At 44.7% G+C, this 55,465-nt stretch overlaps 9 protein-coding genes and 2 pseudogenes across 12 annotated transcripts in view; 4 read left to right on the top strand and 7 right to left on the bottom strand.

The window, feature by feature from the left end:
• Positions 1 to 5,140: 5,140 nt before the first annotated feature.
• Positions 5,141 to 6,379, top strand: LOC128302275 (37 kDa salivary gland allergen Aed a 2-like). The gene is made up of 4 exons (XM_053039062.1): positions 5,141 to 5,223; positions 5,295 to 5,510; positions 5,571 to 5,978; positions 6,042 to 6,379. Exons 1-4 carry the CDS (start codon positions 5,173 to 5,175, stop codon positions 6,312 to 6,314), a joined length of 948 nt encoding a protein of 315 aa, XP_052895022.1. The 5' UTR covers positions 5,141 to 5,172; the 3' UTR covers positions 6,315 to 6,379.
• A 5,198-nt stretch (positions 6,380 to 11,577) lies between these two features.
• LOC128305853 (37 kDa salivary gland allergen Aed a 2-like) lies at positions 11,578 to 15,064 on the top strand (annotated as a pseudogene).
• A 1,452-nt stretch (positions 15,065 to 16,516) lies between these two features.
• Positions 16,517 to 17,448, bottom strand: LOC128305849 (uncharacterized; annotated as a pseudogene).
• On the bottom strand, positions 17,349 to 18,075 carry LOC128303872 (37 kDa salivary gland allergen Aed a 2-like). The gene is made up of 3 exons (XM_053040953.1): positions 18,004 to 18,075; positions 17,787 to 17,948; positions 17,349 to 17,722 (listed from the first exon to the last, which is right to left on the bottom strand). Exons 1-3 carry the CDS (start codon positions 18,049 to 18,051, stop codon positions 17,450 to 17,452), a joined length of 483 nt encoding a protein of 160 aa, XP_052896913.1. The 5' UTR covers positions 18,052 to 18,075; the 3' UTR covers positions 17,349 to 17,449.
• Positions 18,076 to 18,874: 799 nt separating this feature from the next.
• On the bottom strand, positions 18,875 to 19,642 carry LOC128303761 (37 kDa salivary gland allergen Aed a 2-like). Of its 2 annotated transcripts, none has more exons than XM_053040820.1 (3): positions 19,540 to 19,642; positions 19,301 to 19,471; positions 18,875 to 19,232 (listed from the first exon to the last, which is right to left on the bottom strand). In XM_053040820.1, the coding sequence occupies exons 1-3, from the start codon at positions 19,603 to 19,605 to the stop codon at positions 18,957 to 18,959; spliced, it is 513 nt and encodes a 170-aa protein (XP_052896780.1). In that variant the 5' UTR covers positions 19,606 to 19,642; the 3' UTR covers positions 18,875 to 18,956. The 2 variants fall into 2 exon arrangements, with proteins under 2 accessions (XP_052896780.1, XP_052896781.1); XM_053040821.1 differs by having other exon boundaries at positions 19,546 to 19,624.
• A 739-nt stretch (positions 19,643 to 20,381) lies between these two features.
• On the bottom strand, positions 20,382 to 21,084 carry LOC128303975 (uncharacterized). Its single transcript, XM_053041083.1, has 3 exons — positions 21,003 to 21,084; positions 20,760 to 20,930; positions 20,382 to 20,696 (listed from the first exon to the last, which is right to left on the bottom strand). The coding sequence occupies exons 1-3, from the start codon at positions 21,060 to 21,062 to the stop codon at positions 20,418 to 20,420; spliced, it is 510 nt and encodes a 169-aa protein (XP_052897043.1). The 5' UTR covers positions 21,063 to 21,084; the 3' UTR covers positions 20,382 to 20,417.
• Positions 21,085 to 21,732: 648 nt separating this feature from the next.
• Positions 21,733 to 22,450, bottom strand: LOC128303771 (37 kDa salivary gland allergen Aed a 2-like). Its single transcript, XM_053040833.1, has 3 exons — positions 22,362 to 22,450; positions 22,133 to 22,297; positions 21,733 to 22,061 (listed from the first exon to the last, which is right to left on the bottom strand). The coding sequence occupies exons 1-3, from the start codon at positions 22,419 to 22,421 to the stop codon at positions 21,786 to 21,788; spliced, it is 501 nt and encodes a 166-aa protein (XP_052896793.1). The 5' UTR covers positions 22,422 to 22,450; the 3' UTR covers positions 21,733 to 21,785.
• Positions 22,451 to 33,369: 10,919 nt separating this feature from the next.
• LOC128304482 (beta-1,4-galactosyltransferase 2) lies at positions 33,370 to 34,429 on the bottom strand. The gene has a single exon (XM_053041676.1). The coding sequence runs from the start codon at positions 34,358 to 34,360 to the stop codon at positions 33,407 to 33,409; it is 954 nt and encodes a 317-aa protein (XP_052897636.1). The 5' UTR covers positions 34,361 to 34,429; the 3' UTR covers positions 33,370 to 33,406.
• An 847-nt stretch (positions 34,430 to 35,276) lies between these two features.
• Positions 35,277 to 37,528, bottom strand: LOC128302000 (WD repeat-containing protein 55 homolog). 2 transcript variants are annotated; one of them, XM_053038699.1, is made up of 4 exons: positions 37,367 to 37,528; positions 36,214 to 37,266; positions 35,616 to 36,149; positions 35,277 to 35,513 (listed from the first exon to the last, which is right to left on the bottom strand). In XM_053038699.1, coding segments are annotated over exons 1-3 (1,551 nt in total). In that variant the 5' UTR covers positions 37,369 to 37,528; the 3' UTR covers positions 35,277 to 35,513; positions 35,616 to 35,653. The 2 variants fall into 2 exon arrangements, with proteins under 2 accessions (XP_052894659.1, XP_052894658.1); XM_053038698.1 differs by having other exon boundaries at positions 35,277 to 36,149.
• A 383-nt stretch (positions 37,529 to 37,911) lies between these two features.
• Positions 37,912 to 41,569, top strand: LOC128302215 (programmed cell death protein 10). Its single transcript, XM_053038982.1, has 5 exons — positions 37,912 to 38,392; positions 39,092 to 39,269; positions 39,363 to 39,495; positions 40,478 to 40,642; positions 40,714 to 41,569. Exons 1-5 carry the CDS (start codon positions 38,318 to 38,320, stop codon positions 40,796 to 40,798), a joined length of 636 nt encoding a protein of 211 aa, XP_052894942.1. The 5' UTR covers positions 37,912 to 38,317; the 3' UTR covers positions 40,799 to 41,569.
• A 4,367-nt stretch (positions 41,570 to 45,936) lies between these two features.
• LOC128305187 (protein timeless) overlaps positions 45,937 to 55,465 on the top strand; it is a 16,014-nt gene continuing 6,485 nt past the window's right edge. The window contains exons 1-5 of one of the 2 annotated variants that reach the window (XM_053042521.1): positions 45,937 to 46,304; positions 52,867 to 54,047; positions 54,171 to 54,517; positions 54,571 to 55,091; positions 55,173 to 55,314. In XM_053042521.1, the coding sequence (XP_052898481.1) occupies positions 53,177 to 54,047; positions 54,171 to 54,517; positions 54,571 to 55,091; positions 55,173 to 55,314 (1,881 nt within the window). In that variant the 5' untranslated portion in view covers positions 45,937 to 46,304; positions 52,867 to 53,176. Of the gene's footprint in view, positions 46,305 to 52,866; positions 54,518 to 54,570; positions 55,092 to 55,172; positions 55,315 to 55,465 lie in introns of both variants that reach the window. The other variant, XM_053042520.1, reaches the window with a different exon arrangement.

The raw sequence follows: 55,465 nt of genomic DNA, 5'->3' as shown, positions 1-55,465 counted from the left end.
ACTGACACCGTGCCCGGCTCCATGCTTTCGTGAGTCAAAACAGTATTAAGCAAACATGCAGCTTTCCATTTGGTGGCCTTTTTTCCGTGCGGACAGTTGGTTCACCAGTGATGGACAGCCAAAAGGGAAGCGGACGTGGCGGGACGCTTTAGGGGTGGAGGAAAAGTTTATGATTATTGCTCCAGTTTTGCGTTGGCTAATATGGTTCCAATGTTGCGTTTCTGTTTCTCCTTGCTGCTAGTTGCTTCCGAAATATCGCCGCCCAACTGTGTCGCTTGTCACATTAACATCTACATCCACTTGAGGCATAAAAGGCTCACAGGCGGTATGCAAAAGCGATTCCTGATAACTTGCTCGCCATCGTCCGCTTACAGAGTTGCCGCCCGGTTGAACATCAGTGTCTGGTTGTAAGACACTGCGCCGCCAACTTACTGGACGATGAAACGAATCTGGGCTTTCCACAAAAAATACATACAAATCGCGTTCGCGTGTGGGGACACTAACCTGTCCACCAATACCTGTACACCTAGTAATGCCAATCCCCGAAAAAACGCGCCTTGTTTCCCGCTGTGACACGCGTTCGTGCTCCTACTTCAATCCCGCCAGGTGGCGCTACAGTCCCGCTACACTAAAGCACCAGCGGATGGCGGCACCTACAATGCACACTCGAAATCGAGCAACCGAAAGGGGGATAAAAACACACTCTACCAACGTTTATTTATTTTATCTTCGAAATCAAATTAAGATAAAATTAGCCATAAAGTACCTGCCGCCAGCCATCGTTGGTAGTGTGGGGTTTTGTGCTGTTGGCCGTTGCTGTAAGAACCCTGGTGCATGCACTCATTTTCCGGTGTGTCCTTCAGTGGGCTTGGTGGAAAAGGTTAGCAGGGCGATTAGCATAGTCGCAACATAGCGGGGCGGCAACAAATTTCCCGTGTAAAAATCTCAACATGGACCACGTAGCTCAGTACACACGTACGAAATATCCCTTGAGAACGGGTTTCGGGGTCGTATCTCGATGTGCAATCGATTGCTCATGTGGAAGGCTTTTATCGCTCACGAATCACATCTATCTTGTGCGACCGGTGGACCAGAAGGACGTTATTTCGTGGCGTGATTACTATCGTTGGGTACCTGTTTGCAAGCTAGAGGCCCTTCAGCTTGCGAGCTTCAAAGAGTTCCTTCTTTTCAAGACGTTAAAACTGATCCATTTGACTGCCGGTTAATTTATTTCAATTGATCCATATTTAAATGCGAATGAATGAATGAATGCTATCATTAAGAGGGCAAAAGGGACTCTACAGCCCGAAATCAGTATCTCACAGCAATAAATCGCAATTGTTTGTTCACAATTGCACAATACGTCCACACCACATTATGTTCCGCTGGTGACTGAAGCAAAGCATGAAGCACAAACCCCCGGGCCACGGGTCCGATTCAGACCAAATGCGCCGCAAAATTAATCGATAATAGATTCTAATTGTGCGCATGTACCGATAGAATCACACAAAAACCACTTTTCGCACAGGTTCGCCGCTAATATCTCGCGATCATTTTGTTTCGAGATCTGTTTCTTTTTTGGGTTCATTTGTTGCTGTTCTTTCTATATGCTTTCTGTTCCCTTACGCTGGTCAAGGGTCGAGCGTACGATCATGTCGGTCGGACCCTGCGCAAAAAGACCCACAGCTCGATCGTCCACATCGCAAAGGGGAGTAACATAAAAATCAACAACGATCGGCACCCTTTCCGTTACCCACCCCGATCAACAGTCGAAATCGTAAAATCTATATTAGCGTTAATCGGTCAATAATGCCATGTTCTTCGGTTGTGTTTTCGTACCGGATTATGGGTGTTTTTCGCTGTGCTATAGCTTGCAGGGTTGCGAAATCGCTCGTTACAGTGATGACGACGCGGTGTACTTTAAGTTGGTTTAGAAGTCGCTGCCATGAACGCCACCCGTGTCCAGATTCTGTGTGTTACGTTCTGCTGGTGTAAGGGAGACTACTACCGACCCTTGCTTTACTTTCATGTTCCCGTTTTCCACCCGTCACGTTTGTCTCACCCAAAAGTCATTAGCAGAACCTGGTACAAAATTTCCGTCCGCTACGCTGAAAAATCGCCAATAATTAAGTCATTTTGTAACCGGCGCAACTTGGCTACAGTTCGTCCAGGTGAACTCTGTGGAAAAGTTCTCAGGAAACTCACTTCTGAGGGATCACATCCAACTGCTGGAACATTCGTCCCGGGATGATACAACGCGACAGTATCATCCAGTACCACCACACGGCACGGTGCAAGATCGTGACATAATAATATAAAGACATCAGGCATGATTATCGATCCTCCGCCACTCGATCGCAATCGTTCGATTGAGTATGGACTGATTAACGGATGCAATCGATAAAATGGAACCACTTCCCGCCAAAAAACCCTAGCCACCACTAAGCGCTAGATCACGCCGTCCGTTAGATTCGGGTCATTCTGAAACACACGTTTTCAGCTGGGTAACGAGAAGGTGGATACTAATTTGTCACGCCAGCCCAGGAAAGATGCACCAGGAACTGCACCCGGTGTGGGACACATTAGTGGAACAGGTCGTTCGGTGAATTGGAGTGTAAGAAGCGTGCAGCTGGAGAGTGGCCGTACGGGAGTAACGGATCCCAACCCGTTGCAGTTGGCGCCAAATAAATTGTAGTAGAACATTACGATGGGAACATGGTAAACCACTTTCGGTAAGGCACGAAATAGTGATTGTTGCTGTAACAACAAGCACAACGAGAAGGTGGCTCGTGGGATTGCTGTTACCTAACGGAGTGGTGTACAAGAACCTGCTACTTGATGCTATGTCGAAATTATATCATCAGTAAAGCTACTGTAATAAAATAGTAGTCTTATTGATGTTTTGGATCTTAAGATTCGTGGATCCACAAGATTCAAGTTCAAAGATTCCTTTAGATGCCTGATCCTGAATCAGATTCACTCAACCTTAATATAAAATTAATTAATATTATTCATCTTCCAGAACGGCAGAAAAAAACTAACTGCCAGTCCTCAAGCTAACATATCTATCAAAAGTAAATTAAGCTACCAGTAAAATCAACTTCTGTCCCTGGCCTTACCGCGCGTTTCTCGCAAAATTTTCTCGCCAACAAGTTATTCAATGTCCAATTAATTTTTGGAAATCATCCATCACACGGGTCTTTTAATAATCTCGCCATAATAAAGCAAAACCAATCGTCCCTTCATCACGCTCTCGAACGGTTAAGCCTACGTTCAAAAGCCTGATTCGCTTGTCCTCGTGTGGCTATCCCTGTGGCTTACCGTTTCCACCTTAAGTACAGCAAACAATCATTTAACGGCAACGTTTCAAACGGCCAGCATATGCACTTCACACCCCTCGATCGATCGCGCATCATCATTTCGGCGCAAATTTCTATCTGTTCCCACAAACGCGGAACCACTTTGTTTGCACCCCATTAAGAACATTCAAATTCCACCCCTTACAAGGCGGGGAGAGCGTATTTTCCCAATCTCTTCCCACCAAACAAGTACCAACAGTGCACGATGGTCCAGTCCCGACAGGCGCCTTTGTATGGCTTTATTTTAGGGGTGCAGCAGCAGGTCAGTCGATTTCGGTAAGTGTACTTTTCCCATCCCATCGCCGCATCCCATCCGGAAGCGCGTCTGAAACGTGCTCGTGGGATGCATTTTAACGGTTATTTCGAATCCTCGTCCTTGACGTACCGCCTAGCCCCTGCTCAAACATCCTTTGCCATGTTTTGGACGGTGTTTTTGGTGCTTCTGGTTAGATTCTGGGTGAGCCGACGCACGACTGAGTGTCTGTATGTGTTTGCCGACGTGCGCACGCATTACGCACCGCTTTTTTTCGTTGGCGTCATGCCCGGCACACCCTTCGTTCCGCGTAGGGTAACGAATAAAAGAAAGCACACATCCATGCATACGCGCGCTCGCGGAAGGGATGATCATCCGTTTCCACGGGGCGAAGTTGAGGCCTGCAGCAGGACGCCACCACGCACAGCTGGTTATGAATCATCTGGATAAGAGCACCGGCTTTGTTGTTTTTTTTATTCGTCCAAAGCCGGTGTGCCACCGGTTGACTGGGAGGTTAAGGAAATTCAATATGTTTTTGTTCGTACACTCCCTGCAATGGTTTGGGCATTACCGTGTGCCGGACCGTTTGCCACCTTTCAGAAACAGTTTCCGTCTAATTTAGGGGTTGATTACCGGAACGTGAGCAGGACAGGCAAGCAGCATTATGGCCCACCCGATCCCCGTTGACGCGCGGTATTTAATTAGGTTCGGTGCAAAGTGGATGCTACCCGGCCATTGTTATTGGCCCCGGAACCTGTTTTTGGCAAGTCGTGGCCTTGATATGCAGCCGTGCGTGAGCGTGTGTGCGCGTTTATTGCGATGGTTTTAGCATAAAAAGGATTAGGGGTGGCGAAGATTTGATGAGATTAGTTCCGATTCCCTGTTTCCGTTACACACATTGTACACATCACAGCGTAGGGAGGGTAAATGGCAAAGAGAGAACCGGAAACAAGTGGCATTTTAGGGTCGCTGTTGAAGCTGTGATTTTTGCATTGCAAAAAGTAACGGTCACTTTACAACACAAAGAACAATGTTTAATCGGTTTTATAGCAGGATGTTGTACAGTTTCCAAACAGCTTTCCTTCTTATGTTTACTTACCCCCCAAAGCGCCATCTGTATGTGAGGCTGTGAAACTAAACGTTCAACCAAATCTCCAATGGACAATCTTGACTTAAGCCCGTCGCTTAATATTCTCACTGAACATTAGTAATCTCCAAGTAGTTCGCAACTGTGTTGACATTTTCATAAGCATGGGATTAATCACTCGATCTGTAAATCTGTCACTAGCTCTATCGCCAGTTCAAATCATGCATGCAAATCAAGTAAGATGGCAAACAATATTTCCACATTATGGCAGTGTAAACTCTGGTTCCATTCAAACACTCCGTTTACATTGGAAATAGCTGTCTCTTTATTGCTCAGTTGAATCAGATGGGTAAACATGTACAACATCCCCCAACAGCTGTTCTAACCACTTGCTGCTTGCTATAAAGGAACACGCAGAGATGCTGTCAGTCGTCAGTTCCGGTAGAAATATTGAGTGTTTTAAGTGTGCTAGAATGATCATTACAGCAGTGCTATTTCCAATTCTCGCTCACCTGTACGTGCAAGTATGTTGATACTGAAATGTGTCCTTCGAGGGCATCGTGAGCTTCGAATTCATTTAACGCGATTTTCTCAGGCAGCACAACCATGGCAAGCGTTCGATCCAGAACAGTCACTGTACGTGTACAAGCGTTGCTATGAAAATCACCTCCCATCGGGGTCGAATAGGAAGACTTACCTAACGTCGTGGAATGCGTGGAAGTTGGAACCGAACGATGCTATTACCCAATGCTACGCAAAGTGTGTTTTGATCGGGTTGCAAATCTACGACGAGAGGGAAAACGCATTTAAGGTATGGTGAACTTCAAAACATTCGTTCCACAGACTACTCGAATCGTTTCCTTCTCACTAGTCCGAGAGGATTCCCGTCCAACACAATGCGTTCAAATCACTTAACCAGGCCAACGCAGAGGAAGTCTCTGCATATCAGAAAGCTGTGGCCGCTATCAACCCAGGAACAGGCAGCTGTGTCGATCTGTATAACGCGTATCTACCGGTACATAACCGTTTCGTGAATCTTTCCCGTAAACTGTACCATGGTACGGTTGATGGTGCCGCTAGAATTTATGCCGCAATGCCTCAAATCAAGCAAAAAGGAGAATCGTTCCATGCGTACTGTGAAAAGCGTGCATGGAATGGTAGGAAAAAGTCGGACATGAAGAAGGCCCGCAATTACGTGCTCACCGGCAGTCCGGAACTGAAGAAAGCGATCGATTGCATTTTCCGTGGATTGCGCTACATGGATGACAATGGATTGAAGGTAAGCGTATTTCAAGTTGTGAAGTATGCCCAAGTATTCAGTGAGAGTTGCCTCCACCTACAGGTAGATGAGATCGTGCGTGATTTTAATCTGATCAACAAAGGCGAACTGGAACCCGAGGTCCGATCAGTGTTGGCCAGCTGCCGTGGAAGCCAAGCGTACGACTACTACTCCTGCCTGGTGAACAGTTCCCTAAAGGAAGACTTCAAGAAGGCGTTCGATTTCCACGAACTTCGATCTGCGGACTACGCCTTTCTGCTGCGAGGAAAAGTGTACGAAGGTCCGGAAAAGGTTAAGGAGGAAATGCAGAGACTAAACACTACCGTTCACTTCTAGAGCGTTTAATGTTCTCATTAGTCGTTCGGTAGGAAAATATATTGATTTACAGCGAGATACGATCAGCATTACACAAAACGTGTCCAATTGCTTCATTCTAATGTTCGGAAGAAGTCAACCGCCTGTTCAATATCTCGACCGAACTCCCAGTGCAAGTCCGGGACCGTTTTTATGGCTCCCATGAGTCTAACAGTGGCGTCTTCCAGCGCACCACCCAGTGAGTCAGCTAAAAAAAACACACACAGTGTTCTATCGAGAGTTCTTCCCTCCAACAGCCGAGCCACGTGTTCCCTAGGGGGACGAAATTTAAGTCGATTTAATTATCACCCAGACGCGTGCCGCGGGCAGTGTCTTGACCGCGCCCAACTTCCACCGCGAGGTTATTGGCCAACAACATGAGTGACGATAAGCCATCAAAGAACCGTGTTGGCTTTTCGCTTCCGATCACTTCCGCACGGGGTGTGGTCAGCGTCTGGCAAAACGGGGTACGGTAACAGTGCGCCAAATCGATCGGTAGTGCGAAGACCTCCCCAAGCGGTCAACCTTTGCACGACATTTGCACACATACGTTTATCTCCACGAATGCCCCGCGGGTTCCCGATCAACGCACATGATCTAATAGCGTGCGCCCCAATGATAAATATGTGTGGTATAAATTAGCTATCTGCTTGCCGATTTCAAATGTGTCAATTGACTAGCCACGATAGTGAGTGCGGTAATTTTTTTTTTCCTAGTCTGTTTGCTTGTCCGTCGCGGTCAAATCGAGCCTAATCGGTGTGGCTGCCGCTATCTGCCCGCTTGTCGGGTGTAACATTGCTACAATCTGCCTGCGGGTTCCACTATCCTGCTAGCCCTCGCTCTGCATGGAAGAGCTATTTAATTAGTAAACAAATATATGACTAACGCGACTACACGCGACTTGCCAGTACCTGGTCGAGATTATGTCGCTGGCAAATTTGATTTATGATCGCGTTCGTGACCACGCGTAGCGCCGAGGTATCGGCCGGAGACCAGTACAGCGACAGTTTGAAGTTGGAGCGGAATTTGTTTTGAATTCTAGGAAGGAACTACACTTTGGACCGTTTGTAAATATTTGAGTGAACATTCTGTTGCTATAAACCATCAAGGTTATGCTTTTCAGGTATGATGTAAAGATATGTTTCTATTTTTGTTGTTTTTATATATTATATCCTTTAGATGTACATGTTATTAAAACACAATCTTTTGATGACTATTATAAATCAAAAACTACTTAAACAAATCATATCTTCCAGGAATAGACATGCTTAATTAACTAATTGCATTCCTTTAGACGTTATGAATCCGAAAGACTATTCCAAAAAATAATACTAATTGTCTACTTACTTCCTCTTTTACCGTTTCCAAACGCACCAAGTAACTGACAATTTAATCTTCCCTTTAATTTCCCACGACACGAACACGGACATCGAAGACCTGCGCTGCACAAACATTCCGAGCGCACCAAATTCTTCACGAAAAAAACACGCTCAACACGCCTGACACTAATCTGCAGAAGCAGTTGCAGTTCGCTTCCAATCCTTCAACAAACTTGATCCCGCGATCAGTCGCATTTTGCATAATTGATCATCGTAATCGTCATCCGGATCGGTTTCCAAACGAAAAAAAAAATACCCCCGCTCGGCACGTTTTGTCCACCTAGCGCTGCACCGAAAAAATACACTTGAAAGTAGATCACTCGCTGGGAACTGTCGCAAAGCCCTCCCTGGGAGCGTTCGGCAGCCCGATAGACGTAACCGATACCTAGGAGGTCGCATATGTACCGTATTTCTTTCAAGTCCTTTCGCCCCCCGAAAGACACCGTTCACACCAAGATTAATCGATGCGCAAACCAGACCAGATGAGCCGGACAGTTCCAGCGTCCTGGGAAAGTTTTTTTTACAGAAACAGCTTGCGACCACATCCCCTCAGTGGACGGAACGCGGGATCGAAAGCTGTTTTTTTTTTGTTTCCGAAGGAATTTGATTGGAATATTTCTCGCGATGACAGGTCACGATCTTAATTATATCTATCTGATTCCCTTCTTTGCTAATCTACCCTTCGAATATTGGTCATCTTATTCATTTCTGAACGGAATTTTATTTAGGAAGAAGTCGTGAAACCTTACAAAACAACACCCGAGAGGGTCACTTACTCCGATAGAACAGATATTTTGTTAAAAGTGGAGCTTAAATCCCTCCACTTGATTCTTTGTCCTAGTTGTTCCTGCTTTCATTGTAAGAAACCTGTCACTCTAGACATCTTTAAATTGGATTAGCAAAGTGTCTGCCAATTCCACGCCAAAAAAGCGTTCCCCAAATTTCGCATACCTTTAAGTCGTAGCATGGAAACAAGTTGGCGGACAACATAATTCCTCGCTTTCGATGACTCATTTTCGATACATTTTCCGTTTTTGTTCTTCCTCCACCTCAAACACCTCCAGCTTTTTAAATTTTTCTTGGGGAGCTGAACGAACAAGTGGAATGTGTGTTCTCCCAAGCAGATCAGTGTCAACGATCGTTCGACGACGGGATCAGTGTCCCTGAAACCCGCCGCCGTCGAGTACGTTAAAACGGGACGGTTCCATTTGCTTCTAATTGATCAATTAACCATGAGAAAAATGGCCTTAAGTTGTTGGTGTCGGACTCCACTGCTAGTATTCTTAATAGAAATGATAAAACAATGCTACTTCGACTTGATCGCTTGATCGCATGGTATTGGAAGATAACAGTATTCCCGATCGATCCATCACATTCGGGGGTGATCGAAGTCCATACTCCTCCTGAGGGGGCCGCTACGGCGCGCGGGGAAAACCGGTTCCGGATAAAAGTGTTCCCGTCCGAAAGGGACCCGCCCGGGGTCTAGCACTATCAGCGTCACCTCTCTTTACGTACCGGGAACTTGGGAAGGCGTGATAAATGGATTACGCGACCGCACCTTCCAGACACCTGGAGCTGGTGCGATGCCGGCTGACGGCTACCAACAAAACTCCATAAGGGCCCGCTGCCAACTGCACCGTATCACCCTGCTGGATCCAGTTTCGCAGCACACGGACAACCTCCGTTCATTGCGCGCGGGTGAACTACCTTCATCGCTCGTTCCCTGCTGAGCTCGGGAGCTTCACCATGCGTACGCGCTCACAATCCAGAAGCGACCGCTATGCGCTGCCGCAACATGCACACGGCTGAGTGCCGACCGGCTACCCTAAACGCTAATTAATTAAAAGCATTTTGATGTCAAGTGAGCCTGCGCTTTTAGGGTGATCATATTGCAGCGAGAAAAGGCGACACAAAAACCCGCACCGCACGGCGACAAACTGCACCAAACTGCACCGCAACACCGTCCGCGCTTCTCAGCTACACTTTTTGCACTCCCGTTTATCATGCACACGCTCTCGCGCTTGCCGAACTTATCGCGGTACCTGCCCTGTTTCTGGGTGACCATTTCAACCGTTGTCATCGTCAACAGGTCAGCATCTTCCAGCGGAGGACCGGACCGAGTGCGCACCCGGAGCATTAAATAACGACCACACCTCAGCGAACCGTTCCTGTTCCGCTCCGGCGCGGTGTGAATCCGCGGATGTGTGCAGAAAATGTGTAAACAAAATTATCAAAACTGAACTGATTAATGAAGGGTGGACATTGCGAGCATACGCACCACAGCGCGTCCCTCCTCGTCTAGCCATCTCCAGCACCATACCGACCGTGATTCCGAGCATGTACCGGGCGGAAAGTGTATCCCGCAGAAAGGTGACCCCTTGCCGGGAAGGTACGGTTTCAATTTATTAGCTTACTTACCGTCGTACACGTTCCGGCCAACTCCGGAACCGGGGGTGAGGAATATCCAGATTTGGATCACGAATAAGATTATAAATTCACCTCCACGCAGAACAAGCGGTAATCAGACGAGCAAGTGCATAAGTTTGTGCATCTTTCACAACAAGTACTCTAGAAAGAGACTGGCACGAAGCACAGAAGCGATTCATATCACACTGTAGGTCGCTTTAATTGTGATTTTGATGACATCCAGTTGTACAAGATGAGCGAGAGAAGCAGAACTGACATCATACCATTAAAATGCTTTAAATATTTTATAATTAATCCATTACTATTGTTGTACAACTTAACTCAAATTTAATTAAATTGGGTTGTTATAATCACGAGAAAATAAAAGTAACTTAAACATTGGAATGTTTTCTTTGGTAATATGTTGAAGCCATTTCACAACTCGACTTCGCATGGAAAAACGCTAATGCCATTTAATCTATGTAAGCTAAATGCTACAACTAACAACATTGTCCTTTCCTTTACTTTAAAGCAATGTAAACATCGTGCCCTTTAAATATGTTCTTCTTGGCGAAACCCATCTTTCTCGCTATGATATAGACGCTATGCTGTCTGGCGATTTGAGTCGTGCGGTTGAGTTTGCTGTCGTTGTACTTTTTATTTAAACAAACATCACTCTGACCCAACCCACTCTTATCAGAGATTGTGTTTTTTTCGTTTTTATTTCAAAAAGACTTGGCATTCAATGTCAACATCACAGAGATGGCGTCAAAATACGATATCGTCCTCAGGTCAATGTTTTGAATTATCCAACTGTGATAACATGTTTTTGGGACTTCAATTAGTTGCAGCTTAATCAATTTTTTTTCTACATACCGTACTGCAATCGAAATTTTACCCTAACGCTAATAATGCACAAATTTGCCCACCACCGATCCCTATCGGTAAGGTGTGTCCGGAGCCGATGCACAAGGACCAGATATGCAAAATAACACGCAAATAATCCTGTTGCGCTGGCCGTGTAGTGCATTTATTTAGTCAACATATAATATTTACCAAGTCCCTTGGTTTCGCTTCTAAGCCGTGGTGCTGCCTCTTTTTTTTTGACGCGCCGCCTAACCAAACACCGGGAGGTCAATTGCGTTTGTGCCGATGCGATGCATTCCGATTTCTATAAGTGATTCTTTTTTTTTCGCCTGTTGCCTCACCGTTCCCGTGCATTGCATTCGCACCAGTGCAGTGGTTTTATTTAATTTTATAACTCCCATTACCACACTTTTCTCAGCAGCGGGTAGAGTTGAAGGGCAGTATTCCACTTTCTGCGAGGTTTGTAGCTCATACCAATCGTACAAACATCAGCCTTAACGATCCGGTCACTCTGTGGTCTTCCCAGTGAAGGTTTCGAAATGAATGGTCCCGGTTGTGTGTGCCACGGGGGCTTAGATAAAACCGATCAACATATGCGGCGTATGTCGGGTGCAAACCCGGCTGTTACGAAATCGAACTCGGTGCCGGCCAAAGCCCCCATGCTGGCTCTGCCAGGTCGGCTACGATGCACCGTCTTAGGTGTTCTGGTCATCTTTGTTGGATTAATTCGTTCACTATCGTGTAAGTCACCAACCGTCAGCGATGGTGGTGGTGAACAACCGACAACAAGCCTAACCCTCCGGTCCCAGCTGCCCGAGGCTGGAGTGCCCATTTCACCCTGCTGTGATGTTTGTTTGAACGCATTTTCTCCCACAGCGAGAGGAGAGTCTGCCTAACAGCACAGTTCGCTAAGAAGGGTGTGATGCACGGTAGTTTTGGAAGTGCACTCGTGATCTTCGCGCCATGCACCGTCGCTAAACACTTGCAGGAAGCATATTGCTGTTAACGTTTGATTTTTTATATCTATTTAATTTCCCACGAAAGGGAACGAAAAGTTTGACTGTTCGGGGTGAATTCTAGTCAGTTTTTGTCCGTTGCATAGGGGTTCGAAAAACAAAGGGTGGGCGACAAAAGAGAATTTTTTGTTGTTGCTCGAAAAATATTCTCAAGGGAAAAATAGAATAAATAAACTCGTTGCAGAATTATTAGATGAGTAGTTATTATTTATTGTTCCTAAATAAATAGATGTACAGGAATATATACTATCAATAGTTAAACATGAAATGGATATGATGAAATATAAATGAGACTTCAACTCTAATAATTTATCTCTCTGACATCAAATGGTTTTGTGATATGTTAAATCATCATTCTATTTAAGCAGCGAAGCATCTATTTTATTTTTTTTACATTCATCCCCTATCTCTAACCAAAACAGATAAACATTTAATTGAGACGTAACTATTTATTGGTTTAAAAAAGGGTTTAACCCCTCCAGACACTAGGGATAATTCAATTTGCCAAAAACGAAACCCATTTTACCCTGATCTTTCACTCCGGATTGGATGGATCTAGTTATCCGCATCAAAACACACACAACCCGCACTACTCCTTCCTGTTAAACAAAACGTTTTTTTATTAAAGCCCATCCAAATTAACCAACGCGAACGAAAGCGCTTCCGCCGTCAATCATGCGTCATCGAAGAAAGTGAATCCGTTGCTCCCGCTAATGCCTGCCCGACGTGGTTTTGACATGCAAAATAAAAAAAGGACCATTCATAGCAAAAACATCAACCGAACCGATGTTGACACCGAAACAACAGTGAAAAAAAACAACGCGATCGTTTACATGGTGGAAAAATTAAACACAACACCGCATGATCGTTGTCTAGGGTGGTGTAATCGGTTCGGCACGACCACGACCGATCCACTTTCTTCCGCTGATCGAAACTTCAAGGCTTCTTAAAACGTCCATTCAAGGGTGAGAAGAAGAAAAAACCAAGCAATATGTTCCACACGGTCCGAATCGCACCAAAAAACCCCGAACCGCGGCACATTGGGAGGCGTTGTGTTTTTAATTATCATCACACCGCACTCCGATTTGCGCGCGCGAAATCGTGTGCGCGCGAATCGGTGCCAATTTCCCACGGGTATCACGTGGAAGGACTGCAGCAGCAACCGCCTTTATTCGATCCTTTTCCGTGCTATGGTGATGGTGGGTCCTCTTTTTTTGTTTTTGTGGGAATCCCCCGGAGAATGATCGGGGAAAACTGCTTTGTTTAGGACTCCGGTGGACAGGGTGGCTTTGATGACGCCCTGGTCATGGATCGTGAGAGACTCGTGGAGGGATATCTTCGAGCGTGACCGGGACTTGGGTTATACACGAAAGCCCACGGCTATGGCGCACAAACATGAAGCTTCTGATAAAATTAAAAACACACTAAAAAACACTCACGGCTACTAGTGCACTGCATGAAGATAGGTGCACCAAAAGTAGGTAAAAGTAGAATTTTAAATTAAAGTGTGGTAATTTTACTCTCACCGATGATAGGAATGACAACATTCTAAAAAATTTTAATAACAATAAATTAATCATTGGTTTATAAACAAATTCAGCCCATTAGCAATATAGTACACAAATAGACCACAGTGTAATTATCGCCAACTTGCGTAATAGAATGTAGCAAGTAGTTTATCACAACTGCACTGCTGAGTGTTAAAAACATTCTCCCTTGGTCCACTACATTCAGTATCACAGCCAGTGCTAGTTGGTGCAGTTCCCATTTCAGTGATGCAGTTCACATTGCATTTGATGGATCTTGTTTCATTCGCGGTGCTGTCGCTACTGTTACTTTCTTCTTCACTGATCTGAGACCTACCGAGGGTAACGATTGCTACAACTCTAATGCTACGGATGATGACCGAACCAGTCCAGCACTATCACCGGATGACACTCTGTTTGCCCACTTGCGATGCTTCGAACTGTTTGCCAGCAAACAATCGGATGATCGTGATCGTGATGCCTCTATCTGGTTGGGATGCGACGAAAGCTATCTTCTAGTGACAGAACGAACGCCAAAGTTTGTGCGATGTGTGCTGAGCCGCATGCGATTGTATGATGCATCTAACGAACGGTTTAATGTGAGATACTGCCAAGTTGTGATCGTGAAATCTGTGTTCTAGTTTTGTTTTATTTCTATTTCAATAGGAAGACATAATCAGAACACAATACAATGAGTACAAACGATGGATGACTTTGAGCGAAGAATCAGTTGAAAGGTTTCTAAACGATGTCCAGGATATAGGTCACTTGACCATCTCAGAAGATGAGGCTATATACGACACCTTCACATCACTGTTCAACAACCATTCTGATGCCTTCTTTCAACTCTTCCTTCGCGATGCAGCAGTGCTACAAACTATGTACGCAGACAAGGTATCAGGTTGCTAAAAAGACTTCAATCTGCATTGAAATTCCTCATCTAACTTTTTGTTCGTTTGAAGACATTTTCAGTTCGCGCGCGAAACCAAACGGTGGTTCAATTCTGTGAGCAGCAAATGAGCGCTGAACTATGGGATGATATCTGTCGCATAAGAACGTACGAGATAAGCAACCATACGGAAGCGATGGAAAGGCATATCACTTGCATATTCCGTGGCTTTCAATATCTCGATCGACACTACTCTATTAATGTAAAGACATCTAATGAAACTATACGAACATTCAAATTAATTATATCTTGGTTCTTTAAGGAGGAAGAAATTGCGCGAGATTATGATCTGGTAGGATCTTTAGATGGAGCTTCGAGGGAGTACATCCAACAGTGCGCGAATAATGCTTCACAACAGAGCGAATTCCCCAAACGAAGTCTTGCAATGTACGAATGTCTGTTGGATGGGACCTACAGTGATGCGTTTAAGGAAGCATTCGATTTTCATGAAATCCGTTCTGCCAATCTAACATTCATCTTGAAGAATCTTTCATATGAGAGAGACCAGGTGAAGCGGCAAATATTGGCATTAGATAAGGAACACTGCAACGATCATCAGCATTTGAGTGACAGGTTTACAGTTGATTAATTATTAACAAAATATTATACACTTCAGCATATTAATGAAGAACTTTACTCACAATTTAAAATCCAATTATGACGAATTCGTGTAGTAATACTACTCATTCTTCTCTAAACTGATAATACTTGAAAAACCTTGAACTTTACCAGCCACAGTACTATTACCTCTCTCTGAATGCTTAACTACTGCACGAAAGTAGGCGGATGGTAAAGTTTGCACCATCATTAAATGGGTGACACAGGTTTTATTATCACGCGCCACCAGCACTACCACTGCACGGGACCGTTCGCGCACCATTCGATTCTCTGTACAGAAACTCTTTCTGTTCTCTTACTCGAGGGCTTAAATAAACCATAAAACTCTGTTTTCAATTAAAAAATAAATAGATACACACACACGGGTACCGTACTCGGGATTCCCGGTGTACATTCAGCAACGCTCGCTGGTTCGCTCTCGACCGGCAGGTCGGTAATTAAGTGCGAAGAATTGATTTTTATGACAAACGATTAAATGGTTAGCCAGACTGCACGCAGGCACTAGTCGCTTGAAAAACAATACCCCTACCATCTATGACTCTGCCGTCGCCTATCGTACAAGGAACTCCGGTTCTGGAGCGAAGTGCACCTGAGCCCTTTGTTGCTCACCAACAGGGTACAGTGCGTGGATTGAGATAGAATGCCGCTTGCCCAGTGGAGTCATTTATTTATATGAAATTTAAATTGGCGCCTCCCGGGTAACGTTGGCGCAAAAGCAGGAAGGCCTTAATGGACGAGACCGCTTTGAGCGTCCTGCAGCAAGATAAGCGGCGACGGTTGGACGCGGAACCGATCCAACTATTTTTCAATTAAAATAAAGAAAAGCCCCAACACGTTACACGCTGCGTGGGTTTTTGCGGTGGACAGGAGCAAAGCGCATCATAGGCGCACCGTGCGCGCCAACACCTACGAAAATAGATTATTTATATATTTATTTGCCACTTGTGAGTACGGGCTAGCTGAGACTGGGGTAAAAAATGGTATGGATTAACGCCAGAACAACGGTCCGGGGGATGATTGTTCACGCACAACTTGCTACGGATGGTTGTCGTTAAAGGTGCTTGCCGATAGGGAACCGGAACGTTCTGGAGTACGAAATGACATTTAATTGAGCCCATAAAATAGCTAGTTGCGCTTGTCTCTAGGCGATACGGGTAGCTTTTGAGCGATCATTATGTTCTGGGCTGACACCTGCTGCACAACAGTACAGTGGAACAACAGTGAATGGAATGTTTAGAGGAGCATTGAAGATTAACTTCGATGAAAATGAATAACCTTTATGAAATCCGCGAACTCTTTACACTGCTTAACATCTGCACCATATATTTTTCTCTTATTTGACTCCATAACAATGATGTCATGGACCGCCCCAGTCACTATATGATTCCGGTTTGCATTTAGTTGTACATAAAAACACCATTTATTAGCACTTTAATTGATTGTTCACTTCCCGCATCATTTGCTGCACTTTGGACCGATCGAACCGTTCACCCTCGGGCCATTTCGACGCAGTTTTTAGCTCCTGAAGTTCAACGGCATCCTTAAAGTTTTGTGCCGACTCTGTTCGGAGCATACAGCAGTAGAATCCACCAGAACGTTCGGCTCCGGAGAGTTTCTTCGCTTTCGACAGGCAAGCGTCCACACTGTCGGTGTAAACGCCATCATGGGTTTCCACTGCATCCAGTGCAGTTAGCATGGTGTTTCTCTGTGAAGATTGAACGTTCAGTGTGCAGATGTTTAAGGTTCCTTACAGTTGGACCATCTTCCCTAACTCTTACCAGAATTGATCCATTATCGTCGACAAATCCTAAGGCAGTTAGAGCACACTGTATGTACCGATCTGCATCGACTCCTCGCGTTACCCGATACTCCCGAACATCACAGACTGTGTTTCTAGCTGACTCTGGAACAAGCCTCACACAATCGGCCACCGTTTGTGCTTCAACAAGCACAGGACAAGCAACAATTATCAGCAAAAGCGATAGACTCAATATGGCAACAGTATGATTTCTGAACCGCTCCATGAGAACAGCTTTCAATTACACACGCTCCAAACTCTGTGAGCAATCGACTTCAACTGGGAATGATCGACTGATCACGGTACGACAACGGCCCAACAAAAGGTTCGGGAACAGAGATGCGTCGTTGATAACACAAGTTCTTGCTACATTGAGCATTAACAAATAAAGCAGATAGCCCTCGGCGCTTGATCAAACAAGAACTTGATAGGAAATAAAACGGTTCTGTAATTCTGGGAGGCTGCCAAACTCTCTCGATTTCTGGCGCGAGTTCCGTTTACATGCTTTATTTCTCCTTAATCCAATGCCAATATAAACCATTCACAGCGCAATTCATTTTAGCACACTTTCGCATCAATTTCCTTCATCATTTGAGCGACCTCGGCGGTGTATTTGGCATATTTTGGCACTTTCCCAGCCTTGATCAGTTCCGTGAGATCAAACACCTTCTTAAACGTTCGTCCGGTAGTTGTGTTCAGCAAACACTTGTAGAACACGTGTGCCCGTTGGCTTGTTGGAACACGCACCGATTGACCGATGCAGGTTTCCAGATTAACATCATGCCTTCGGTCCTTCTCGATCACATTCAATGGATCGTAAAGTTTATGATACTGTAAGGGAAGCATCGTGATCAATTCCTTCAGAGTGTAAATTGTTTCAGTGAAAGGATCTTACATCGCCCCGACCATCGCTGTATACAAATCCGACCGCCTTCATAACGCAATCGATATGTTTATCCATATCCGGTCCTTCAATTATTTTATACTGACGTATCTCACATAGTCTGCTCTTCAATGATGCTGGCAGCTTGTCCTCACATTCTTCCACAGTGACACCCTGAAGAGGCGTTTAATTAGGAGTATACGTTTAAAAAAAGTCTTATCAGAATTACCTGTACAACTGCTACAAAGCACAACACGAATAAATAAACGATCAGCATGTTGTCTCTCTTTGATCTTGGAGCTTGCTGGTTGATTAATTACAGCCGCATGTCTACATATATACTTCAACATCTTGTTGGTGCCAGACAAACATATTGCAAAGCCACTAGTCTCGAATAAATATTTAACCACACCTAACGAAATATTTGCATAATGAATGAAAGATGTCATTGGCTCTACGGGACATTAGCTGGTTTCAACAACACGTGAGAGTTTCATAAGGTTTTATGAGTTAAAGAAAATTGTATAAAATTTATCACATTATTTTTCTTTCGAACGCTCATGCCGTATAGAGTTATTTTACCACGTAGCCGGTTATTCAGTCCCTACTACGAGTGAATGCGCCTGGTGGGCTTTTGTCGCAGTCCGACGCCACTACCAAAGGCACCACTAGGCCACATCAAATTTGTCACATATCGAATAACTAAAATTTTCGTAATGAATACTCTAAAATTATTACTCTTGAAAGTTTTTCGTAATTTTAGTCCTTTCATCTAGCTATTATTAGATTGAAGCGTTCCGAAGTTCCGTTCAAAGCGATCAAACTTCTATTTTATCCCCACCACCTCAAGTGGTCCAGGCCTGCCATTTCCGGATATTGTTGACTTTATTTACCTGTAGCAGGAGTCAGTCCTGCGTATATGAAAATTCATTGTCATATCATATTTCGAAATAAATACAAGAAGTATTCTTGGCACGATTATTTCAATTAACCGCAGAAGTGTGTTCTATAAACAAAACGCAAGCATGGATTGTGCGATTTATGAATTTTCTTCACTGAGGTAACTTTTCAATTCACATACCAGACATCTGGGATTTTGTTTGCTTTCATCTTATTTATTCATTTTTTGTTGCATTTATCATACAATATCATTTGGATTACAAACGACAATTTTCCTACCTACTAGCATAGACCGTCATCAATTTCCTTGATCAGTGCCGAAACACGGCCCATATCGAATGGATCGCTAGGCTGCATCTTGCCGGCTCTCAAAAGCTCATTGTAGTCGACTGCATTCTTAAATCCGGGAGATGAACTCGTACCCAAGAAGCAAGTGTAGAAAGTGTTTGCCTTCTTCGCATTGCCCACGGTAGATGCCTCGGTTTCACATTTCCTCGTGTTGGCGGCATGGTCAACGCTACTATCGACGCGCTGCAGTAGTGTCAGCAGCTCATTTTCCTTCGCGTTTCAATAGGGGGAAATATTTCATAAGTTCACTTATTAGAATAAAGCGGTTCTGTACATACCTTCACTCCTCCATCCTCGTTTACAAATCCTACCACCTCCAGGACACACTGCATGTGCTTGTCCATATCATCGCTACTAACTGGTGTGTATTGACGCAGCTCACAGACGCGATCCTTCAATGAATCGGCAATATTTTTCTCGCATTCCTCAACCGTTGACTCCTTTCGGGCCTGTTTGATGGAAAAAAATTATCCACTATGCACAACAAGGATTAGCAAGAAGCCTACTATCTACGTACGAGCACCTGTCCCAAAGAGATCAGACACCACACCAGTCCGACGCTCAGAAAGAATTTCTTCATCATGATGCTTCCTCACGGTGCTCTATGAGTTAGTGAGCTAGACTAGGTGGGTTTTTATTCTGATCATATGGTCCAACTACAGCTGGTGTATGGCAAACATTGCCTGCAGGAATGTCAAACAATTGCGTGATGAAACATCGCTTTATAAAGCTGATTAATTATTACCGATTATTGTTGTCATTCGGATGTTCTAAGCAAAGTGAGCAAACTACGTGAGTTACTTTCGCACATTAACCATGTATAAGCATCAAGAAATTATTACTAGCAGCACTATGAATCAAATTGCTAATAACAAACATCTTCATTTAAACTACCCACATCAGTCAAGATAACGTGTACATACAGTATTTGCTTTAAATTCCCCGCTTTAGAATCGAAGCTGACCCCCAGGGTCGATATGGTTTATCGTACAATTAAGCAGCTGCATAAAGTTAACCATATTTCTTGGAAAATACATTCTACCACGATTTTATGGCGAGAGTCATAGTCTAGACATTGTGCGCTGATATTGATTTTAGCTCAAAAAGTCCAATGAAGATTCGTTATATAGTTGAATCACATACGTGGCCGGGTATTACCCGAGGAGCTAAAGTTTGGGGCAAGATAAGAAAGTTTTTGAAGTTGGAATAAAATACAAGGAATGGATTGATTTTTCGTTTAGGGAGGGATCAGAAGAAATCGAGCAAAAGTTTGGAGAATGTCCTACATACTGGAGACCTTCAGTGAAGTCTTCTTAAGCGTTAATACATTCAAATAACAAACATGTCATTTTCTGCTGCTTGTTTCATTATTTATTCAAATCATATACGGATCGATCATGAGCACAAACCATCATCAATTTGCTTCATTAATGCTGCCACACGGTTAACATCGAATGGCATGTCCGAACGTAGTTTGCCAGCTAGTATTAGCTCCACATAATCCACCGCCGTCTTGAACGCCTGCGACGAGCTGGTTTTCAAAAAGCATGTATAAAACGTGTTTGCTTTGCTAGAGCTGGCTACCTGATCAGCTTCTGCTTTACACTTTTTAATATTACTAGCATGATCCAGCTTAGCATCAGCCATTTTCAACACACCCAGAAGTTCCTGGAACTGTTTTAATCGTTAGCATAGGACGACCATTAAAAAAATTATAATCAAATTTGTTATACGTACCACAACATCTCCGGTTTCCTCCACAAAGCCAACCACTTCCAGCACGCATTGCATATGGCTATCCATGTCCTTCCCTTGAACTGGTGTATATTGACGAAGCTCACAGACACGTCCCTTCAACGATTCGGGAATGTTTTTTTCGCATTCTTCAACGGTTTCCTCCTTTCTTGTCTAAATATTAAATATTAAAGAGAATGTTTCTTTTAAACCGTTTTATAGGCGATTTTTTTGAGTAAGATTCACCTGCCCTAAAGAAAACATGTAGCAGACAAGTGCCACGATTAGCAAATTCTTTCCCAACATGGTTTGTATTCGAGACTGTGTTTGATGCTGTGGTTATACTTATAGTGGATACGGTTTGTTCTACATCACCAGAAGTTCATCAACAGATGGCACTGAACAAATAGTAAAAGCTGCAATGTTTGATCATCTTCACAGAAAAGTCAATGTTTACACTGGAGAGTAGGATCCCGTCTATGATCCAGCGAACGTAATACAATATTTGTCCGCTTTTAAGGCTTAGACGATGTTCATGCATCAGAAGTTACTCGCAATCAACCTATCAGCTTGTAATCGGTATTTTTAACTGTACTTTGTAGATGATATTTTTTCCAGAGTCCCTGCATGTTTTAATGCTGGTTTACTACTTCAATGCAAGGAGCGGTTAATGGTCTTCTGGACTTTTGAACAAACTTACATGTTGTAGCCAATTTAAAGACTTAATCTAAAGACCAACTAGTTGTAACGTTAAAAACAGTTCAAATAAACCATCGAATGGCAATATGAAGCAATATACTAGATTAAATAATGTAATGTTTAACGACTCAAGTTCGTTCTCGACTAGTTTGTTCTTTCCCCATGTTGCAAGTTGTCCATGACTAACGGTACGATATGCACATATTTGGATTTAAAAATATTGATCTACATTAGATGTATTACGTATGCTTAAATAATTTCAAACTTCATGTATATTGCACATACCCACATATTTATTTCTATGTCATTCGCTAATCAACATCAATCGATTCACTTGCAAATCTTTGCATCAATTTTCTTCATCAGCTTCTCTACCAGCGCACCGTACTGTGCCAGAGCCGGAAGTTTGCCAGCCTTTACCAGCTCCGTCAGATCGAACACTTTCTTGAACGAATCAGCGGACGTTGAATTCAGTAAGCACTTGTAGTAAGCATGCGCTCGTTCGCCCACCGGTAGGCGCATCGTTTTTCCACCGCACGTTTCCAGATTGAAATCGTGCTTACGATCCTTCTCGATCGCGTTCAGGGGTTTGATTAGCTTATGGTACTACGAAAGAGTGCTCAATTAAAATCTATTAAAAAGAAGTCTTCATACGTGGCGACAAGCTTCGGACTCACATCTCCAGTGCCATCGGGACGAACGAACCCAAGCGTCTTCATCACACAATCCATGTGACTGTCCATATCTTGCCCATCCAAGATCTTGTACTGACGCACCTCGCACAGCTTCCCCTTCAAGGAGGCAGGCATTTGCTTTTCACACTCCTTCACCGTTCTTGCAGCCTACGGGAAGGACATTTGGTGAAAGTTAGTGTACCGAAGTAGGTAAGAAATAGCATCACAATACCTGAACAATGGCGAGTAGTCCGCATGTTACAAAAGCCAGTGGAAACACCTTGTTAAACATGATGTTAATGATAGACTGTTTTAATGTTGTTTTCTCACCTCATTCGAACAACGTGTACGCGTTATATACTGCTAGGATTTCTTATGCACACGCAGCTGATGTGAGGTGATGTTTGCCCACCGTCAAACGATTATTTAAACAGTTTATAATACACCTTCCGTTCAGTAGCTCTAGCAGAAATGGATTCATCCTAGTTGGCACAGTTGCCAACATGCCTTTTCTCGTCATGTGTCAGGTTGTTTGCAATATTCTCGTACTGCTCCGTGCGCTCGCAGTACTTTACTACGGCATTCAACGTAAGAGCGGAGCTTTAAAACCGGATTAAATAAATCGCGTTAAACTGACCCGGATTATCTACCCCTCTTGAGCAGAACGAAACCCGACCCCACCCAGCCTGAAGCGCCCATTAGCGAACGAGAGTGTCGATGAGCTGTAAATGACGATCGGTGTGACATCAATGCAGACGCAATAAAATCACTGCGAGCCCAACCTTTTACACTCGTCGACGTACCCAACCCCGTGAAAAAGACAATCATCCCCGAAGGCACACATTAAAAAGGCCCCAAATGGCCATCTCAACCGGTGCGTTGCACCAGCGTAACAGGGATTATGTTACATTCCCCTCGGTTTCCCAAATGCCAAAGGTGCGACGTCTAGAGTGATACCACGGTAGGCGAGCTTCGGAGTTACATGAGAGGATAGGAAAAGCCACCCTCAGCAGGTGGAGCACAAGGGAAAACCGATTTGCTGGTCAAGTGTGTCTGATGAAACGCACCGTTCGTCCATCGTCCGGTGATGCCACATTCTTGGTTTCAAAGGCGAATCGCTTAACGCACGGACAAGCGGCATCCCAACAATGATCGCAACGTGTACCGCACCACTAATTTATTTCAACCCCCAAAAAAAAACACTCTCGTAAATTTGCTTTATAGCATCAATTAAAGTGAAATAAAATATTATTTAATTTCAGCTCCAAACTCCCATTACCTATTCCAGTGCGATAAATTAGCGAGTTTTATGTTCACCTGCGCCGTGTTCCGAAACGTGTCGGCCGGCCACAGATTAGGACCACGAGCGTTACCTATTGGCATATTAGGAACGATTTGGACTTGTTTTCGTCCCTCGACCACGGGGAAGATGAATTCGAGTGATTTGAGGTCGGTTTGTTTCGAAGAAACAAAAACGGCAGACAACGCACCCACGCGACCCACGCGACCGATCGAAGATCCGTGAAAGTGATCGGTTCGATACGGCGCGGTCTACCTGCTGAAGGCCCCTGCCGATGCGTTATTGATGCGTCCGTTGGCCGCTGTTTGGAGGGAAAGAATTTTTTGGTGATTATTTAGCTCGCGATGCAAGACGGCAACAGGGCAAGATGCCGGTGTACAGGTGACAATATGCAAATTTTAAACCATTACAGCTCCATATACGATTCCCCCCCCGGCTGACACTTGTCACCCGATGAAGTCACACTTGTCATTCTCGATCTTAGCGCGCCCGGTCGGATGCTGGTTGGAAGCGATGTTGCAAAGATTTATCATGACACCGCGCGCCTCCCGAGTGCCGCCACAAGCGGGCAACCACGGTTTGGTTTGGATGGAGGGTTCTGTTTTTTGGCAGTGCATAATAACCTCCGGAACACTCGCGCGTTCGCTTATCCCCGCTGTCCGAATGTACCGTCGCTTATTTATGTCATCATTAAGCGCGACCGATTTGGCAATGTGTGCGCATTTGAGCGATCGTTTGCCATTTTTGCATATTTTATCGAGCCGTTTTTACAAGAGAGCAGTATAAAACAACGGTCCACGGTCGCTACAAGACACTTGTTTCGGATACAGTTTGCGTAATAAATGAGTTTATTAAGGATGTGTATAGTGTGCCGGGGTAAGCGAACATGTGTTCCTTTTTCTTTGGGGGAAAAAGGTAAACGAGATGTCATGCAGAGATCTTGCCACAAAATGCCAAACGGTCCATTGAAGCTAAATTGGTGTTATAACAGTTAAAGATATCAATATCCCAATCAAGGCCTTCCAGAGAGGAAAGAGAAAAGAATGTCAAGTGAATAACACTGTAGTTTAAAGATGATTCTGCAGCAGACCAAACAAAACAGAAACACCTTTATTTTCTTTGCATGACTTCGGGTGCCTTTGGGTCACAGCTTCCGTTCGAGTCGTACAACCAGTACCAACAAATGCTTCACCACAGAATTGTCGACCCAATTGCATACATTCCGCTATCGATCGGTATTTCGATCACTCAATCACCAATTGCATCATCCAAACGGTTCATCGATACGGTAACAACCCCCAATTGAAGGCGTGGAGTGTCCTCTTCACGGTGCGTAGGATCACCACTTGGTCCGCTTTCAGCAGCCGCCAAAAGGGAACGTGCGTGGCCGTCACATTATGCTACCGTGTGATTCGCACTTGAGTTTGAATTTGGAATCGAAAACCACTGCACCAACTTCAACTCCACATTGCCGTACCAAACGGCTGGACTGGAGATGTTACCGCTCACCCTTAGACGAGGCGTAACAATCACGACCTTCACCAGAAGGTGTGTACCACGCACGTTCGGGGTGTAGCCACCCAATCATAACAGCTAATAGCGATACGAAATATAACAACTCGTAAAGACGCAACAAATGGACCATCTCGTCCGGGTGATGCTGATGATGGCTGTGCCCAGATGGTGCCTCCCGGATCACCACCGAAAGACCACCGGCGTTGAAGCCGGTGAAGTTATTCCTTTTGGTACCGACTCGATTTGCGAACAAGCCACACGCCAGTTTTAGTGCGCCTTGTGAAGCGATCGTTTTACGATTGTGCCGATCGTTTAGTTTTGCTCAGTCAGCCAGGAGGGGTGTCTGTTTTTTTTTTTTATTAACAACGGTTGTAAACTTGTTCGCACGCCACTGCTTCATCATGGGACGTACGATTGGGACGGTTGGATGCCGGACGGTTCAGCGCCAGAAAGACAGCGCCAGGTGGATATGAGATATCGTCAGAATTCGCACAATTACCTTGTAGTACCTTGGATAAGCTTCCCAAAAAAATGCTTGTCAACCAGATAAGAGAACCAGTCATCCGATTTTATGTCCGTTCGGTTGGGATTTACATGGTTGGTCCCAGCTTAATAAAGATTATAAAAAGGGAGAGTTTGCGGTGAGTTGCGTCATTTCCTGAGATGATTACGGTAACACCGATGGGCGATGTAGTGAGCGTGTGAACAGGTCTTGATTGTCGTTTCTCTTGGAGATCCTCCTTATTTGGACAACATCCACAAGGAAAAGGAGGACATATTGGAGTTATTACCCAATTCTTCGGTACACTCACGTATCACATCCCCATGTTGAAGCCTCTACCGATCGCATCCGATCGTTTGCTTGTGTGCATGCGTTCAAAGCTCAAGGTTCTTGCATTACGACGCCACCGGAAACAGTACCACCAACAAAATGGTAATTTGTATCCACTTTAAATCAACACCACCAAAGCGATTTTGGGACACGGAGCCTTATTTGGGATTCTAATATCGCACACGCTCCCATGTACCGGCGGCCTCCTCGTTCGGGATGTCCGAATGTCGCCGAATTTGACCACAATAATGGACGCGTGCCAATCCAGCTGGCTGTAGAACGTACGGAGATCGCGGCTTCCTGGTCGCGATCTTGCCCAAGAATGACAGGGCGCTTGTGTACAATTTATTAAATGCAGCTACGCCTCCGCATGACCTCTCGTGCGTGTAACGGTGTACGCGCCATCCCGGTGTGGTCCGGGGAGTGTCTACACCGTGCCTGTCCGGACGTCAAACTTGATCAACAAAAGACACCAGCAATAGGCATGTTAAACGAAACAGAAGAGGGCAAATAGAAATACACTCACAAATCCCTCGACGCATTGCCATTGCCAACCCCAAACCGGCAAGTGGCGCCAAACGTGTGCGGCTGTCCGAAAACATTAACAGGTTGCTGACAGATCCGTCCTGCCAGCGTTCGAGCCGGTGATTGTTCAACTCCGTTTCGACTCCCTCGTCCACTGTCATCCCCATCATTAAATCGGCTCTAAATTATTATAATGGTGCGCTTTGCGCATTAACGAGACCCGGGAGATGCGATGTTGCGCGTGGAAACGCACACGTACCCGTAGCGTGCCGTTTTCATTCATATTTCATGCGCTTACGGAGGAACACTACCGGCGTGCTGCGTGCGGCGCGCAGCGTTCCTGTGGCCCGGTGTGTCTCGTCAATTTGGCGACAGTGGAAGATTTTCATAAATCTGATTTGCACCCCGCTTCAAGGTTTACAGCGGGTTGTTTGTTTGGGGCTCTTGGGGTTTGTTTGGACAGGCGCAGAATGAATGCAAAATCGTTAACCAAAACAACACCCTCTCCACTGAAAAAAAAAAAACCTGTACGCAGCTGATCGGTGCCGTTCCGTTTAAAACCGATTTATTGTGACTAATAACAGTGGTGTGATGTGGAGAAGGGAAATCAACAGGAGGGTGATTATTTTCATTATGTTAATTAGTGTCCAATCGACACACTATCACGAAGGAAGCTGTCTTCTTGATATAGTCGAAATGCGTGGAGTGTGCCTAAATGAGCGTCTTTGCATATAATGTGAGGCTGTGATGATCGTCTTTATGGGCAAAATTTCTCTCGGGGAGCTGCATAAAATATGGATTATGAATAATTTTTATTATTGCCTTAATAATTTGGCTTTTTCTTCTTATTTTTCCCTGCCACAAAGGCAGAACTGGAAAGATTATTCCATTTTTTTGTTTTCGTCTGACGTGTCAACAAAAGAGACTATGATCACGAGTGAACTAATCCTGTTGACTTTAACAAATCTTGCTTAGTAATGATTCATTATCCAAAGTTTTCTAATTTCCTTACATCCGCAAAGCTCCGAGAGAAATGCGGCTGTAAAAATGCTTCTGACTCCGGTTTCGCCCAGACCCAACTGCAAGCAATGCAGAATATCAGAAATAGAGTTTAGATTTCTTGACAAAGAAACACAATACCGCAAACACGTGAAAAATCACCATCACATGACGAACAATTTGGGACATGAGGGACTTCAGGATATTGGGATATTAGCAATGAAGATTCAGTTTAAAATTTCATTCGGATTTATGAATCTGATTCAGATACGCATACACTAACCCGGATTGTAAACGGGAAAATCTACCCTAAGGAGTGTCTACAGGTACGTCTGCTTCCTCTGTAGAAGCAACACGAGAGTTCTACGATCTTCTACTCTTACCTAGTTTCTTGCCACTATTCCAATTTTATCCTCGAATTTGGTTTCACTACAGGATATCGATCCCCATGAAGGATTGGGGACTACACCATTTTCTACACCATTTTCACCGAGATACAATTTGATCTGGTAAACCCTTTTGTATGAGATCACCAAGATGTCGATGTGTACTAACAGTTACAACGCTCGAAACTCACACAAAGTGCATCTGGAATCGTTTTGACGGTGCACCATATAAAACCTAACCGAATTAATGATGCGTACGTAGCATTAATTAGCACATAAATCAACAACCGGTCCGAAAACGACATGCGCCCTTCGGCTGGATGACTCACAAGCGGAGTTACCGACGCCGAATCACAACCCTCCCAACTGACGATCGAAACGACAATTATATTTTTTTTCAATTATGGTAAATTTGAATAATTGTCAATCGTCGCCGAGGATCGCGAGCAGCACGAGTTTGCGGTTTAACTGACATTGACGTTCGTTGCGCCGCCGTCCGGTCGATGGATCTCCACGCCGGTCGATTGGCATACCGCCATGTGACTTATGTATGCCATTCCTGCACAATGTGTACATTATGAAGGTGATCGGCAAACGAAGAGCCGCATACATTATACGTAAATATCTAGGTATAGTCGATCTTTCCGTATCCCGTCGACACCCTGTTGAGATCGATCGCACTCCGAAAGTGTCCTACCAAGAGCACTAAAACAAAAAAAAACAGCAGATCTCAATTGCAAGATTGAGGGTTTTATTAATTTCTGCTTTATTGAATATTCCTCCCAGCAAATCGGAGCGGCCAAACAGGTGATCGTTTCGAAGGTGCGGCGCCATAGCAGCAGCAGCAGCAGCACCACCACCACACTTTGACAGATGGACTATTGTTTCGATTATTACTTTAACACTACTATTTGCTCAATGGCGCGTAGTCGCGCACCTTCCCCGTGCTGTGCGGTGGGACGGCATGGTAAAATAATAAAAGCGGCTCGATCATCGACCACGATACCAACCTACGCATCGCGACCAGCCAACCGAGCCCACCGTCTGAAGGTTTGCGCTCTCAATTGTTGCACGAGCCGGCGAGTAGGGCCTCTGCCAGTGACTAACGCGCCAGGTTAAAGGCTAGATGTACATTAATTTGCAAACCTCTTAACTGTGATCGCACACCGAATCCTGGTCACTGGTGGGACAAAGTCAACAGTGTTGGACAGCGCTATTGCTTGGAGTGCGAATTCGTCTTGTGATAATGGAATTCGACTGCATCTCAACAGAACGCTTGGAGGCACTTTACAAACCTTTAAAAGTGCCTTTGGTAAAGGGATCGAATGATGAAATTAATGCGATTCAACATTTTCACGCCACGCTCATTGTTTGTTATGTTCAGCAATAAGAGTACTTGTTTGATATTTTCAATTGGAATCATTTTTGACACTTATGTACATCGATCATCAAACACGATCGTTCGATTGAATTAATTACACAATGCCGAGATACTTATTGAAAGCTTAGAAAGGTTCAAATGAGAAACAAAACGTTACTTCCACATGATCAGATCAGTTAGAAGTGGAGACCCTTCCCTATTTATGGATCGTTGATTGATGTTGTGCTCACTCGGTGTTCAGTAAAATGTATTCAGAGTCCTTCGAATGCCAACACTTTATTGCGTCGCATTTGTCCATCGGGGCCCGCACGGGATGTTTCAATCAATGTAACCGACACCGGATGATTTGTCAATGAAGAAGAGTACGCACGTTACTACAACGATTTACTATTCACACATGAATCCCCGAACGCAGCTCGTTCACACATCCTTCCGTTTCGGCTGTGTCGCTCATGTCGCAATACAAGTTGGATTTAAATTAGATGCATTTGAGTCATGTTCCGATCGCTACCACGGTGACGGGAGTCAATATACGGTGGCAATAGTACAGGAATCACCATTTGAATCGAACACCACCAACCGCTAGTGCCATCGAGATCTGGCTCGATTATCATACAGCTTCTAAAATATGGAGTTGCAGCTCCGGCTCCCGGTGTAACGCGGCGAGAGTGGCGAAGCAATCAAGCTCAACCATATCTCGAGGGTTGAAACCCGAACATAAGCCGTCATACTCCGTCCTCCTGGCACGGGATATGGAGGTTTCTTCATAAATAAATTAACAAATAAACAAGATCGTAACCGTAACAATAACATGGTACAATAGTGGCAAGCCGATCGCACAGTGTACTGGTCCCTGCTCTGGATCGGAGTTCACCCAAGCACCAAAGTGCACCGGTGACTCTATCCCCACCAGAACTCGTCATTTCATTGTTGTCTGGCCCGGAGATCCTAGTCCATGTTTCTCCGCAGCTCTTTAAAACATCCGGACCGTAATCTGGAACACCTCACCGCGCCCCTGCTGCTCCTACACCTTTGAGACACTCCGCCAGAATGGACCGATGATTCAATTGCATATCCCTGCGGTGGACTTTCACGCCCGTTCTGACTGGACCCGATTCTCGATTCGCATATTTATGAGGAGAAATGGTGAACCAAGCGCGTTAGCGGAAGTGACCGGAGAGGGGGGGAATTGGCATGGCGCGGACACACCACAACAGACAGCACCGTACCCGGGGGGCGTGGGTCGAACAGACGAACGGCGTTTAAGCTGGCGCTCCAACACCGCCACAGATGGATGCCCTTCAAAAACTCCACGTTGACCAGCGGCAAAACCACCGTACAATGGCAAGAGTTCTCGGCCCCACCTAAACTTGACACCTCTAGTTAATGGTAATGTGACCGATTCTTTATCCCTCAATCGTGTACAACCACGAAGACATCGGTTTATATAGTTCCGGAGTACCGTGGTTGGGGGTTTTTTGTTGGATTTTGATAGCTTCCGACATTGGGAAGAAGTTGGAACGATACTACACCCTTCCAACACCATCATCTCATCATAATTCCCGTTCCGCGTGTAATAAACTTGTCTAAGGCGTGATCTTGAAGAAAAATGTTCGTGCGTTGTTGATTGCAGAATTCCATCTGCAAGATACGGCTGGTACGGGCCTGTATGAGACACCCAAACACCCCCACCCAGGGAGTGGGTAATCTGATTGCCATAAAATTTTCAAATGATTGCACAGTGGACATAATCTCCCGCAATGTGTCTAAAGGGGGGAGCGACAATATTGCCCGTTACTGGACAATAAAACTGGTTCATTTATATCGCCCAATAAACAGTGTACTCCCCTCGGCTGGTGAGTGCGCCTGGTGGGCTTTGTTCTATCAATCATAAGCTAATAAGTTCCCCGAGCATTGGGCGTTTGCAGTTTTGTTACGTTGCATATGCACCTTACCATAGGAACTGATCAAACTTACCGAACTGGACTGCAAACTCCTGGACACGGATTGATTCTTTACCAATGCACGCCATTCTGCTCTAAACACTGGACTAATTATACGAGCTCGCGTTAATACATACTCCATGCTTTCAAGATGATCGAAGAAGTGAGACTCTATCATTATACTCATAATGAGCTTCACGAAGGATGCTTTTCTCACGATCCTATGTAGACTCTCGTCATGAATTCAGTCAGATTCTTCGTTCTAATGATCATCACCTCATCACCAAGGTACGGGAGGTTTGGTCCGGTGTGCAGTAGCCCTTACATCTTCACGAAGACTCCACACCACCACTGCCGTATCTTCCGCAGCATCCAACGATGCACGATGCATAAATCACGCCACTAACTGGAAAACAATTAATAAAAATTAATTACCCCAGTGCGATAATTCACGCCATTCTATCTATCGCTCCGTGGAAAACACTCCGAGCCGACGGTGCATGCACTCACGCAGTTGTTTGCGCCAGCGCCACCACCACGTGCTCGGTCCATCATCCGGGAAAGTGCGGAAACGTGTCTGCGGGTCGATTACGCGCACACGAACGGGCGCGCGCGCGCACGCCTATTGCTGTTTCGGGAAGCTGTTCGGGTGGTGAATTATGGAGAAAAAAGCGCGCATGTGAGCGGAATATTTTCGACCCAGCTGGACGGGTGGTGTGAGATGGTACAATGTCTTCACAGCACCTTCCGGTATGGAGATGGAACGCCGAGCATGGTGATTTATGAGATCGCGGGTTAGACGAGTGGCCCGAAATCAGGCGCACGAATTATCCGACCGCTGGATAGTTGCTCACTACATCATTCGACGCGGTGGTGACGGGAAGGTTTTTGTAGCGGCGCTCACATTAAACAACCGATAAAGAATAATGGAGTGAATGGGTGGTGTGTACTATGTTTAGAATTTGACACTTTATCACGTCGTTTATCCAGTGAAAAGGATGAAGGTGCGTGTGCCTCACAGAGCCAGCGATCGTTAGAAACTGTAATTTCTATTCTACGCGAGTTTTCCTATTTCTTTCCTCAAAACCCTTAGCAATATGGTGCTTCTGAGCGTTTAATTAATTAAGTTGAATTTGATTTATTGAGTTTTGTTTACTAAGTACGAGTCTAAAATTGCGATCAATTACTTACCGAACCCCCTTTCTTCAGTACACCGCGATCGTGCAGACACAAACACGCGCGCACGCCTGTTTTAATTCGTAATTTTGAACAGTACTAACTTAATGCGATCTAAAAATTGCTCCTATTTGTTCGCTTTGTTTTGGTTGTTTTTGATCACGCAGCGTTTTGCTTTTTTTTAAAATTTGGTTAATTGTTTTTTCTTCCTTCCTTCTTCACTGTGTGCTTCCGCTAATGAGTGCAAAAAGGGAAGAGAAGAAAACATCGGTCCTAGCAGGGGAGGGGTGGGGTGGAACCCTAAGATTTTCCGTTTCCTTTGAAAGGTGTACGTACTACCGCGAGCGTTCCTCAACTTGAATTGTAAAACTGTACCTACTTACAATCTATGCGTGTTAAGAGTCTGCTTTGTATTCCTTTTTTATCAGTTTGTCTACTGTCTATTAAAGGTTCGCCTTAGCTCCTAGTGCTGTCCTATTTGGGAGGGGATTAATAAATAGGAATAACTATCACTAGTTTGCCCCTTTTGCTTACGGTTTGTAGCGTAAGTTCCAATCAAACCTCGTACCACAGTTAACTCTAGTGTGAGGCAACCTGCATAACCCCGGGATGCGTTTTGTCCTAGGTGTTGCAATTGCAATTCTGTAGCACTTAATGTAGTATTCCTTTCTTCTTTTTTTTGTATTGCTTGTTGCCCTTCTGTCCACTGGTGTCTCGTTTTCCTCGCAAAAACGCGCTTGATTAATTGTGTAAGCGAAGAGTAGAATGAATTGTAAAAATGTTTTGCGATACTAACACATTACGCTTTTGGTTGTTTGTTTTCTAAATTGGCAATGCTTGCCCATTCGGCATCCATTCTTAATGTAATTCTTGTCGGTATTAAGGCAATTCTTGCTTATTTCATTATCAACCTGATTTTCCTATAAGCTTTTTTAACGCAATTCACTTTTTAAAGCCATGTGAGAAGGAATGGAAACAATAAAGCTAATCTTAACAAGGTAAACAACTAACTAACTAAACACTAAATAATACATTGTGCATATAGGCAGGTGGCATCGTACCTATCGGTAACAAACTTTACCTCAAACATTGACTACGGAATGAAACTGAGCCTACAAAAAAAAAACCCGCACGGATTCGGTGCGTCCATGTTTAAAGAGTAACATTGGCATGATTTTGCTCCTTCTGCCACTTCCAAAACAAAAGTCCTCTCCTGTTTCTTATGTTTCAACAAGTACGTGCGTGAAAAGGTTGTGCAGCTTGAAGCCGACCTGTTTGTAAACGAGCGAATTCAACCCGTCCGTGTGGTAGCGTAGTTTGCCATTCTTCAAAAACGCGACCCGATCCTTGTTGGGTGCCTCCTTGCGATGTTTTAACATCGAGTACTGACTGTAGGACGGACTGAAGCGACATATCTCGATCTGTTTGTTCTGCAATCTCGCGTACAGGTCATCGTCTTCACCGCCCCATCCACTGAACATGTTCGACATACCGTTGATGTTGAGAAACACGCTCGATTCGATGGCTACCGCACCACCGAACAATCCACGGTACGGCAGATTGTACCGGAACACGTCCAGGCTCGAACACATGTGGCGCGGTTTGCGTGAGCAAGCGTACAGATGGCCTAGATTCATCGGCATCAGGTCGACGTCATGCAGCACCAAACACGGATAGTCCAGCCCCATCGCAATCAGCGCACCGATGTTGAATAGTTTGGCGCGATTGAACGGTTTCGGATCGTACTGCTCAATCACGAATATTCGGTAGTGTATGCGCTGCCGGCGCAGATAGTTGTGCATGTATATGAGGAACTGATTCAACTGCCGTTCACGCTGCCGGTACGGTACGATAATGGCGGTACTGAAGCTGGGCAGACAATCTTCCGGATAGAATTCACCCCCGAGCCGTACATTGTTATTGATAATGTCCTCCGTGTACGGTGGACGATAGAGGGAGAGATTTTCCTCGATGACTTCACTGTAATCGCACCGCAATCCATTACGCATCAGCGAGATGTTTTTGGTCGTCTTGCGTATCAGCTGATCGTAAATGTTCTCACCCTCGATGTACTCGTACAGGCTGGCAAAACGTCCCGGCCACAGTAGGTACACCATCAACACCAGGTAGGCCGCATACGCGTACACACCGTTCGACAGCCGGAATGTTATCATGTTGCACCGAATTTTCACTATTCCCTCGAGGACGGTTTAAAATTTTATGTTCCGCTTATGAAAGGCCACCACTTCGGCGTGTGTCGTCCCGTCCACACACGCAATGCACACAGGCTGTGGATGGATTTTTCGAATCAGGTATGTGTAGTCAACAAATCACGGCACACGTCTAATTAGCCACGGTACTGCCACAGATTCCAATCGAGGGGATGGAGGAAAAAACAGCAAACTAACTTATCAAGAAAGGAAAGTCGGGTGAAATGAAGCTCGGGTCTGTGGGCAGCGACAGGAGGCAAGAGGATCCACTACGGAAGGATAGCCCAGACGGGTGCCACGGAGAAGAAGGACGACACTAAATGCGTCGAACAGCTCGATTGCACTGGATTGACACGCGAACGCGAGTGCAGGTGCACTTTTGCATGCTCGAGCGGTGCCCGAAAAAACGCAAAACAGGAAGCGACAGCATGCGCTTCGTTCTCAAAACCCGAAGATGACGATGGTGTTGTTGTTGGTGGTGTTGATGGTGATGACGATGATGGCAATGACTATTGCGCTACCACTCCACGAGGAACACTTGTCGTCCAGGCGTTCGTTGTTCCGTGTTCGCTTTTCCACAACCGGCAATAGCAGCCCTAAAACAGATGATGGCATAAGCAGTGATAAAACTTCAACAATATGGCGCACTATGCTTTCGTTTCTTTGTTTCGATGATATACAAAGCAAAGTGACTGCTTTTTCACCGTGTTTTGAAACGTCCTTTTACGGCATTCACGTGCGCGTGTATCCTGCGGGGAAAACAGAAAAAAACTTCAAAAAACCGGATCAAAACAAACAACCATCGCCGATTGACAGTTTCGGATTTATAGTGACGCGTTCGCTGTTCAGAATCAGACTGGATATAGGGCTTTTGATTTAAAATAAAATTTATTTTATTTCTTGAAGAACTGCACAGCTATAATGATAAAGACAGGCTTTTGAGAAGTTCTTTTTAGCGCCTTGCTAAACGCTCGGCCTAACAAACCTCAAGTAACGGGTTTCGAATTTAAACAGCACCGATTCTCCTCGTAGCGCGAGGTGTTTTTTTACACGCAGGCGAGCAACACAAGTCATCCACAATCCATCTCGACTGGACTATGCCTTCCATTCGCAGGACCTTTTACCCATTCAAGTATACAAGAATGCGTTATATGCAAAGAACAAATCAACTTTTCGCGGAAAAAGTTCCGAAAAGAATGAACGTTGAAGATACGCTTACCCGTACATGAAGTATAGCGCCCCAAACCTTTAGCCCTCCTAATCATTCAACCCGGCAAAGAAGTCCGTTGCATTGATGCGCTGCGATGACGGCAAGTTATGTTTCAACGTTCGCTGGTCCGGTTTGCTGTTGTATTTGATACCGTCAAAATCTTCGAAGTATTTGATGTTCCAGAAGCGAACATCATTGTCGTGCGAACTAGTAGCGATGAGTTCGCCGCTCCCACTGATGTCCAACGTGTCAATGGCCATCGCATGCTGACCGACGATACCGAGCACGCGGCCCGGCACCAGATGCATCGCACGGATGATACCGTCCTCACCGGCCATGACGGCAATTTGCTCCGTAATCGGTACCATTCGGTTCGCGCTTGCCTTTGGTCCCGTAAACGCATCACAGTGGTATGCAAACTGGCCCCAGTTGAACGTGTAGTAGTTGCCTTTGGACGTGCCCACCACCAGTTTACTTTCACGCTTGAAAGTCCCCAAGCAGTTTAGCTCTTCTTCGTATGGTTCCGATTGAACGTACATTTTTCTGAAAAAAAAACAATTAATTAACGTTGATGTTTCCTTTGTTTTGGCACACTATTTGTGCTTACCGTTGAGCAATGTTTATCGTCGTTAGTAGACCATCTCCGCTCGTCATCAGCAAAAATTTCTGTTGCACACCGTTTGCAAGAATGGACGAGATAAAGTCCTCGACCGGTCGCAACGAAAATACGGCATCCTTCTGACGTAAATCCCACAACTTTACCGTACCATCATCATCGCCAGTGGCGAACAGATTCTCGCCGAGTATCGCCATCGAGTAGACCGGTTCATCGTGTGCAGCTTCCCAGAACCGTTTAAATTTGCCCGTTTCCATATCTGCCACCACGATCGATCGTTCCCGGCCTGTCGAAATAATGGATTTCCCATCGCGTGTGAACTCCACACAACGGACCGCTTTCGTGTGCAGTTCATGCGTGGCTGCCAGCACATTTTGTTCGTTCGAATACTTGTACATCAGCACATCGCCCACCGACGTTCCAACGGCAAGAATGTCTTTGCTGGGATGGAACGATAGGTCCACGACAAAATCTTCCGTCTGAATGTCTGGTGGTTTCGATCGTGGTTTCTTGATTTCGGAAATGATCGCCTTTATCACATCATCATCCTCCAGCTCTTCATCATAATCGTCTATCACACGATGCGAAGGACCAGACGCTGATGTGCATTCACCATCTGGTGCTTTCTTTGTTGCTTCATCCTTGTTACTGCATGCCGCATCGGTAGCTTGCTCTTCCACGTCGGAACCCGAGTCCGAACCCGATGCACCTTCACCATTTGATGTTCTTTTGGTTGGGTTTGCCTTGTTGCCGTTCGGCGTGCGGGTGGCTTGGTCCTCCATGTCGGAACCCTCGCTAGAGTCCGACATTAGACTGTCGTCTCCCTCCTCGTACGTATCGTCGCTATCCGTGTCATCCATGACAGAAAGTCTGGGCGAGCTAATCAATGCACCCTCAGCTTCATCCGACGAGTTCACGTCGTATTCCAAAAGTTCTTCCGTACGGGCAGTTAGAAAGTGCGTTATACCTAACTGATCTATATCAATTTCAGCGTCGTCTTCACTGTCACTAGAGTCGCGGAAATAGGGTGAATGAAAATTCCTCCTGCAAATAAAAGCAAACCATCGCAGAATGTTACGCAGCATATCTTTTAGGTTATGGCCATGTCATTGCGCCCCAGGCAAGCGCCGTGCACGGTACTTACATTCCACCGAACTGCAACACAAACTGAAAAAACGGAGGATGGAAAGACTAGCACACTACTAGCGATTGGACTCACATCAATTGCAAACCATGCAACAGCCGCTACGCATTTTCTATTTCCCTTATCAACGTGCAAGCGCGGCACACATTCCGAAGAGCCTTTTTGTTATGACAGGTACTGCTAGCTTGCTTTGTTTGACAACATAGTCCATGTCATTCCGGAACGAAACGTTGCAAATTTCGTGAAACATATCAACCACTTTCTTGCGAGATTTTCTTGTCTAATTCTCGTGTTTGTGCACATCATAATCTAAAACCATATTTTTCAATCTACTTATCAAATTCCTCAATGTTCATAGCCCTCGAAAACGGCTTTTTTAATCCAAATAAAACATTTCTGTGAAAGTATTCTACAGGTTCATTTCAAGTTCTTCTGTGCTACAACTGTTCTACGAAACATGACACGTCAAACGTGCTGTCAACCACAGAAACGTCACAAAATATTTACGTGAACTGGTTTTATTTCGTTTTTTTGCTCCACTAAAGTTACTGCACACACAACACAGTTTCTCGAGACGATAATTCATACAAGAAAACGTAACATTTCAGGCTCCCGGAAGCGGTGTTGGTTGTTAAAGCTTCCGTAGGAAATATAATCACAGCGGCAGTCGAAATGCCCAGATAACCGTTCAGGCCAATTCGCTGGTCACTGTGCAAGTGTGCAATAAGGGGGTTGATCTCGTTTTTGAGGGTACTTTATCGCTAAACTATTGTGCGTAAGTGTTTGATAAGGTGTGATTCATAGTGGTCCCTGCAATCTGATAACAGTATATTGGCTGCGTGCCAGCAAGTACTCCAAACTATCGAAGAAGAAAAAACCCACGAGCAACAGTGCAACAACTGCATCCCAGAGCGCACCCTTCAATATCGCTAGCCAGCGAGTTTGCAAGCAATGACAATGGGAGATGATGCGCCCGTCGTAACATCCCTGGTACTTCCGATTCTGATACGACCAATATTGTCCCAGGTAATGGTAACACACATCACATTTCATAGAAACAGACACACCTCTACACAACCAATCTGCAGCCGGGGGTTTGTGTTTTCTTCGAGGCCCGAAAAGGGGCGAAACATGGTAAAGGGAAAGTCGTCTTTCTTGTTTTAGACCGAGCGCAGGCATAATGTACGTGCCTTCCCAGTACCATCTATGGATACGGGAACGCCGAGCGAAGCTGGTCGCGTTTAATGTACATTTTGCATAAACCACTTTTTGCTTCCTGCATCGTGCGACCCTGTGCGGATGCGGGCAACTCACCAGCACCAAACTCATTACCAGGATGTTGTGTTTACGATTCACTTTTCATCGCTAATCGATTGATTATAGTGTGCCATGGTGTCGAACGGGGTTGTCTATTTTTCATTTATGTTTGATTTTGCACGAGACTAGTGGCCGGACTAATAGGTGGACCTGCAAAAAAATGGTGGTGGTGTCTTAGAAATGGCATTTCCGTTCAGAGCAGCCGATCTCTGAATCACCACCACAGTACGAACGGCAGTTTGGACAGTTGCTGTTTGCCGTGTCGATTTATGGGTTGTAAAATTAATGCATTTGGAAAAAGCCACTAACCACCGGACCAATCGTTCGCTAATATTTGCTCAAGTTAATACACCATTCCATATCTCGTTGCGTAACTCACGATTTCCACGTCTTTTCAAATACTTTCAGCTCGAAAGGCGAGATGTGGTCGCATCACAAGCGCTGCGTGCCGCACTCACCAAGGCGGAACAGAGCCACCCGGGACTGACGTACGATCTGGTCATGGGCATCATCAAGAAGGGTGACATCAATGTGAACATGAATGAAAGCATCCTCAGACTGCAGGGTGCGGCCACAGATACGGACTGTAAGCTATTCCGCCTAAAAGGCATGCCTAACATTTCGAGACTGTATATTTGCATTCACATGTGTTTTCTCTCCTACATTGGCTCCCTTACAGTGATCGAATATAGGTTAAATCGCACGGAGGATGCATTCCAGGAACTGAATAAAAAGTCGGCGGCACTGAAACGAATCCTGAGCCGCATCCCGGATGAGATAGCGGATAGGAAAACATTCCTGGAAACGATAAAGTAAGTCACCACCGTAAACACGGCGAAGCGTATTGAAGGGCTATTAATTAAAACAATATACTTACTGGTGATGGGTATTTCGGTCTGAGCCTGCCAAGCTCGTTCGGTTGCTTCTATGGAACGATCGAACCTAGTTTCTGAAACATTCACGATAAATCATTCCAAAATTATTAAAAGACATGTTAAGTTCATATTCATTGGGATGGTGGGACCTAAATAAGTATTTAATTAAAATCTCTTTAAACACTCTGCGTAAACATTCTGCTACATCTGCGCCGAATTTCTGAACGGACTTATTTTAGAACTATACAACAGATATATACTTCAAGACGGAATAACCACGGTTTTTTTTCGGCGATCGGCGTGTATCTTGCATTTGAAAATGTTACATAGTTCTGCGTTCATAGATATCATCCGATATAAAACAAACTTTTGTTTTGCATTCTATTAGTATTACACATTGTTTGTTTTAAACTCATCTTCTGTTGCTCGTACTATTCATAACTCTGATGAACAGCTATTATATTCGTAATTAATTATAAGGCACATAAGGCAATTAATCATAAGAATTCATGCTCCTATAAATCATGTATGAATCATAAGAATTTGTTGTAGTATTCTAGAGTAGATAGGTTCAACGAATCTACTAGGATTGTTGCGTTCTTTTTAGAATAGAACCTGATTCTGTTCCATTTCGAAAAAAATAATTTTCCCATCACCATCTCCAATTATCCGACACTGATTACACGATATGAAACCATATTGAATAACTTACCGTGAGCAGAATATTAAAATTTTCCAAAGAAATGTTTACATTTGTTGTATGGTGCGGAAGCAAAATTCCATAGAATGGTAAAATTAATGCAGGTATTAGGTTACTAATGAGATGCACATAATCAAATATCGTATCAATTAAAAACGCTTTTCTTCGAGTGTTCTAGCCATGACCGATCAATACCGATACTTGTTGTCCCGTTTACAGAGAAATTGCCAGTGCCATTAAAAAGCTGCTCGATGCGGTGAACGAAGTGGTCGGTTTTATACCTGGCTCGTCCGGTAAGCAGGCGGTGGAACAGCGGAAGAAGGAGTTTGTGAAGTATTCCAAAAAGTTTAGCACCACACTCAAAGAGTACTTCAAGGAAGGAGAGTAAGTGTCGGTTTATTTTTTCCTTTTACACGCAGGTTGTAATCTGTTTCGTTTTTTGTTTTAATTTCTAGGGCAAATGCCGTATTCGTAAGTGCCCTGTACCTGATACACCAAACCAATCAGATCATGATAACGGTCAAGAATAAATGCGAGTAGACATCTCGAGCATGCTGCGATCAAGGAACGCGAACCCACGCGCTGGACAAGGATGCTGGATGAAGCAAAATCATGAGTATTTAATGATAGAAATTTTGTTACTTTGTTTTTCCTTTTGTTTTCTGTTGGACGTCCTCTTCCCCCGTTCCATTCTTCCTATCTTCCATTTTGCATGTTCCGTGGCAATAATTATTGGTACGAAGCGCGCACATTTCCAGTGCGCCATTGTTAACAGAGTTACGTTAGTGAGTGTGAACCGGAGCCTGCCCTATTCCTTTGGTGGCCCATTTTTTTCTACGAACTACTAGCCGGTAGGACGGACACTCTGGATTGATACGAATATTTACATTTGCAATAGTGGGGACAATCCCTAAAAGGTGTAGTAATGAATGGTGCAGATCGATCGGGGCAGAAACAATTTAGAAGAGATATTTAAGAAAACGATTTGGATTATGTTTACTATTACAATGATTATTATTATTATTATGAAACTTTTTCCATGCAGATTCCGAGGGAGCAGAAGACAGCTAAGGATCGAATAGAGAGCGAATGAATGAACTCACACGTATTAGAAATGATAGCCAAGGTTCAACAATAAACAAACACGTCTATATATACAATACATTGAATGTTGTCGAGTAGGAGAAGAGGCAGATAGCAAGTATAAACAGAAAAAAACACTATGATAACGTTATTATTTCTTTTTACTGTAACGAATGTACGCGGAGCGGTGACATAAAACAAAAATCTTAATAAAACCATACACTATAGTTTTAAAAAGAGGTGTCCTGTCGTTTCAACGCCATAGCATGGAAAATATCCACCATTCCGTGGCGTGTAAAGTCCGCGCATATTAATTAGATTATTCCCACCAGCCGTTAAGAGAAATGAAGCGTACCAAACATGCAGAACCTCCAGAGACCTCTTGATGATAAATGTCCTCGTCATTAGGTGGTGGTTTTTAATCAAAAACTTCAACCCGGCAAAACCGCACCAATCACATTAATGATGCGGAGAAGTTGTTTCTTAATTATTTCTTCGACCATACTGTAGCACACTCGTCAGACCCATAATATAGTGCATTACGATGGCAACATGTCCTCTCAAATGGATTCTTATAAAGTTACTCAATATTGCATAAAAGTTCCATCTATCGTCCAAAGTTCGCTGTTTTCTTATTCAATTTATTAAAACTTTTCGCCCGTGTATATATTTTTCGTTCCAAGAGAACGATACACGCCTTCTCGCTCTATTGGGCAAACACTTCGATCTGTGCGTGACGTGAAGCGTGGTCCGTCGGTCAATACGGTTTAGAAAATGGCTGGTGTGGGATTGAGAAAAACAACCATATTCTTCTCCATCCTCTTCCACAGCGCAGGGAGCAGAAGCAGATGAACTTTATCCTGGTGAAAGTCACACGTAGGCGCTGTCGATACCGAGACGAATTGCAAATGTTTGAAAAACTGTTCATGCGCGTAAACTGTGAAGGATTGGCTTGGTGATGGGTTGTACCACGGTCACCGTATGCAACAGGAGCAATAACGAATATTATCTCGTTAGAGCAATTCGATTCCGTGGGATGAGTGGATTGAACGTCGTGGATATGATAAGGATCTCCTGTATGCTGCACTGAAGGAGCAAAAGCAAAACGAAAGCAAAGTCCAATGGTAATGAATTTCTCTTCGTTTATTTAATACTGTAGGCGAACGAGCCAACATCCTTGCTAATCCGCATGGAGAGTCACTCAACGACCTACCACGGGTAAAATTTAATTGGGAAATTTCTGAGGAATTTCATTAGAGCGTCAGTATCATCGCATGGTTGCCTGCCAGGAGTAGTAGGGAAGATGAAAATCTTTCGATAGGATGGAATAGAAAAGAGCGAGTTAGGGGCATGAAGTCGTTAATTAGGTTTCAATAAACACTGCAACTCAGAGGTATTGATTGTCGATAACTTCCTTAAACGATAACAAGAATCAATACACAAATTGTGGAACTCCGATACTTCGTGTAATCAATATTGCAGAAGAATTTCTATTGAATGTGAGGAAGGTGTGACTGGCGTGCTATAGCATTTACTCAAAGGTGATTTATACGCAAGGAATGATTTTTACCTTTCAACATATTAGTTACCAATCCAAATATAGATGATTGTTGATGTGACCCCCATTGAGCCGTGGCGGGGGTGTATTGGTAGCGGCGCCAGTCTCCACCTAAGTCTCATCTGGACCAATCCCCCGTACGCAGGACTGACTATCCAACTATTCGGGTAAACGGATTCAAAGAGTAGGCTAGGAATGGCAGGCCTCTCTAGATGTTTTGAGGTTGTTGTGCCGAAAAGGAAGAAGAAGTAGTTGTGACGAAAATCTCTTTAATTCTTTTGAGGTTGTGAACGAGATCAACGTCGTGTTCAATCAACTTCTCCTGCCCATCACATAAATATGTGAGAGCACCGAAGGATTGGAGCAGTCCAACGCGCTCTCTGTGTTGCTTCGCGATTCAATTAATCAGCATTGCAAAATGAAGATTGCGACACCGAGATTTGCCCGCCGTTGCCAAGAAATAATGCATTCTTCCATTCAACCCGCTCTCCGGCGGGATGAAAAGATGTCCAACGCCTATATCCGTTCCATAATGCATAAGGCTTCGATGGTGCGCTTTCTATATTCTTCGTTGTGAATGAAACCAAAGGAAACCCTCCACCAAGCGGGACAAATATTGTTCCTTTTTTTGTTGCGTATTGAATGCGAATTCAATCAACCGCTCGTCGCGATAATAAGCCCTTTTTTCGGTGCGCATCTTCGCCGATTGCTTGCTCGGGAGGAACGGAAATGAATCCTTCCAATAACTAACCCAATCCGATACGTAACTCCCACGTGTATGGGCGTTTTTGTATGCGCCACCAAGGTAGATTCGCGTGATCACTACAGACAAGCCATTTCTTCCACACGTACGTGTACCTCCTGCGGTGTTGTGATGTAACCTGGGTTTAAGTTTCCGAACGTGAAAAGCGGTAGGAAGAGTAAACCATAGTGAGATGATGTTTGCATTCGTACTGAGCACTCGTCCGCACCGCTTCTAAAGCAATTCGCACACCGGAAATAGGGAGCGGAGAGACAAAATTCAGTGTCAAGCGGCGCTAAGGGTTTTACCCGCTTTACCCCATTCTGATATGCTCGCGTGGTATCGCAAATGGGACGCATGTTGTCGACCGGCATGTGCTAGCAGCATGGTTCGCCCTGTTTAGATGATACCTTGCGAGCCCGGCGAAGTTGATGTCGTTGCTTTTTTTCAATCCGACGCACGTGCGTTTGTGTGTGGCGGGTTTTAGCCTGCCAGCGATAGGTAGCTAGCCGGATAAATGCCTACCGCACTGCCTGCTCGATTAAGTGCCGGAGATGCAACGACTACAACTGCGACGTGGTCGACACAGTAGACGTGTGTACGCTCTCACTTAGCTATTAATTCCACTGGGAGGAGGGGATTTTTTTTCTGTTGCCCCATCCGTTTCCGATAGCGCTGTGTGCCATCCCCAACGCGGTCGCGGTAGGTAATGGAGACGCTTTGGGGAACATGAACTTGCCCGATCGCACGTTGCCGGCCCACGTGAAGCCATCCAACGAGAATCGTCGTTCTGGTGTTGGTGCGAGCGAGCGCATTAGTGGTAGCGGTTGTGTTTTGTATACCGAGACCAGTTATGTATAGGTCCCTCTGCCCGGCATCTTCAACCTACTAACATGGGAATGGAATTGTTTTTGCACAATCGTACAACAAACAAACAGGCGGGATACAAGTAATATTAATCTAAATAATTAATTTTATAGTTAATAGTACTCCGATATTCCAGATCATCTAGTACTGAGGTTACGGCGTACCTGATGTAGATATAAAAGAGACGCACAATTTTAATACCTAACAACACTAATTCTCATGTCCCAAAATACAAGATACCTTGTATTTTGAAATTGAAAATGTTAAATCCTGTTTAGCTGCATGTGATTCGATGCGTTCTCCTCCATTAGGTAACGCCGCGCGGCTGTTGCTTTGCTTGTACATAGGGAACGCGTTCCCGCTCTCTACACACTCGCTCTTTTTCACTCTCGCGTAGCGTACCCGGGTACTACCCGTGTCTCAGGCGCCCGCGCACATCTCTGTCCGCGTTTATCCATCCGACAAAAGGTACATGCTATTGCTTTCTCTTTCATGCGCCGGAATTCACAGGATACACATCCTGTTGGGTATTCACAGGCACAGCATCCGCGCTCCGGACAGCACACAAGTCAATTTCCACCAGCAAGTGGACGGTAACGGTTGTGCTTGTACACCGGCTAGTATTCAGGTTGCTTCCTTCTGGCTATATACAACACGGTGCGTATCAACAGTCTCTCCGGTACGCAAACGCCGTTCCTAGTTGCGCATTCCGTAGGGTTGCTTGAGGCGGAAGTTGAAACTCTGTACACAACACAGTAGTCAGTGATCAGCGGTCCTCCTAGCAGGAAGGTAACAACAGTGTTTGTATTGTGCGGCTATACGATCGTGAAGTGAAACTAATATAAAGTAAAAATAATTTCCCCAATTGGGAGAATACATAATTAACGAGTTTGAATTCTTTAATTGATAAAATTATTCAATCACGTGGTAGCGCACGTTAACCGGTCTATAGAAAGTCAAACGCGTATTGTGTTGGAGCTCGAGCAAAATGCGGTGTACTTTTATACATGGCAAGTGTAATAACGATACACGGTCCAAGGTTAACAGCAGCGTGAATAGCGTTAGATCGCGATAGAATTTGTGCATCGCTGTATACGTGTGCGTTGCTTCTACACTTGAAAGTTGCACTAGACCGACGTCGATCATACTGATAAGTGGATGTTGCCCAAGTGCGTAGTGCAATTGGCTGCAGTGTGCAAAAGTACCACGGTGTCAATATAGCGGCCATTGATGGTAAACAGAAACCAAGAAACCTTTAACAAACACCTATCAGTGAAGAAGCAGCCAAAAACACCCTCCAAATCGGTCACAAACACCCTTTTTTAAGGGTGCAAAAGAGTTTGAAAACGTAACAACTGACCTCGCTGAAGTTGTCTAGCCTGACACATTTATGAAGCCGACTAATGTGTGTTTAAAGTGTAGTGTGTGTGGTTGACGTTCTAAAACACTCTCCTGGTTGAGGCACATCACGTTTTTCAAGCTGTGCTGCATCGTGAGCCGTTTGGCCAGAGTGCGATCAGATTCCCACTGACAGTGGACGACGTATCGGTGTGTGAATAATATGCCCCTCGTCGAAGCCCCGCTTTAAGCCGACGCAACCAATAGCGCAGGGTGTACACGGTAGATAGTGACCGACGGCGGAGAAGATTGTGCGCTGCTTAGCGGCGTGTAACAGACCGGACAGCAGTAAAGCGACGGAGTTCTAACGTCATCACGTCATCATTGCACACACATTCGAAGCGACTAGATAGAGAGAGTGGTCCCCATTGTGACTGTGGCAGAGGCAGCTAATGAAGGTAAGTAGATGCACATGCATCGCCCGGTGCCAGCACGTTACCGACTAATAGTTTCGTGCGTACTTGCACGAGAGAGTAGGGTTCCGGCGGGTATGGGGTTGTATAACCATTCTGAGCACTATGACGCGATCATGGGTAGAAGGGTGAATGGAGTTAGATTGCCGATCAGTACAGGGTGAGGTGCTGTACGATAATATCCCTTTCGGTGTAAGGTTCTTCGCGAGCTTTGGTTCTTTTGCCTTTAAATGAGACTCTTTCTTATGGACACTACTCAATTGTTCTACTGTCTTTTCTCGCATTCAAGCCTGTTAAATCTCTTTCTTTTGATCTTCTGCTTGCAAGGATCTATTCCGTATTTTCAAAACCTTGATTGTTCCGCTTAAAATCTTGAACGCCCCCACCCTCAATAAACCTCATCTTAAGAGAAATTGGCAATTTCAATCGTCCAAAGTCATAAGATGCTTAATTGAATCAAATCCGCCCGTTTCATTTTCCATCAGAGCTTCTCTGGACACTTTAATATCCTCGAATGTCTGGAAGGGATGGAAGAATAATCAAATGAAGTTTAAAATCAATGTTTAATGTTACAATCTGCTCGTTTTATGCAATTTTACTAGAGAATCTTTCAGCATTTTGATATGCATGAATGTCTGGCAGTGATTGAAGAATGTATTATATGAAATTAATACATTTTACAGACGAACGGAGTTATATAGCAAGCAGTACACTTTCGAATATTTAAAAGCACTTTTTTTTAATTGGAATTTCTCAACAGTATAAACAATTTTCTCTTAAATTTCACTGTACTTTTGTTGGAAGTTACTAAGCAACTGTTGAAAGTAATTCAAATAGTTTTGAAATTCTATAGCCACTATATCAATCACAAGAGCAAACATCGGAAAGATGAGATATATTACAAGATTGTTCGAAAGCATTCAAATGAGATCTTTTTTGAACGTGCCCATTAGCAACGAAGTGAGGTATCATGACGCACTTATCAATTCCGAGTGAAATTATCAATTATCGTTAAATCCAAAGAACACAAGACATGAACGTTTCGTTGTAACAGACAGCAAACAAACCTTCATTATGTAAATTACGCATAAAAGGGTTTCTGTTTACTTTTTAAAGCTCTTGCAACAACGTTAAGAATCGAATAATTTGTAAAGGCTACTTGCGGATTATATGTGCCCAGTTGAGAGCCCTAAAATTGAATCCAAAATGTGAATAAAGCCATAATACAATAAATGTATTAAATTTAATTTAAAAAAATCCACACAATTACACGAAATTGATCGGTAATATTTCTTTTAAATTAAAAAAAGCATATAAAATTTTCAATCTAACATTTTGCATCTGCTTTTACTGCAACTCTTCCTTCGCTTTAAAACATCCATCATGAAATGCGAAAACCTCAACAAAAAATGATGAAGTTTTATGAAATACCGAAGGGATCCTTTTCATGCACTCGCCACAGTTAACCATACACCACAGCTAATTGGTGCTCCTGGTTTTACCAACAAAAAACCATCCGAAACCCATTTATGACAGGACGCGCAATATGCAACCTCAACGAATAGGGCTTGCTTGTATGAATTCAGAACATTTGTATGGGATTTTCTGCAACCATTTTTCCTCCCATCGTCGCGCGGCTTACGGAAACTGTGTAATCAAACGCGTCACCATCGTTTCCTGTCCTATTGCAGCGGAACATTCCATTCAGACAAATGGAAGCGAAACCCTGCAGCAAAATTCGCACTTCACTCGGTGAAAGCAAAGAAAGGTGCGCTAATAAAGCTAACCGAAAGCATCGCAAGTTGACTGAAGCGGTCTGTACCGCTCTACTTTGGCTTGGGTTTATCCTTACCATCATGCCTCCCACAGAAGTCTAGCAAATTCGCAAACAATCTAACAACCCGAGGCTAGATTTAAAAATAAATAATATCTCACTCACAACAAGTCGTGGTTTTATTTCTTGTTCGTACTGTAATGTTGTGCAATCTTTGCTCGGGCCGGGAAGCCCCAAGGATTTTTGTTTGCGATTTTTATCAACACGTAACGAACTGTTTCTGCTTCGTAAATACCATTCTGTGCTACTTTACAGACCGTAGGTTAATAATAGCGATTAAAACTTTCACACCAGACCGGATAAAAGTCTTCTGGATTGTTTTCTCGGGAAGAGTGATTCAATTAATGCGTGCCAAAATAAACGCACGATTAAATATTTAATGAAGTCGTTTTCGGCGAAATGTCACCCGAAAAATCCCTCTTATCGTTCGCTTCTACGACGAGTCGTTGGTGAACCGATACAGAAGTTTGAGAATTGTTAATGCGCAGTCTTACTTAAGTTTACACAAAATTTATCGGTCCATAAAAATGTGCATAGTAATTCCGACTGTAACGCGGACTAACTAAGAGCTAACATTTTCCGACGAAAAGTTTACCCCCTGCTGCATTAATGAGCGGTGTCTTGTTTGAATTGGTTACCACAGAACCGCAACAGATTAGGCGAATGGAAAAGCAAGAGAGAAGTAGCGAACGATACCATCAGCATTATGGAATCGATTTGAGCATCTACTAACTCCTCCGGATTGTCCGAACCAAACGACAGTTGTAGCGAAAACGTGACATACTTCCAGCCCCCGGTACATCTGCCCACACGAAACACTTGCCCTTGCCGGTGTGGGCCCAGCGTTACGCATAAACATCAGAGACTCTCCAGGAAATTGGTACCATGTTCCATACAAGCAAGCACTTCGAACGGGACAACATTTGAAACCTATTTTAGACATTTTCCACTATACAATAAACGCTAAAGCCGCATTTGATCGTTATCGGAGTGTATCTAGCATGAACAATGTCTTCGTACCTTCGATGACTTTGGTGTTATTTGTGGCGCACTCGATGGGCATGCATATTGCATATTGTTAGTTTCGAAAAAGCCCACCGAATCGCCCATTGATGGGTAAGACCCGCAGCATCTGAAATTCAATTAACGGATTAGCAATGCACAACACAACGTTACCAATGCAGACAGCATCCCCCTCGGAGTCATTGAAGAGAGCCTCAAAACATCCCCTCTAGTTGGAAATTGAAATAACTTCTAGTGAGTGAGACTGTACTGTGTTTGCCGGAAGATACTCGTCTAGGTGCAAAGTTTAAGCAGCACAGCATTTCAAACCAGTTTGATCACAGTAACAATAACATATTTATCTGAGGCAAACAATGGAAACGCCCAAAAGGACCGATGTACTTCCATAAAAATCATCCCACACGTCGCATGAGGGTTTTTGGGAAAAGAGGTTTATTTGTTTATGAAGCAGCATGTTATCACATCACTGTTTGCTTACAGTACAGAATCGGATGTGTGCATTCCAGAGAAAAAAGGTTAAGAATATATCCTGTACAGTGGAAAGAATGTACACAAGACACGGGTAAATATCCCCGTAGTTAAAATAACATTTCCTTCCCCGAAGGTAGTGAATAGTGTGAATGTTTGAATTTGAATTCCAATGACGAGAAAGAAATGAAAATCCTAATGCACTGTTATATCAATTATTTTGAGTTAGAAAATTAAATACGAAATCAAGAATAGCCAAATGATCATTTTGATTATATTGATCCTCTTGAAATCTACGTGCACAGTAACGCATCCAGAGGGCGCTAATGTCGACAAAAAGGGATAAATAGTAACGCTTCTTTTTACAGTGAATAGTCCTTTCTCCGTACCTATCTCCGGTACGCAGGACTAACTGTCGACAGATGGGTAAATGTAGTCAAAGAAAACCGGGAAGTAAGGCCTTTGCTTTGTATTAAAGTATCTCATTTTCTAAACATGATGTTTGAGGATTTCTTCTAACATAATATAATTTGCCATAAACACATAATTTACTCAACGTATATCGGTAAACGCCATCACAGTTTGTTTGCATCAAATGACATGCTCAGCTTGACATTTGAATTCCATTTCAATCTGTGAATATTCAATAGATGCATCCCTAAGGAATTTCCCTGAGTTTTCCTGTCCTTGTGCCGTTACAGTGCCTCCATATGAGGTTCATTTTAAGAGGAAATTGAATGTGAAATATGTGAAACCACCACGCGTCAAACGCACAACTCATCTACCAGCCGCATCGTTATGACAAAACATTCCACAACACCGCATTGCATGGCTACAGTGGAAATAGCACATTCACACTGGCCATTGTACGTGAAGACCTTCAAGATTCCTACAGCATCCGGACCCAAAAACCGAAATAGCGGCATACTTACCACTTGCACTGCTCGCCCTATTGTTGGTCTCAAGTTAGTTTTCTTCACAGGAATTCCATCCCGAAGGAAGGATATTTCTAACACAAACAATGCACTATTTACAACACTTCTCCCCTGGTGTGCAGCCGCAATGCCATGGAGCTCCACCTGGTTTTGCTATTTTTCATCCATCAACGTGATCAGGTCGTTGTTAAAAACGAACTCAGCGTTAAAAAAGTTTTGTGTTCTAAAACAACATTTCCATCGCCGCCTCGTGAATCTCCTGAATAGTGAAAGTATAGCAAAAAACATCCCCGGACGAAGCCCTTGTCCAAAGTTGTGGAAGAGTCTTTATTTGTTCGGTTTGTTTCGGTCCTACTCCGTTAGCACTGTACAATAGTGTGGCTAATTTCAGCACTTGAAACTTTCCAACAATGGTCGTTGGCTGCGTTGTTGTACGAACTCCACAGCACCTCCATGCCATGAGACTCGGTGTTAGAAACTTTTCAAAAACACCTGACAGAGTGTAAGATTCGTTGAAACGATCTATTCTTCCCCCGGAGCACCTTTTTCTTCTCCCTTGCGCACAAACTAACAACAATAAGGTGGAAATGTAACAAGGTGAAGACAGCTGTCTAGTACATTCCTGTTCGTGGCTACTGCTTCCCGGTCATGTCCGCACGTGTTCTACAGAGTGTTCACTGCGTGGCGCGTGTTGATACGGAGGTTGATAAAACCACGCGGTTGACATTTTGTGTGGTGATATCGGTGGAAAATTTTCCACATCGCAGTTCTCCCTTGTACAAATCTTGTCGCGATAGGTTAACGGGACATCATGGAGAGCCTCCCAGGGAGTTGGAGAGTGTAATAATCCCGATATCGATTGTTTCTCCAATGATAATCCTTCACAGCGCCATAATTTCTTCACCATTTTCATTAGCCGAAGTGAAAGTGGAGACGAACGTGGTGATGGTGCTCACGTTGCCATCGCCGTACTTGCTCGTGTGCCACGGGGCCCTTAGGGGAAGAAGGTTAATACATTTCCCTACAATTTCTCACCCGCACCGTACGCATGCATGGGCTGTGTTTGTGTGGGAGTGATTATGTACCGAACCTTTAACGACCGATAAGGCAACGAGACATCACTGGAAAACAGAAAAACAGCTCATACATTTCGCCCACCAGCACAGGAAACCGAAACGGGATTAGGGCCCCATCGGTCGCTTCCTTGTTGGCAGCATGTCTACGGCTTCGTTGACTCACATACGGTGGCCAGTGGAAAAGCCGGAAAAGGTCACTGTGCGCTAACGTAACTCACTCACGAAACACGCTCGACGCCAGAATGCCAACCATTGTCCAGTGCACGGGAATGTGTTAACGAAAAAAATATATATCTACTCTACCCCGAAACGCATCCGATAAGCGAACGTATGTACATATCCAGATCCTATTATATGTCTGCAGGAGGTGGCAATTCCCGCTCTAAGGCACGGTGTCTTCAGCTACAATGCTGTCAAACGCAACCAACATGTGACATTTTGGAGGACGATCCATGGTGACCGCTTAAGCGGGCCGTATTTGAATTTTCAGATTAACATATCTGAATGGAATTTCATCATAATCTATCTCAACCGATGTCCAAACGATGCTGTTGCGTCCGTCCGCTTGGGCAGATTGGTTTGGTCGAGGGAGATCCTGTGGCACAATGGCAGTGACATACATACCACCAAGAAGCTAAACATGTCCACATTCTATTTTATCTCAACTCGTCAGAAATGATGTGCTGAACTGAGTGTAGAGAGATATTTCAAACAAATGAAGACATGGATTATGACATAGATGTACTACAACTACTACTACTACCAGCTTCTTAACTTCAATGACGTAAGATTTTGCAATAACGTAACGTGGCGTGGCGCTTATTATTACCGTTTGCCCTTTTGGGCAGAAGGTTGGGAAGCATGGCAGTGGCCAACTCGTTGGTTAATATGTGACTGTGATGTGATAAATATAATCGTAGCATGGTTCCCCGATGGTGATTGAGACGGTGAGAGACTGTTGGGAAGGTTGTTTATTAGACCATAAATAGCATTAAGGAGGAGTGCGTGAAGCGATACAATTTATCATGCCGTTTAATTGCCAATATGTTTCCATTTGTTATCATCGGTATCCAAGTGTTTCTATTTGTGTGTTTGTAGTAATACTTAAGATTATAGTACTAAAACCGTAGGTTTGTGTTCTGTCGCTCTTGTTTTGTTAATAATTTTTCGTTTTATCTCTTTTGCTTTCATCACTCCGCTCTTCTTTTTAGCAAACGATTCCAATGGATATAAAACCTCGTTTCATTCAATCAGATCCTCGCTCCCAAACCTGTAATCTTCAAACGCAAACAGATTATCCTTCCAAGGACACTTAAAGAAAATCGCTCGGACAGTACAACACCACTCGCTTAGCTATTGTAGTCGTATTTTTTGTTCATCCCTTAAATCTCCCCGTGAAATACCCTTCAATTAACCTCGAATCCTACCCACCAACCATCCATCCATCGACCGAATTCCCCACAGTCCGTACGGGGGAACCTATTTGAAGGTAATACGTTGGGAGCGAGCCTAGGTTGAAGCATGGAATGGCTGCTAGCGAACCCGCAGATCAACAGCACGTTCGGTTCGCTGGGCACGTTCGAGGACGATGTGTACCACGTCAGCGAGGACTGTCTGGTAACGCTGGAGGAGATCATCTGTAAGCTGGCGGTGGAGGATGCGACCCTGCGAACATTTCGCCGGGCGATTGGGTTCGGACAGAACGTTAAGAACGACATCGTACCACTGCTGGTGAATGCGAAGGATGTGAAGATCATCGACACGACGATCCGGTTGCTGGTGAATCTGACCGTGCCGATCGAATGTTTGCTACCGGTAGACCTCGTGTCAAAATCGGAGATCGGCCGGCACACGATCTTCGAGCTGAACAAGCTGCTCATCACCAGCAAGGAAGCGTTCGTCGACTGGAAGACCACCAAGGCGGTGATCGACCACATGAAGGGTATACTCGAGCGGGACACGAAGCTATCGATCCAGCAGTGCGACAGCGTTAACAACTGTCTGCTGTTGCTGCGCAACATCCTGCACGTGCCGGAGATGGGCACGGGCGTGGGTACGCACGCGGGCAGCTTCCCGACCGCCGGTCATAACACCTCCTTCCAGAACCAAATCATCTGGAACCTGTTCACGCAGAGCATCGACAAGCTGCTGATCTACCTGATGTCCTGTACGCAGCGCGCCTACTGGGGCGTCACGATGGCGCAGCTGGTAGCGCTGATGTACAAGGACCAGCACATCAGCACGCTGCAGAAGCTGCTGAATCTCTGGTTCGAGTCGACGCTGTCGGAGAGCTCGGAGGACAACGAGAGTAACACGTCGCCGCCGAAGCAGTGCAGCGGAGACTCCAGTCCAATGCTTACGTCCGACCCGACGTCTGACTCGTCCGACAATGGTGAATGTCTACGCCGGGAACGTACCGTTCCCGGGCAGCAGCCAACCGAACTGCGGCACAAGCCGCAGCACCAAACGCAGAACTTTGAACCAGCCGGACTTATGAACGCTGTTTGCATTTTAGGCAGTGGCAAAATGCCATCGTCCATGAGCAAGGAATGTTCGTCCGAGGCGCCGCAGGTCACGCGCATGGTTGCCGACTACCCGACCCAGATCATACTCTCGCGGGCGATCAAATCCCACCAGATGTACCACCAAACGCTGAAGGCGAACGCGACGGACGGGTGTATCTTGGGCGGGACGACCTGCGGAAGCTGCTGCAATGGTGGTGGTGGTGGTGGTGGCTGTGGCGCGAGTGGCAAACCCTCCTGCAATGGTGCTGGCATGCACCATCAGCAACAGCAGCTGTGCGATCACCAGAAGACACCATCTGCATGTGCTTCCGATGGGCAGGAAGTTAGCCGAAACTTTGTATGTTCTTGTGCACTGTGCTGGGTTTATAATTTATTAACTTTTTCTTTCAGACCAAAAAGTCCAAAGGTGGCGCCAAGCTTTTTGAGTCGTCGAGCAGCAGTGGTTCGTCGGGCATCTTTTGCAAACAAACGGTGGCGGCCGCGGTTGCCTCGGTAAAAGATCAAGCAATGAAGGAGTGCAGCAAGTCCCAAAATGGGTCACAGTCGTGTCAGCAGCAGCAGCAGCAGCAGCAACAGCAACTGCAATCACCTCCAAAGTCGCCAACATCCCCTTCCCAACAGCAACAGCAGTCACAGGCGCAGCAACAGCAATCACAGCAAACGCAAAAACAGATACAAGTGTCTCTGTCGGAGAATTCGGACTGCGGATACGGTACGCAGGTGGAGAAAGAGTCCATCTCCACCTCGAGCAATGAGGACGACAGCCCGCACCAGAAACCGATCCACCAGAAGCCGCCCTCCAACCAGAAGCAACGTTTCAATGCGGCCAACAAGCAGCGCAACCCTGTGTCGGTGCAGGAGAAGAAAGAGCTGCGCCGGAAGAAGTTGGTGAAGCGAGGCAAGAGCAACATGTGAGTACAGCAGCGTAACTCGATTGCATTACGCGAGCATTTTCACACTATTCCTTTTCCAACTGTTTCATGTGCCATTAGCATCAACATGAAGGGGCTCATGCATCACGTCCCAACCGACGACGATATATCGCACATCCTGAAAGAGTTTACGGTTGACTTTCTGCTGAAAGGATACGGTTATCTGGTGCACGAGCTGCACACGCAATTACTGTCGGATCTGGTAAGTTTCAGGAGCAAAGTTTAATTGATGGTACAGCGTGGCATGCACACACATGAATGCTTCCGGTGCGATTTAATATTCCCTTCGGTTGAGTGCTTAGGGTTGCTGAAGTACACCGCTGCTTGACATTGAGCATGAGCTATAATTGCAA

This window comes from Anopheles moucheti, chromosome 3, assembly GCF_943734755.1.
Source record: "Anopheles moucheti chromosome 3, idAnoMoucSN_F20_07, whole genome shotgun sequence".
NCBI lineage: Eukaryota > Metazoa > Arthropoda > Insecta > Diptera > Culicidae > Anopheles > Anopheles moucheti.
The sequence above is the reverse complement of the archived record's forward strand: the minus strand, read 5'-3'. Positions and strand labels throughout refer to the sequence as shown.

What these genes read in the sequence shown, in the direction of transcription:
- LOC128302275 (XM_053039062.1), top strand. Translation starts at nt 5,173, where the DNA reads ATGATCATTACAGCAGTGCTATTTCCAATTCTCGCTCACCTGTACGTG. An exon ending in TCGCTCACCTGTACGTGCAA is followed by an intron (nt 5,224 to 5,294) that starts GTATGTTGATAC and finishes CGATTTTCTCAG; the next exon opens with GCAGCACAACCATGGCAAGC. An exon ending in AGAGGGAAAACGCATTTAAG is followed by an intron (nt 5,511 to 5,570) that starts GTATGGTGAACT and finishes CCTTCTCACTAG; the next exon opens with TCCGAGAGGATTCCCGTCCA.
- LOC128303872 (XM_053040953.1), bottom strand. Translation starts at nt 18,051, where the DNA reads ATGCTGATCGTTTATTTATTCGTGTTGTGCTTTGTAGCAGTTGTACAG. An exon ending in GCTTTGTAGCAGTTGTACAG is followed by an intron (nt 17,949 to 18,003) that starts GTAATTCTGATA and finishes ACGCCTCTTCAG; the next exon opens with GGTGTCACTGTGGAAGAATG. An exon ending in ACAGCGATGGTCGGGGCGAT is followed by an intron (nt 17,723 to 17,786) that starts GTAAGATCCTTT and finishes CTTCCCTTACAG; the next exon opens with TATCATAAACTTTACGATCC.
- LOC128302215 (XM_053038982.1), top strand. Translation starts at nt 38,318, where the DNA reads ATGACAATGGGAGATGATGCGCCCGTCGTAACATCCCTGGTACTTCCG. An exon ending in TGCGGCCACAGATACGGACT is followed by an intron (nt 39,270 to 39,362) that starts GTAAGCTATTCC and finishes GCTCCCTTACAG; the next exon opens with TGATCGAATATAGGTTAAAT. An exon ending in ACATTCCTGGAAACGATAAA is followed by an intron (nt 39,496 to 40,477) that starts GTAAGTCACCAC and finishes TCCCGTTTACAG; the next exon opens with AGAAATTGCCAGTGCCATTA.
- LOC128303771 (XM_053040833.1), bottom strand. Translation starts at nt 22,421, where the DNA reads ATGTTTAACAAGGTGTTTCCACTGGCTTTTGTAACATGCGGACTACTC. An exon ending in GACTACTCGCCATTGTTCAG is followed by an intron (nt 22,298 to 22,361) that starts GTATTGTGATGC and finishes TCCTTCCCGTAG; the next exon opens with GCTGCAAGAACGGTGAAGGA. An exon ending in GTCCCGATGGCACTGGAGAT is followed by an intron (nt 22,062 to 22,132) that starts GTGAGTCCGAAG and finishes ACTCTTTCGTAG; the next exon opens with TACCATAAGCTAATCAAACC.
- LOC128304482 (XM_053041676.1), bottom strand. Translation starts at nt 34,360, where the DNA reads ATGATAACATTCCGGCTGTCGAACGGTGTGTACGCGTATGCGGCCTAC.
- LOC128303975 (XM_053041083.1), bottom strand. Translation starts at nt 21,062, where the DNA reads ATGTTGGGAAAGAATTTGCTAATCGTGGCACTTGTCTGCTACATGTTT. An exon ending in ACATGTTTTCTTTAGGGCAG is followed by an intron (nt 20,931 to 21,002) that starts GTGAATCTTACT and finishes TTTAATATTTAG; the next exon opens with ACAAGAAAGGAGGAAACCGT. An exon ending in AGGAAACCGGAGATGTTGTG is followed by an intron (nt 20,697 to 20,759) that starts GTACGTATAACA and finishes CGATTAAAACAG; the next exon opens with TTCCAGGAACTTCTGGGTGT.
- LOC128303761 (XM_053040820.1), bottom strand. Translation starts at nt 19,605, where the DNA reads ATGATGAAGAAATTCTTTCTGAGCGTCGGACTGGTGTGGTGTCTGATC. An exon ending in TCTCTTTGGGACAGGTGCTC is followed by an intron (nt 19,472 to 19,539) that starts GTACGTAGATAG and finishes TCCATCAAACAG; the next exon opens with GCCCGAAAGGAGTCAACGGT. An exon ending in ACGAGGATGGAGGAGTGAAG is followed by an intron (nt 19,233 to 19,300) that starts GTATGTACAGAA and finishes TGAAACGCGAAG; the next exon opens with GAAAATGAGCTGCTGACACT.
- LOC128302000 (XM_053038698.1), bottom strand. An exon ending in ACGATAAACATTGCTCAACG is followed by an intron (nt 36,150 to 36,213) that starts GTAAGCACAAAT and finishes TTTTTTTTTCAG; the next exon opens with AAAAATGTACGTTCAATCGG.